The sequence below is a fragment of the Bombina bombina genome, chromosome 6 (assembly GCF_027579735.1).
Source record: "Bombina bombina isolate aBomBom1 chromosome 6, aBomBom1.pri, whole genome shotgun sequence".
NCBI lineage: Eukaryota > Metazoa > Chordata > Amphibia > Anura > Bombinatoridae > Bombina > Bombina bombina.
In genome coordinates, this window is record NC_069504.1 from 528,998,962 (window position 1) to 529,071,050 (window position 72,089).

Below are 72,089 nucleotides of genomic sequence, written 5' to 3' on the forward strand. Positions count from 1 at the left end.
GAAAATTTAATAAAATAATACACAATGCTAAATAGTTTGCAATAATGAATACATGAAAAATATCTTTCAATTATTTCCAATAGATTTTGTACACCTGCCCTTGTAGTGTGTCTGCCTATAATGTCTTGAGGGATATAAGTGTCATCTGTGGGATCATTGGGACACTCCTCCTCTAAATTGCCTTGGGAAATTGCAATGTTGTGCAACATGCATGCAACTAGAATTATATCATTACATTTTACTGGCAAATATTGAAGTGCTCCTCCAGACCTATCCAAAACTCTGAAACACATTTTTAAAACCCCAAAAGTTCTTTCGATAGCACTTCTTGTGCTACGGTGGGATTCATTAAATTTAATTTCTCCTCGGGTATGAGGCATTGGGACAGGTGTCAACAGCCAAGTTCGGCACGGATAACCACTATCACCTATTTTTTAAAATGAAAAATTGATTAGAGATTATAAATAAGTTAAACATTACAATTAATCATAATTCATATATATATTTATGACATGTGATATGTAAAATTAATGTATAAAGTACAAATCCCCCCAATTTTTTTTTTACAGAGAACTGATTGCATTATAATTAGATTATATTAAAATAAGTTCATATTTACCTAATAGCCAACCGTGTGGCATGTTGCCCTGTTCAAAAGCAGAAAATAATGCAGATTGTTTCAGGATGTGGAAATCATGACATGATCCAGGAAATCCAGATCGAACAGCCCAAATTCTAAGGTTTGCATCACACACAGCCTGTATGTTTAGGTAATGAAAGCTTTTCCTGTTCCTATATTGCTCCTCCCTTAGGGATGGTGGTCTAAGAGCAATATGGGTGCAATCTATAGCACCAAGAACATTGGGCATACCGGCTACTTGGTAAAAGGTGGACTTCACTGTATGCCATTCATGCACATTCCTAGGAACATAAATACATTTTGAAAGATGTTTTAGAATTGCTTTTAAAACAATAGTTAAATGGCGGCAAAATGAAGGCTGACTCATGCCCACAACATCACTGGATACAGCCTGAAAAGATCCGGTTGCCAAAAAATGCAAAACTGCGAGTAATTTCAAAAGTCCAGGTATTGCCCTTGTTCTTCTGGTTCGGGGATCAATGTCATTTTTAATCAGAGAATATAGATTCAGTATGCTTTCTAGGTTTATCCTTAATTTGCGCTTAATTTCACGATCGGATAATGCCTCAAGTCCACAACGGGGCAAAAGCAATCTAGGAACTCTTTGCCGTCTCCGGAACATATTTCCATCATTTTCATGATTTTCCTGGGACTGAACAAGAGTAATAGCGGCCAAAATAAAAAAAACCTCCATCTTCTATGAAGAAAATATGGGAGTAAATTCAAAGTTCTCCTACTTGGTTATGGAGTATTTTCACGGTCGGATTTATAGGAGAATTATAGGTTCTCCTTTGGCGCAAAATAATGATAAATATGATTTTCGGCAATTCGTTGGGAGTATTTCTAAAAATACGACCGAAATACATCGTTTTTTGGCTGTATTTGGCGCACCTGTGCGCCTTGGCGAGAGTGAAAAACTGGTCGCATTTTTAGGTCGTATTACAGTTTTTTTTGGGGCGTAAAATGTGTTGATAAATCGGAGAATAAATCCGACAGAGTAATTATAGGCGCAAAAGTAGGAGAATTATGATGATAAATAGAGCCAAAAGTGATCTATATATAGTCCAAGTAAAGCAGAAAATGTTAAGCTAAGTGCTAGGTTCAGAAATTAAAAGTAATAGAGCTATTATAGGTGGAATAAAATCTGCTCAACATTAAATTACTATAGCCTTAGAGCACATAAACCCATTAGAGCAATTACTGGAACATCAGATCCAAAAAGATCCTCATAATCCAGCTACAATTTATAGTGGGTATTACTGCTTAAAGTATAGCTGGTAATAGGTAATGAGTATTACATAAACCCTGATAGAAGCATACTGAGCTAATCAGACAAGGATAATGGTAGATTACATAGACAAATACATACTGTAGATGGAAATTTTGTAATATGTAGGTACTACTTACAATAACTCTCACATGTATTTTTATTACTACAAGAAAGTCCAAGCAGCAAAGCTTACAGACCATAAAGAAAAGGTTTTCATAACGGGCACCTAGATTGCTTCCATGCCGGGATTATGAATCCATTACCTGTGCAAGTTAGCCCACTCCAGACTTGTATTATACACATGATTAAATGAGAAAGTTCATTTAAATTTTTGAAAGTATTGGTGCCCTTTCTCTAAAACAAGAAATTCATATGATGCCCACAGACCTATGCAGGTCAATATAAACACTTGTGAGAAAATTCTGCAGGACAAATATCTCACAATCTAGGGGAAAGCTCCATGCAACCTTATGAGTACCAGGCTGGGAAAGTGAACAGGAGAGCATCCCTTCAGTTTGCCGAGATCATCTCAAGTTAATCTGGAGTTAGGGGCATGAATGAACGATGGATTAATCTGCTGACCCATTTCTTCACTTGACCGTAGCGCTGTGCTAGACACCATCTCTCTCTTTTCATTACATGCATCATCCGCTGACACACAGGGGGGCTGCAGTATTAACCACTATGCCGCTATTAACCGGTGCAGTTAGTAGCTTATATATATATATATATTTATATTTACAGGGAACACACAGTTCCCCATAGACCACAATGTAAAGGGACTTTTCAGTGCTGTTTTATTTCTAACACCCCACACCCTTCAACTTTAACTCCTAAAAACTGCTTTGTGCAGTTATTTTTTATTTTTTAAAAATGCTCCGTTTTTTTTAAACAGTACAATATACTTTATTTTGGGGTCAGTTGGGGCACTTTTGGAAAATTAACCAGAGATCTGATCTCTGGTATATTTTCGGATTGCTAATTGCTACCACAAGCTTGCGGTAGCAATAACCAGCCACTTGTAAATTAGCGCTCCACTTGTAATCTAGCCCATAGCATATAAGATTCTCATACCCCTTCAAATGTTTACAGGGGGTGTTGAATGCCTCTCCTCCTAAGGGTTACTGTAGGCTTCAATGCTCCGGATCGGTTATCTAATGCAGGATTTGGCATAATCTGATATCTGTAGAAACTTTGATGTAAAAGATAGATGGCTTTACAATCTGCTGATAATTGGCAAGTTATCAGCATTCCAAAAACAGCAACTGATATTGCTACAATTCAAGGTGCTGCCCAGAGTCATGCCCTTAACTTCTGTTCTTGATAATTTTATATAATCAAGCCCTAAGGTCCAAATGCTGAAAACTTTATCACAATATTGCTATGTTATAAAAGGATCTGCATCACAATCAAGATTGTAGATGAAATGTTATAAAGGGATGAAATCAGTGTTTGAAGGCAGTCTTGCAACAAGGCATTTTACCATACTTCACTGTGGGAGGCAATGCTTCTATGACACTGGCGGAATGTTAAAAGCAGTATAACCATTTACAGCAGAGGTGTAATGTAAATGATGTATTTATGTAGTATTAAATGGCAATACAGTTTACATGTCAACCATTATACTGTAAAATTCTATATCATGTATTTTAATTAAGGTAAGTATATTTATTTTCCATGGAAAACAGGAGACATGTCTTTTTCCTTTTAGAATACTCAGTTTCTCAAAGTGAATGTAAAGTGAACACGACTGCCTCACGGCATTGTATAGACTTTTAAAAATGAGCCTGAGTTTAACACATGAAATTTTTGATATTTATTTATTTTCTTAAATTTTTACCTTGTTACTGCTCCACCGATAAGTGCAGCTCTCCCGCCCGCCATATTGTCTAATTGATTGGCAGATGACAATTCTTAAAACAACTAATCCTTATTTCCGCCCCCCCCCCCCCCCCCCCCCTGGGCCGTGACGTTTATGCAAAGGGGCTTACAAAAAATGAAAAAGCATACAAGGAAAATAAATATATAGTTACATCAAGATTGTATGTAAAACTTGACTTATGTAGCAATATTAACAGAAAAACTATCCTGTAGACCAGATAAAAAGAGAGGCGTTCTTACGCTGTGTAGAAGACCTCTCTACCATGGGAGTAATTTGTCTCGTTCCAAAACTGGAACAGGGACAGGGGTTTAACTCAAATCTTTTCGTGGTTCCCAAAAAAGAGGGAACTTTCAGACCCATTTTAGATCTCAAGTGTCTAAACAAGTTTCTCAGAGTCCCATCGTTCAAGATGGAGACTATACGAACAATCTTTCCAATGATCCAGGAGGGTCAATATATGACTACCATGGACTTGAAGGATGCATACCTTCATATCCCTATTCACAAGGATCATCACCAGTTCCTAAGGTTTGCCTTCCTGGACAAACATTATCAGTTGGTGGCTCTTCCCTTCGGGTTGGCCACAGTACCCAGAATCTTCACAAAGGTTCTAGGGTCCCTTCTAGCGGTTCTAAGAATGCGGGGCATAGCAGTGGCGCCTTATCTGGACGATATTTTGATTCAGGTGTCAACTTATCATCTGACAAAATCTCAAACGGACACAGTGTTGTCTTTCCTGAGAACTCACGGCTGGAAGGTGAACATAGAAAAGAGTTCACTAGTTCCACGGACATGGGTTCCCTTCTTGGGAACCCTGATAAACTCGGTAGACATGAAAATATTTCTGACGGAGGTCAGAAAATCAAAGATTCTAAATACTTGCCGAGCACTTCAGTCCATTCCTCGGCCATCAGTGGCTCAGTGTATGGAGGTCATTGGATTAATGGTAGCGGCAATGGACATCATTCCATTTGCTCGCTCTCATCTCAGACCACTGCAGCTGTGCATGCTCGGACAGTGGAATGGGGACTATGCAAATTTATCTCCTCAGATAAATCTGGATCAAGAGACCAGAGACTCTCTTCTTTGGTGGTTGTCGCCGGATCATCTGTCCCAGGGTCGTGGTTCCGCAGACCCTCATGGGTGATAGTGACAATGGACGCCAGTCTTCTGGGCTGCGGTGCAGTCTGGAATTCCCTGAAGGCTCAGGGTGTTTGGACTCAGGTGGAGTCTCTACTTCCAATCAATATTCTGGAACTGAGAGCAATATTCAATGCGCTTCAGGCATGGCCTCAGTTTGCTTCGGCCAAATTCATCAGATTCCAGTCGGACAATATCATGACTATGGCGTATATCAATTATCAGGAGGGAACTAGGAGTTCTTTAGCGATGATAGAAGTATCAAAGATAATCCGATGGGCGGAGGCCCACTCTTGCTATCTATCGGCAATCTACATCCCAGGAGTAGAGAACTGGGAAGCGGATTTTTTAAGTCATCAGACTTTTCATCCGGGGGAATGGGAACTCCATCCGAAGGTGTTTGCCTCATTTATTCGCCAATGGGGCAGACCGGAATTAGATCTGATGGCATCTCGTCAGAATACCAAGCTTCCACATTACGGATCCAGGTCGAGGGATCCTCAGGCCGAACTGATAGATGCCTTGGCAGTACCTTGGTCGTTCAGCCTAGCTTATGTGTTTCCACCGTTTCCTCTCCTTCCACGCGTGATTGCTCGGATCAAACAGGAGAGAGCTTCAGTAATCCTGATAGCGCCTTTGTGGCCACGCAGGACTTGGTATGCGGATCTAGTGGACATGTCCTCTCTGCCACCGTGGAAACTTCCTTTGAGACAGGACCTTCTCATTCAAGGACCTTTACAACATCCAAATCTAAATTCTCTGCAGCTGACTGCTTGGAGATTGAACGCTTGATTTTATCTAAGCGGGGATTCTCTGATTCGGTCATCGATACTTTTATACAGGCTCGTAAGTCTGTCACTAGAAAAATCTATCATAAGATAAATATCTTTATTGGTGTGAATCCAAGGGTTACTCATGGAGTAAAATTAGGATTCCCAGGATTCTGTCTTTTCTCCAAGAAGGATTGGAGAAAGGATTGTCAGCAAGTTCCTTAAAGGGACAGATTTCTGCTTTGTCAATTTTTCTTCACAAATGTTTGGCAGATGTGCCAGATGTTCAGTCTTTTTGTCAGGCTCTAACCAGAATTAAGCCTGTATTTAGACCAATTACTCCTCCCTGGAGTTTGAATTTAGTTCGAGTTCTTCAAGGGGTTCCGTTTGAACTCATGCATTCCATAGATATTAAATTCTTCTCTTGGAAAGTTTTGTTTTTGGTTGCTATTTCTTCTGCTCGAAGAGTTTCTGAGCTTTCAGCATTACAATGTGATTCGCCTTAACTTATATTTCATTCTGATAAGGTGGTTTTACGTACCAAACCTGGATTTCTTCCTAAGGTTGTTTCAAATAAGAATATTAATCAGGAAATTGTTGTTCCTTCCTTGTATCCTAATCCTTCTTCTAAGAAGGAGCGTCTGTTACATAATCTGGACGTGGTTCGTGCCTTGAAGTTTTACTTACAAGCAACCAAGGATTTCCGTCAATCATCTTCATTATTCATTGTTTATTCTGGAAAGCGTAGGGGTCAGAAATCTACCTCTCTTTATTTTTGGCTGAGGAGTATCATCCGCCTGGCATATGAGACTGCTGAACAACAGCCTCCTGAAAGAATTACGGCTCATTCTACTAGAGCTGTGGCTTCCACATGGGCCTTTAAAAACTATGCTTCTGTTGAACAGATTTGTAAGGCTGCGACTTGGTCGTCCCTTCATACTTTTTCCAAATTTTCCAAATTTGATACTTTTGCTTCTTCTGAGGCTGTTTTTGGGAGAAAGTTTCTTCAAGCAGTGGTGCCTTCTGTTTAGGTCTCTGTCTTGTCCCTCCCTTTCATCCGTGTCCTGTAGCTTTGGTATTGTATCCCACAAGTAAGGATGAAATCCGTGGACTCGTCGTATCCTGTAGAAGAAAAGGAAATTTATGCTTACCTGATAAATTGATTTCTTCTACGATACGATGAGTCCACGGCCCTCCCTGTCATTTTAAGACAGATTATATTTTATTTTTACAACTTCAGTCACCTCTGCACCTTTAGCTTTTCCTTTCTCTTCCTAAACCTTCAGTCGAATGACTGGGGGTGGAGGGAAGGGAGGAGCTATATATACACAGCTCTGCTGTGGTGCTCTTTGCCACTTGTTAGCAGGAGGTTAATATCCTGTTTAATTCATGACATTTTTTTTTTATATATAATATTTTTATTGAGGTTGTAAACATAGTTAAATACAGAGTTGTCATACATCAAGAGTCATCAGTCACGTCATATGGTGACAGGATTAAGATTACATCAAGTATCAAAATTTATGGTAACCAAACCATAAAAATGCGCTATTGTCACATAAATGAATATACAGTCATTTTGCGAAATGTATCACTATATAAGCTTAATGCAGGTATAATGTACAATATAATTGACCAGTATTGTTATAAATTATGTATGGCAGACTAAAACTAATAGCAAACCTCACATTTTCAAAATACAATATAGTTAAGTATCCCTTATAAGCATATCATGAGAATAATCAATTTCCCTTACTGACTAGCAGTGGCCTCTCTTGGGCCACACAAAAAAGATAACAAATGACAATGGGAAGGTTTAGGGATAAGGATAAGAAGGACCACTGTTGGACCCATACATATATCATAAGTGACGGTGGTGAAGCCTGTTAAATGACATAGGACAGCCACTCTCTACTCTATGAATTAGGGAGATTATACAATCAGAAGGTCTAACTTTATATAAGAGAGAAACTAGGAACTTATAAAACTCAAAAGGCCCTTAGAACTGGCATCTTTTTTTTTTCTTTTTCTTTTTTTTGACATATAAACCTTGGTTTTATATACACATATTAAATAAACCTTCTACAGGGTATTATGGGTCACTCTTGGACCCTAACTTGTCTTAACCTAGCAGGAGGCAAATTAAATATAAAGGGACCTCTTTTGGATCTCTTCTTACATGGGTTAATCTGCACAGTAAGAGAAGGTACTTTCTGAGGAGGGGAAGATATGTTTATATTGGTAAGTCAGACCTTAGGTACACAAGGAATGATTCTAAATTAAAATCTCTAACTTTGAGGAGCTTAACTATCTGGAACATATATCTGTTTTGGTGGAGAATATTTTCAACTAGATCCCGGGATAACTATAAAGTGAGCGTGATCGGCTGTAGTTGTAGTTCACCATATGCTTTTTTAAAAAAAAAAAAGCCTTTTAATAAGATAGCAAAAACAAAATTTATGCTTACCTGATAAATTTATTTCTCTTGTGGTGTATCCAGTCCACGGATCATCCATTACTTGTGGGATATTCTCTTTCCCAACAGGAAGCTGCAAGAGGATCACCCACAGCAGAGCTGTCTATATAGCTCCTCCTCTAATTGCCACTACCAGTCATTCGACCGAAGACAAGCAAGAGAAAGGAGAAACCATAGGGTGCAGTGGTGACTGTAGTTTAAAAATAAAACACACCTGCCTTAAAATGACAGGGCGGGCCGTGGACTGGATACACCACAAGAGAAATAAATTTATCAGGTAAGCATAAATTTTGTTTTCTCTTGTAAGGTGTATCCAGTCCACGGATCATCCATTACTTGTGGGATACCAATACCAAAGCTATAGGACAAGGATGAAGGGAGGGACAAGGCAGGTGCTTAAACGGAAGGCACCACTGCCTGCAAAACCTTTCTCCCAAAAATAGCCTCCAAAGAAGCAAAAGTATCAAATTTATAGAATTTTGAAAAAGTATGAAGCGAAGACCAAGTCGCCGCCTTACAAATCTATTCAACAGAAGCCTCATTCTTAAAAGCCCATGTGGAAGCTACCGCTCTAGTAGAATGAGCTGTAATCCTTTCAGGAGGCTGCTGGCCAGCAGTCTCATAAGCTAAGCGTATTATACTCCTTAGCCAAAAAGAAAGAGAAGTTGCCGAAGCCTTTTGGCCTCTCCTCTGTCCAGAGTAGACAACAAACAATGCAGATGTTTGACGAAAATCTTTAGCAGCTTGTAAATAAAACTTTAAAGCACGAACCACGTCAAGATTGTGTAAAAGACGTTCCTTCTTTGAAGAAGGATTAGGACACAGTGACGGTACAACAATCTCCTGATTGATATTTTTATTAGATACCACCTTAGGTAGAAAACCAGGTTTGGTACGTAACACTACCTTATCGGAATGAAAAATGAGATAAGGAGAATCGCATTGTAAAGCAGATAACTCCGAAACTCTTCGAGCCGAGGAGATAGCTACTAAAAACAAAACTTTCCAAGATAAGAGCTTAATATCTATGGAATGCAAAGGTTCAAACGGAACCCCTTGAAGAACCTTAAGAACTAAATTTAAACTCCAAGGCGGAGCAACAGGTTTAAACAAAGGCTTAATTCTGACTAAAGCCTGACAAAACGCCTGCACGTCTGGAACCTCAGCCAGACGTTTGTGCAAAAGAATAGACAGAGCAGAAATCTGTCCCTTTAAGGAACTCGCTGACAAACCCTTCTCCAATCCATCTTGGAGAAAAGATAATATCCTAGGAATCCTGACCTTACTCCATGAGTAACCCTTGGATTCACACCAATGAAGATATTTACACCATATCTTATGATAGATTTTCCTGGTGACAGGCTTTCGTGCCTGTATTAAGGTATCAATGACCGACTCGGAGAAACCACGCTTTGATAAAATCAAGCGTTCAATCTCCAAGCAGTCAGCCGCAGAGAAATTAGATTTGGATGGTTGAAAGGACCCTGAAGTAGAAGGTCCTGTCTCAGAGGCAGAGTCCATGGTGGAAAGGATGACATGTCCACCAGATCTGCATACCAAGTCCTGCGTGGCTACGCGGGTGCTATCAATATCACCGATGCTCTCTCCTGCTTGACCTTGGCAATCAGACGAGGGAGCAGAGGAAACGGTGGAAACACATAAGCCAGGTTGAAGGACCAAGGCGCTGCTAGAGCATCTATCAGCGCTGCCTTGGGATCCCTGGACCTGGATCCATAACAAGGAAGCTTGGCGTTCTGGCGAGACGCCATGAGATCCAGTTCTGGTTTGCCCCAACATTGAATCAACTGTGCAAAGACCTCCGGATGGAGCTCCCACTCCCCCGGATGAAAAGTCTGTCGACTTAGAAAATCCGCCTCCCAGTTCTCTACTCCTGGGATATGGATAGCTGATAGGTGGCAAGAGTGAATCTGTGCCCAACAAATTATCTTTGAAACCTCCAACATCGCTAGGGAACTCCTTGTTCCCCCTTGATGGTTGATGTAAGCTACAGTCGGGATGTTGTCCGACTGAAATCTGATGAACCTCACTGCCGCTAACTGAGGCCAAGCCTGAAGAGCATTGAATATCACTCTTAGTTCCAGAATGTTTATCGGAAGGAGAGCCTCCTCCTGAGTCCATGACCCCTGAGCCTTCAGAGAGTTCCAGACTGCCCCCCAGCCCAGAAGGCTGGCATCTGTTGTAACTATTGTCCAATCTGGCCTGCAGAAGGTCATGCCTTTGGACAGATGGACTCGAGATAGCCACCAGAGAAGAGAATCCCTGGTCTCTTGATCCAGATTTAGTAGAGGAGAGAAATCTGTGTAATCCCCATTCCACTGACTGAGCATGCAGCAGTGATGTGCAGTGAGGTCAGAGGCTGGTGAGGCACTAGATATGATACGCCGGAGAAACACATGTACAGAGGGCCGCAAGTACCCCCAACAGGGCAGGTTTAAATGATAGCTGAACCAGTGCACAGGTGACATAATCAGGTGATGGGTGAGAGCAAGCTAGTAACCACTGAGTTACTGATCAGCTGATTACTTCACCTGTGCACTGATTTGGCTATAATGAAAACCTGGCCTGTTGGGGGTACTTGAGGACCATTATTGAGAAACACTGCACTAAAGCACCAGCTCATCGGAAATGTATTGATTACCTGGAAAAGCACACATACTCTGCTCACTGACACCCACACACACTCTGCTCACATACACACTCACACAATTCTGTGGCACAGTGCCAGTTACTAAGCAATTAGAACGATACACAATCTCTTCTCTACTCACTACTGAATTGTAAAAATAGAAATAATTTACCATACAAGTTTTACACAAAGTTATCAATACTGCCAACACAGCTGCTGCAATATGGTGTTCATATGCACGTGCACATCCCACTTAGGTATGCTCTTCAACAAAGGACACCAAAGGATACCAAAAGAATGAAGTACATAATAATAAAAGTAAAATAGAAAGTTTTTTGTTTTTTTTGTGTGCAATTTCTATCTGAATGATGGAAATGTAATTATGACTTTCATGTTCCTTTCAAAAACTAATTTGATTTGCTGACATGGGGCCAGTAATTGAGTTGATGCTAATTCTCAAAATATAAATAACTAGAAAAGTCTATTAAAATAGCATGCTCTACCTCAATCATGAAAGTTTAATTTTAAATGTCTCCCTTTGACTATGTGTTTAACCAGTTACTTTACAGAGGCATTATTTCTAAAAAACATTTAACTGCAATAATTACATATATTTTTTTAAATGACTAATTATCTCCTTTTATTAATATAAACTTGTATAAAAGCAGCACATATTAAAAACACAATGCAACAGCTTTCAATTGATTTGTGAATTACAAGTTATCAGCAGTCTTTAAATAAATGGAGACACAGAGAAAAATAAAAATAGATACTGCATCCTCTGACTGAACAGACATCACATATATGGAGTTTGTACCTAATTAAATCAAATAACCATGAAAAAGGGAGGCTTAGCAATATTCAATGTCAAAAACTTTAATTTAAATAATGTGGACACTGCACACTTAACTTTATGGATTTAAATTTGAATTGACCCTTTGACTTCCTGTAAGTATTGGGTTATGCTCACTTACTGTCCCCCCTGTTAATGAGCTGTATCTGAACACAATTCAACAAAAACACTAAACCACATTCATTAAATTATCATTTTCACTAACAGAATCCATTTCAGTAAAATCTACGGCTGCAGCACTTACTACAATAAAATGTGGTTGAAACACTGCTCTCTCTGCCTCTCTCCCTTTCCTGCTCTGTAAGGATTCAGAAAGTGACAGTGGAACATTCCACTGCACTTAGAGGGGAAGAACAGAACTCTCTTTTTCACTTTAGCAAAGCTGTCAGCTTCACAGGACAGCAACAAAATAAATGAAAGTTGTTTTTTTTCCGTTTTTGTTTTGTTTTATATGATTTAACATCCAGCCCCAACCCTAAATTCCACTTACTAATGCCTCTCACTGGATTGGGTCAGCCCAAATGGGACTGCCTCAAATAAGCAGATAATGGGCCATGCAATGATCTTAACCACTTTCATCCAGTAGATGGCGCAGCATGTTGTGTAATGGTGGGCAGACCTGCTTGTGCCTCTCCATTGCACAACATGTAGCTGTGAAAAAAAAAAAATGCTGGGGGAAAAAAATAGCATTTTTTTTTATTTTTTTAAAGCCAATAAAAAAAATATATTTATTTTTGCCCATATGAGAGGTGAAGCACTGCCTCACCTGCCTCTAGTGACTGCACATCACTGGCATGCAGAGTTGCAGCGGTCTGAGATGTAGGCGGGCAAACAGTACTATGTCCATTGCCGCTACCATTAAGCCGATTACTTTCATACACTGAGCCACCGAAGGGCGAGAAGTAGAATAAAGAACACGGCAGGAATTTAGAAGTTTTGACAATCTGGCCTCTGTCAGGTAAATCCTCATTTCTACAGAATCTATCAGAGTTCCCAGGAAGGAAACTCTTGTGAGAGGGGATAGAGAACTCTTCTTTTCGTTCACTTTCCACCCATGAGACCTCAGGAATGCCAGAACAATGTCCGTATGGGACTTGGCAATTTGGAAATTTGACGCCTGTATCAGAATGTCGTCTAAGTAAGGGGCTACTGCTATGCCCCGCGGCCTTAGGACTGCCAGAAGTGACCCCAGAACCTTCGTAAAGATTCTTGGTGCCGTAGCTAACCCAAAGGGAAGAGCCACAAACTGGTAATGCCTGTCTAGGAAGGCGAACCTGAGAAACCGATGATGATCTTTGTGTATCGGAATGTGAAGATAAGCATCCTTTAAGTCCACAGTAGTCATGTATTGACCCTCCTGGATCATAGGTAGGATGGTTCGAATAGTCTCCATCTTGAAAGATGGGACCCTGAGAAATTTGTTTAGGATCTTGAGATCTAAGATTAGTCTGAAGGTTCCCTCTTTCTTGGGAACCACAAATAGATTTGAATAGAATCCTTGCCCCTGTTCCTCCTTTGGAACTGGGTGGATCACTCCCATAACTAGGAGGTCTTGAACACAATGTAAGAATGCCTCTCTCTTTATCTGGTCTGCAGATAATTGTGAAAGGTGAAATCTTCCTTTTGGGGAAGAAGCTTTGAAGTCCAGAAGATATCCCTGGGACACAATTTCCAACGCCCAGGGATCCTGGACATCTCTTGCCCAAGCCTGGGCGAAGAGAGAAAGTCTGCCCCCTACTAGATCCGTTACCGGATCGGGGGCCAATCTTTCATGCTGTCTTAGAGGCAGCAGCAGGCTTCTTGGCATGTTTACCTTTGTTCCAAGCCTGGTTAGGTCTCCAGACCGGCTTGGACTGGGCAAAATTTCCCTCTTGTTTTGTATTGGAGGAAGATGATGCCGCGCTCGTCTTAAAGTTTCGAAAGGCACAAAAATTAGTTTGTTTGGTCCTTTTTGTTTGACCTATCCTGAGGAAGGGCATGACCTTTTCCTCCAGTGATATCAGAAATGATCTCCTTCAGTCCAGGCCCGAATAGGGTCTGCCCCTTGAAGGGAATATTGAGAATTGAAGGGAATATTGAGAAGCTTAGACTTTGAAGTAACGTCAGCTGACCAGGATTTAAGCCATAGCGCCCTACGCGCCTGAATAGCAAAACCTGAGTTTTTAGCCGTTAGCTTGGTTAAATGAACAACGGCGTCAGAAACAAATGAATTGGCTAGCTTAAGCGCTTTAAGCTTGTCAAGTATATCATTGAATGGAGTTTCTACCTGTAAGGCCTCTTCCAGAGACTCAAACCAGAAGGCCGCAGCAGCAGTGACCGGGGCAATGCATGCAAGAGGCTGGAGAATAAAACCTTGTTGAATAAACATTTTCTTAAGGTAACCCTCTAACTTTTTATCCATTGGATCTAGGAAAGCACAACTGTCCTCGACTGGGATAGTTGTACGCTTAGCTAGGGTAGAAACTGCTCCCTCCACCTTAGGGACCATTTGCCATAAGTCCCGTGTAGCGGCATCTATTGGAAATATTTTCTTAAAAATAGGAGGGGGAGAGAACGGTACACCTGGTCTATCCCATTCCTTAGTAATAATTTCTGAAAACCTTTTAGGTATTGGAAAAACATCAGTGTAAACAGGCACTGCATAGTATTTATCCAATCTACACAATTTCTCTGGCACTATAATGGTGTCACAGTCATCCAGAGTAGCTAAAACCTCCCTGAGCAACACACGGAGGTGTTCAAGCTTAAATTTAAATGTTGACATATCAGAATCAGGTTGAAGCATCTTCCCTGAGTCAGAAAAATCACAGCTCTCCTGCCTCAGCTTCTGCATATTGTGAGGGGATATCAGACATAGCTACTAAAGCATCAGAGTGCTCTGTATTTTTTCTATCCCCAGAGCTTTCCTTGTAACCCTGGTAGTTTGGACAATACCGCTGTAAGGGTATGATCCCTAACTGCCGCCATGTCTTGTAAAGTAAACGCCATGGGCGTGCTAGATGTACTTGGCGCCTCTTGAGCGGGAGTCCCTTGAGCGGGAGTCAAAGGTTCTGACACGTGGTGCGAGTTAGTCGGCATAACTTCCCCCTTGTCAGTTTCCTCTGGTGATAAATCTTTTAAAGACAGAATATGATCTTTATAACTTAAAGTAAAATCAGAACACATTCTAAGAGGGGGTTCCACAATGGCTTCTAAACATAATGAACAAGGAGTTTCCTCTATGTCAGACATGTTTAAACAGACTAGCAATGAGACCAGCAAGCTTGGAAAACACTTTGATATATGTAAACAAGCAAAAAATAAAAATGGTACTGTGCCTTTAAGAGAAACAAATTTTGTCAGAAATTGAAAAACAGTGATAAAAAGCAGTAAATCTTACAAAATTTTTACAGTGTGTATAATAGACTAACAGAGCATTGCACCCACTTGCAAATGGATGATTAACTCCTTAGTTTCAAAACCGGATCAAAGAAACGATATAAACGTTTTTCAACAGTCACAACAAACTGCCACAGCTCTGCTGTGGCCCTACCTGCCCATATAACGACTTTGAAAGGCACAATAACCCTTTAGAGAGGTCCTAAGTGTTCAGGGGACTCCTTCAGGGAAACTGGATATCTCAAGCTGCAAAATCTAATGCGCATTTAGGCGCGAAAATAGGCCCCTCCCACCCTGTATTCACAGTGAGAGGGCCTAACAAAACTATCCCTAGGCAAAATCTAGCCAGCCATGTGGAAAAAACTGGGCCCCAATAAAGTTTTATCACCAATATGTATAAAAAAAAGTTTAAACACTTCCAGCAAACGTTTTATTTTTCAGTAATGTGAGAAGTAATAAGAATATTACCTTTTACAGCAAGCATGATACAAGTCGTTATTAAATCACTGTAATCAGGCTTACCTTAAATAAATCCGGTATTAACAGCATTTTCTAGCATATTCTTTCCCTAGAAAAATTTAAACTGCACATACCTCATAGCAGGAGACATTGCAAGCCATTCCCCCAGCTGAAGTTACCTCTCTCTTTAGTTATTAGAGCTGCAAGAGAATGACTGGTAGTGGCAGTTAGAGGAGGAGCTATATAGACAGCTCTGCTGTGGGTGATCCTCTTGCAGCTTCCTGATGGGAAGGAGAATATCCCACAAGTAATGGATGATCCGTGGACTGGATACACCTTACAAGAGAAATTAGGCATATTTCTCTATGTTGTTTTAATGCAGATAGTATGATAAAAAGCTCTTATTATTTTTCAACTCTGTCTGTGGTTTATACATACTCACTACCTCAACTTCAACAAAACTCCAAACAGGGGAAAGAGAACAAACAAAACAAAAAAAACATATTGAAAAAGTACAAGTCTAAAGAATAACAACATATTAAACATAGACTCTGAAGCTTCAGTGTTATGTTTAAACAATTTTCTGGACAGATGAGGGGAGCCAGTCTAATGTCCTCTCAGTCATTTTTGTTCTGTGCCGAGTGTATAATCTGGATCTTGGTAATGACAAATGCAACAGACACATTTTATGTCTTGAATAAATTAGGCATGGGTACATCAGACTTTAAATAACCATTATACAGAATCTATATAGAGTAATATAGTAATTATCCCCATATCAAAGCTGTTGGTACTTTAATGTATAGGTTTGGTTAAGTGTCAATCTCTATAGGTTTAGTTAGAATAGCCAGCGTCTCTTACAAAATTAGACCTGCTTCTTCTAGCATTGTTAGGGATAACTAACCTATCCCAGTCCTGTATTGTTTTAATGTGGTAATCACCATTATGATGACCCCAGACCTGTGGGGATGGGCAACAACAAGAAGAGAAACGATCCTCAAATGTGCCAAGGGCCGGCCAACTGCACAATGTCCTGAAACAAAAGTGGTAGGCAGGAGCTGCGTCTCAAACAGCGTCTCTCTCACTTTGCCAGCTCCTATGGCCCCTACGATAGGGATGTGAGACAACGAATCTCCGCCTTTCTGGTGGCACAGAGCCTCTCCCTGTCTCACCGCTCCTCCCGGACCGCTCTCCACTGCATCCGTTTCACCCGCGGCATCAGGTAACAGTGTATTGTTTGACCAAACGGGTGAATCCATTGCTGGGATGTTGGCTCTTTTGGGTGTCGTCTGTGATACAAAGTTAGTAGGAGTTATCTCCTCTTGATGCTTCATAGGATGTTCCTGTGCGGAATCTCCCACCTCAGATGTATCAGAACTTCCCCATGCAAACTTTATTTGTGTTTCCATGAGGTTAAAACGATCTGACAACCATTTGTCTAAGGCTGCCAGCAAGAATTGTTCTTCAGGCTTCATTTTGTATATCATAGGGAAGGGGATATAACTCGTATTGGTTATTGGCAAGTGTGCAGCATATACAGCTGTTCGTCCTGTGTCTGCAGGATAATGGGGAGGGCTAGATGAAGGCTAAGGCTGTCAGTAGGCCTCCGCTACGCACCACATCTATTTAGATTTTCCGGGCTGAAATCTGTATACATAAGCATATTGTTCTTTTCAGCAAATCCTGGGCTGTAAAATGTTATTAGAAAGTGGCTCAGATTGCAAGATTTCAGAGCAGTAAATAGCGGTTTTATCTGCTCCTATATTCAGCCGTAAAGGAAAGCAGCCATCTTGGTCGCTGCTCCGACACGCCCCCCCCCCCTAATTCATGAAATTTTTGATATTTATTTATTTTCTTAAATGATTACCTTTCTACTGCTCCGCTGATAAGCGCAGCTCTCCCGCCCGCCATATTGTCTAATTGATTGGCAGATGACGATTCTTAAAACAACTAATTCTTGTTTCCCTCCTCAGGGCCGTGATGTTTATGCCAAGCGGCTTACAAAAAATGAAAAAGCATACAAGCAAAAGAAATATATACTGATTGGAATAGCCAATAGAATGTGAGTTCAATCCTATTGGCTGATTGGATCAGCCAATAGGATTTTTTCTACCTTAATTCCGATTGGCTGATAGAATTCTATCAGTCAATCGGAATTGAAGGGACGCCATCTTGGATTACGTCACTTAAAGGTACCTTCATTCAACAAGAAGATGTCGTCAGAAGAGGATGCTCCGCGTCGGATGTCTTGAAGATGGACCCGCTCCGTGCCAGATGGATGAAGAAAGAAGATGCCCTCTGGATGAAGACTTCTGCCCGTCTGGAGGACCACTTCTGCCCGTTTGAAGGACCACTTTTGCCGGATTCGTTGAGGACCCAGTTGGGTGAAGTCTTCTCACGGTAAGGTGATCTTCAAGGGGTTAGTGTTAGGTTTTTTTAAGGGGGTATTGGGTGGGTTTTAGAGTAGGGTTGGTTGTGTGGGTAGTGGGTTTTAATGTTGGGGGGGTTTGTAAAAAAATTTTACAGGTAAAAGAGCTGATTACTTTGGGGCAATGCCCCGCAAAAGGCCCTTTTAAGGGCTATTTTTAATTTAGTGTAGGGTAGGGCTTTTTTTATTTTGGGGGGACTTTTTTATTTTGTTAGGGGGATTAGATTAGGTGTAATTAGTTTAAAAATCTTCTAATTTGTTTATTATTTTCTGTAATTTAGTGTTTGTTTGTTTGTTTTTTGTACTTTAGATAATTTTATTTAATTGTATTTAATTGTATTTACTTTAGGGAATTTATTTAATTATAGTATAGTGTTAGGTGTAATTGTAACTTAGGTTAGGTTTTATTTTACAGGTATATTTGTATTTATTTTAACTAGGAAGTTATTAAATAGTTAATAACTATTTAATAACTATTGTACCTAGTTAAAATAAATACAAACTTGCCTGTAAAATAAAAATAAACCCTAAGGTAGCTACAATGTAACTATTAGTTATATTGTAGCTAGCTTAGGGTTTATTTTATAGGTAAGTATTTAGTTTTAAATAGGAATAATTTATTTAATGATAGGAATATTTATTTAGATTTATTTAAATTATATTTAAGTTAGGGGGTGTTAGGGTTAGACTTAGGTTTAGGGGTTAATAAATTTAATATAGTGGCAGCGGTGTAGGGTTTGGCAGATTAGGGGTTAATAAGTATAATGTAGGTGGCGGTGGCGGGGCGGGGCGGCAGATTAGGGGTTAATAAGTATAATGTAGGTGGGGGCGGTGTCGGGGGGCAGATTAGGGGTTAATAAGTATAATGTTGGTGGCGGCGGTGTAGGGGGGGCAGATTAGGGGTTAATAAGTATAATGTAGGTGGCGGCGGTGTAGGGTGGGCAGATTAGGGGTGTTTAGACTCGGGGTACATGTTAGGGTGTTAGGTGTAAACGTTACCATAGGAATCAATGGGATATCGGGCAGCAGCGAACATGAGTTTTCGCTGCTTTCAGACTCCCATTGATTCCTATGGTATCCGCCGCCTCCAGGGCGGCGGATTGAAAACCAGGTACGCTGGGCCGGAAAAGTGGCGAGCGTACCTAGTAGAAATTTGATAACTAGCAAAAGTAGTCAGATTGTGCCGAATTTGCATTCGGAACATCTGTAATGACGTAAGCATCGATCTGTGTCGGACTGAGTATGTTACATCACAAAATTCTACTTTTGCCGGTCTGTATGGTTTGATAGCTAAGGGGAATCAGGCTCGCCACAAATGCGCTGCGGAATTCCAGCGTATTTGCGGTTGACGGCTTGATAAATAGATGCCATAGAATCAAAATGATAATAATAACATAAAGGTCAAGAACTGAACTGACTAATTTTTCTGAAATATAAGCAACACTTTGCAGATAAGAAAATGCCTTGGTACATATAAATCCCTATAAAGTAGTGTTAACCAGGATATAATTAAATATTTTAAAGTTAATGGTAGAAGAAACTAGTGTCATTAATTTCGATGAAGATGAAATAAAACTGTTTTCTGTTAAAGAGATATAACTATCTAGATCACTGTTCTATAAAGGGGTTGATAATCAAATAGGCATTCTCCTTTATATCATAACGTATAGTGGCAATTTATATATCGTATGCAATATTCAGTCCCTCTTACAGCCCTGGTCCCTGGCCATGGCTGTAAGGGGAAATATTATAAAAATTAGCTATATGAACCACTATTGTCAGAGATAATAAATAATTAGGAAAACAGTGTGATATTTTAGATTATGTTTCAAATGTTCTTTTATATTGGCTAGGAAAAGCCATATGAATAGATTTATATATCCCTCATTGCTTTTATACTGAATATGGGATTAAAAAATTAGCGAACAATAATCTATAACAAAATTTTAATGTAATAGAATACGTAAAACTGAATTAAAATTTCACATTCTAGAGATTAATATTGAAAGACTCATCAGTATGTGTAATAATATAAAATAAATTAACTTAAAGGAATAGTCTAGTCAAAATTAAACTTTCATGATTCAGATAGAGCATGCAATTTTAAGCAACTTTCTAATTTACTCCTATTATCAATTTTTCTTCGTTCTCTTGGTATCTTTATTTGAAAAAGCAAAAATGTAAGCTTAGGAGCCTGACAATTTTCGGTTCAGCACCTGGGTAGCGCTTGTTGATTGGTGTCTAAATATAGCCACCAATCAGCAAGCGCTACCCATGTGCTGAACCAAAAATGGGCCAGCTCCTAAACTTACATTTTTGCCAAGTATATGAGGATCTTCCAACCCAGGTGTCATTCAAGGGTAGTTTTCCAGTAATATTGTACGGTATATCAGAAGACCAGACCTCCGGTCCTAACAACGTAGCCACCAATGTCCTAAATTTAGCCACCAATCAGCAAGCGCTATCCAGATGCTGGACCAAAAATGGGCTGGCTCCTACACTTATATTTTTGCCAAGTATGAGCCAAGTATATGAGGATCTTCCAACCCAGCTATTCAAGGGTAGTGGACTGTTTCAGTAATATTGTACGGTATATCAGAAGACCAAACGTAGCCACCAACATCCTAAATGTAGCCACCAATCAGCAAGTGTTACCCAGGTGCTAAACCAAAAATGGGCCGGCTACTATGCTTACATTTCTGCATTTTCAAATAAAGATACCAAGAGAACGAAGAAAAATTGATAATAGGAGTAAATTAGAAAGTTTCTTAAAATTGCATGCTCTATCTGAATCATGAAAGTTTAATATTGACTAGACTATTCCTTTAAGCTTAAGAAGCAAGAATTAACTAAAACTAGTATTAAGACGTAGTAGATTTATCTAACATTAGTCCATGCAGTTCAGATACACTCTTCCTTAAACATGATGAGAGCCACCGGCTTAACGTAAGGTTTGAGATCTATTGTTAGGGGTGGGGAGAGAAATATATAGAGAAGCCCCTCATGAGTCTTACAGAGTATCATCCTAGCAGTGGGTTCTGTAAGCCAGAGTCCAGATGCTTCACTGCCAGAACCCATAGCTCTGCAAAGTTTCACCTCCGGTATGAGTCAAGTATATGAGGATCTTCCAACCCAGGGTAATTCAAGGGTAATGTTCCAGTAATATTGTACGATATATCAGAAGACCAGACTTCAGGTCCTAACAACGAAGGCTGGCTGCAATGTATATAAGCGGTTTCCAACATTAAATGATAGAAGGCCGTGGTATATCTGTTTCGATTAACTTCTTAAATTTTGATGTTGAAGTCCCTCTGGCATGATTTATGGGTTGATGCAGTGAGATGGGTTGTAGCGCATGCGGTCCACATTTTTTTAGATGTTTCTTCTAAAGGCCCACAACCACACCACGTGCGCCTTCGGATTAGCTGGCTCCATATTATTCTGAGAAAGCTGTATTTCTAAAGAATCTGTCTTTTTGTGAAAGTAACAGGGTGTTTTCTCCAAAGTTTTTCAAAATATGGTCCAATCTAAAGTAGATTGCATCTGTGTAGCGATGTTTATTCAAGCATGGTTACCGGTAATAAATGTAAATCTGCGTTTGTTGTATAGTCAAAGAGAATTGATGCAGTCTAGTGTGCTAGAGTTAGATTAGGCAGTTCAGTAGTGGCAGTGTAAACAAGTTCTCCCGGGGGGATCTGAAACGGTAACTGAGCCGCCTCTCTAGACCATAGACGTCTGATCTGTGGCTCCGGTTTCAAATACAAAGCAGCAAAAAGTTATAATAGAGCTTCATAAGTTAGGACAATGGTATATTTGTTAAATTCAATATGGATGCTGTGAATAACTGCAGATAATCGGCAGATTAGCTGTGTTTCATCCGCAGCTCATGAGAAGTGCATCCTGTTCAGAACACTGCACAGACACGCCCCCCCCCCCCCCGTGAAGATGGCTTTTTTAACATTTTATTTGTATAGCCGCTACAAGTTCATACTGTACTGTGTGTTTAGTTCTAATATTGTGATCACACTGTAATGAACGTGTGGTTTTATTTTAATAATATGTTTGGTACAATGCGACTGCAATATTAGAAGAAGAAAAAAACGTACAGCACACTGAACTTACTTTGGTTTAGTTCTAACATTGGGGTCCCACTGTTAATAAAATAGAACATGCTTGGTACAGTGCAATCGCAATGTTAGGCTTAAAGGCACACTCAAGACAAAATTAAACTTTAATGATTCAGATGGAGCATGCAATTTTAAACAACTTTCCAAATTACTTCCATTAACAAAATGTGCTCATTTTTTTTTTCTGAGTATGTAGAAGAGTTCACAGAATATACGTATATGCATTTGTCATTGGCTAATCTCTGTCACATGATACAGGGGGAGTGGATATAGACATAACTGAAATTCATTAGATAAAAGTCTACTACTCATTGTTCAAACTATGTGCTGTTGCATTGTCATTCTATCATGCATTTGTTTATTATGCAAATCTACTGTATTTACTGGTCCTTTAAACAGTAGCCCAGAGCTACTCAACAGCACAGTGTGAACTTGTAACAGCTATACAAATACAATGTTAAAAAAGCACCTTTCTTTAAAAACACATTTCACATAGTACAAAGTTTAAACACATACTACTGTAAAACCAAAAAGCTATGGCTACTGTCTTCTATGACAGGGTTTTTTCAAACTTTTGTCCCAAGACCAAGTATGGTCAAGACCCAATTTTTATGCTTGGTCTTAAAATTCCTGAAGTAATATACAACAAGATTGTTGCAATTTTGTAGTCAAACTTGAAAGTGTTGTAACATTAATAACACACCCCCCCCCACACACTCTCATACAACACACACACACACTCATATAACACACACACCAGACACTCGTATACAACACACAAACTCATATAACACACACACCCCACACACTCTCATACAACATACACACACTCATATAACACACACACCACACACTCGTATACAACACACAAACTCATATAACACACACACACTCGTATACAACACACACACCACACATTCGTATACAACACACAAACTCATATAACACACACACACCACACACTCGTATACAACACACACACCACACATTCGTATACAACACACAAACTCGTATACAACACACACACACCACACATTCGTATACAACACACAAACTCATATAACACACACACACCACACACTCGTATACAACACACACACCACACATTCGTATACAACACACAAACTCATATAACATACACACACTAATACAACAAACTATCATACAACACGCACACTCATAACACACACACCACACACTCTCATACAACACACACAGGCACCACACACACTCTGTTATAACACATACACCACACACGCTATCCTACAACAGCCACAAGTCGTTACCCAGTAAATATGGTATTGTAACCCAGTTTATGGGTCCCGACCCATGGTTTGAAGTATCCTGTTCTACGGGATATTAATATCCTGTGCACCAAATATTCTTCCTAAAAAGAAAAGAACACGCCAAAAGTTAAAAACAAGTTTATTTAAATAACGAACTTACATAAAATACATAATATCTCATTTACAGTTTAATACATACATATAACACCATCTACACATGCACAATATATTCACAATCCCCCAGGTTATATAGGTTTATTATTAAGGATTTTTTTGTTCTTTATTAACAATGATGATCACATACATAGCAAATATATTGGCGTTCCATGGGAGTTTCATGGGTGTTTCATGGGAGTAACCTGTAATTACTCCATTTATCAAGCTGCAAGAGCAGCTTTTGAGCCCCAGCAAGTCTGAACCACTAGTTAAGTAGCATCAGTCTTATTGTGGCAGATTTCAATTATCCTGATCAGAGATTTGGATGATTGACAGCCCCTACTTGTGCGCGATTGATCGCGTGTGAGCAGAGGGCGCTTTGATTAAGCAGCAGCTTGTGCAATGCTAAATGCGGGCATAAGACCCTACCTTCTTGCCGAGAGGCTGGGAAGATGAGGTTCTTGACATCAGGAAATTCTAATATTCTAAACAATATCTGCCACATTAGGTGAACTTTTTCACCTTTTCAGTCCTGAGATGAGCACCTGTAAGAAATCTACTGAATATACTGTGAAACTGAGTTTACATATAGATTATTTGAACTATTATCAAACAGAAATAATTTTTATATTTACTGAACTGCATTCTCTGGTGATGTGCTCAGATTATTGAAAAGAAAGTAAGCCCTATACTTTCCTAAGGAAAGCTACTTGCCTGTACAGCGAGGGTCAGCCCACTTTTTTATAACATTTCCCAGCAGGCAATATGCGAGACTGGTGAAAGTGAAATTAGCATTTCTCATGGACCTGTATATATTTAGAACATTGGGTCATTAGTTTGAAGCTAACTTTTTGTCTGTACACATAGCTAATAAACATAACCATGTGCCAGATGGAGAGAAGCAGTGTGCCAGTTTATCAAGGAGGGGCACATGAGTAAAAAAACAATGCCTGAGCACTATCCATCTCTGTTAAAAATCTACATTTCTGCCATATTTTTACAAACAACAGAAAGTTTTAAAGTCACAAGTAACTAAATTACTGAGAGTGTTTTAAAAAAATACATTAAAAAACATGTCTCTTTTCTTCCAAATCCCGGTTTTATGCAGGGTCGGCTCCAGAACGAATGAAATGAGGGGGCATTTTTTTTTCACGAGGGGGCACGCATTTAAAAAGCATGTATGAGAGTCAAAATAAGAGCAGACCTACTGTGGCAGTCCAGGGGTTACATTTATCAGATCTCTGGCGGTGCAGGAGTTAGATTTGTTTATATTTCTGGAAGTGTAGCGGCTATGGGACATAGTTAAGGCTGCTATAAAATGCACATATTAACATATTAATAGAGGTAATGGAGACTTCCCTCGTGCTGCATAATGCTTTTCTTTTCTTGAGTTAGTGGGCTTTCCCTCTGTTTTACAATAGTTGTTATATTTATAGGCATTGGGGCATATTTATCAAGGTCTTGCGGACCTGATCCGACACTGCGGATCAGGTCCGCCAGACCTCGCTGAATACGGCGAGCAATACGCTCGCAATATTCAGCATTGCACCAGCAGCTCACAAGAGCTGCTGGTGCAGTGCCGCACCCTGCAGGCTCGCGGCCAATGGGCCGCTAGCAGGGGCGTGTCAATCAACCCGATCGTACTCGATCGGGTTGTATTGTGGTGATGTGTGTCCGCCTGCTCAGAGCAGGCGGACAGGTTATGGAGCAGCGGTCTTTGTGACCGCTGCTTCATAACTGCTGTTTCTGGCGAGTCTGAAGACTCGCCAGAAACAGGGGCCATCAAGCTTAATACGGAGCTTGTTAAATAGAGCCCATTGTATATACTGGGTAACAGTGTTTTTCTAAGTTTGCTGCAACTTTACATGTTTGGGGCTTATATGGTTGTTTTTTAATATATAGGCTGTTACTTGCAACCTGTGTGAGAATCCACTATAATGCCATAAATCACTGTTGTGTGTGTATTAGTGTTACTAGACACTTATTTATATCTATCTATCTAATATCCATATAGATATGGAGATATATATTAAATATATATATATATATATATATATATATATATATTTAATATATATCTTATATCTTTATATCTATATGGATAATATTATTTATTTATTTTTATTCCACAACGCTGTCCATGGGTACAAAGATAAAAGTACAGTATAATACAATATACAGAAGGTGGGGACTTCAAAGGTGGGAATGATGTTAGTGTAGAGTTAGCTATTAGGCAAGTGGAATTGATTTGTAACTGATTTGGAGATAGGCTTCCCTGAACAAAAAGGTCTTTAGGGAGCGTTTAAAGGAGGAAAGGTTAGGGGAAAGTCTGACAGCTTGAGGAAGTGCGTTCCAGATGGTTGGTGTTGCACAAGGTTGGATTTTAGGGGACGGGCTGGAGTATATTTGTTGATGAGTGAGGGCAGGTAGGGGGAGCTGCGTTGTAGGTCAGGGTGAGAATTTTAAATTTAATTCTGCTGTGAATGGGGAGCCAGTGAAGGGACTCACAGAGAGGTGCAGCAGATACAGAGGGTCGGAAGAGGTGGATTAGCCTAGTAGAGGCATTTAGGATTGATAAGAGGGGAGAGGTGGGAGAGAGGAAGGCCAGTTAGTAGGTTGTTACAGTAGTCAAGTCGGGAAATTACCAGGGAGTGAATTAGCTGTTTAGTAGTTTCAGCACTCAGAAATGGATGAATTTTGGAGATATTGCATAGGTGGTTGTGACCGGATGAAGAGAGCAATCCGATGTGGGATATGAAGGACAGATTGGAGTCAACTCCTAGGCAGCAGACTTGGGGTGATGGGGAGATAGTGGTGTCACCAACTGTGATTGAAAAGTTAGAAACTGGGGTAGAATTAGAGGGGGGGGGGGATTAGAAGGAGCTCAGTCTTGGACATGTTGATTTGTAGGTGGTGAGGGGCCATACAAGAAGAAATGCCAGATAAGCAGACACTGATGTGAGAAGGTACAGAAGGAGACAGTGCAGGGGTGTATAGGTAGATCTGAGTATCATCAGCATAGAGGTGATAGTTGAAGCCATAGCTACTGATAAGTTTATCCAGTGAGAAAGTATAAATAGAGAAGAGTATAGGACCCAGAACAGAGCCTTGAGGTACTCCAACAGACAGAAGCAATGGACAGGAGGAGTTGCCAGAAACGCGTTTGACCTTGTTACCTTGCTGGCGTGTATGCCTTTTTAGTGTATTTCTAAATAAAGGAGCTTTTTACTTTTAGCCACTGGACTGGTGGTACTTTATTTATAATCACCCTCTTCTACCTACCCTTGTGAGTGTGTGGATTACAGTTGTTCTACAAATCTTTCTCTTGAGGGAAAAAGGTGAAATTCCCTGCACACATCCTATCTGCACCAGTCGAACCGGAACCTTTGTTTTGACTACAGCTCCCGTGGGGAGCGCTGAGGAGGTGAGACGGAGCGGTGCTGCAGAGGCAGTGAAGACACAGTACAGCGCGGCACAGAAAGAGGTGCATGAGACTGCCAAACACACTGAGCGCTTGCTTACGGATTCTGGCATTGGAGTTGCCAGCAAAGGAGACAGAAAAGGACCTATTAGAGAAATAAGAGTGAATCCAGAAAAGGGCAGTGTCAGAGAGCCCAAGGGAGCTGAGAGTCTGTAGGAGAAGGGGATGCTCAACAGTGTCAAAGGCAGCAGACAGGTCAAGTAAGATAAGTATAGAGTAGTGGCCTTTGTTTTTAGCAGAAAGAAGATCGTTAGTAACCTTGGTGAGGGCAGTCTCAGTTGAGTGTCGGGGATGGAAGCCAGATTGCAGGGGGTTAAATATTTATATTTATAAATAACAATAACTTATAAGTATTTTTTTTACTGAGTGAAGAACAAAACTGTTTCAACTATTTATATTTTTAAAATAACAAAGTGATGTGAACATTTTTCTAAAGTAATATTGTATTTGTCTTGATGGTGGACTGGGAAGGGCTTAAATGTGTGAGTATATATATATATATATATATATATATATATATATATATATATATATATATATATATATATATATGTGTGTGTGTGTGTATTTGTGTAAGTATATATGTGTTTGAATGTGTATTTATGTGTATTTATGTACGTGTCCACATGCATATGAACACATACATACACACATACAAATGCACACACAAATAAACATATATATATACACCTTTCACCCTTCCCAATCCAACACCTTGCCATATACCAAATCACTTTAAAACACCTTTTCATATACCATGCTATCCATTGAAAGGATAGGGTGCACTCAACATTCTCTGGTTATTCTTTTTATAACATTCATAGTGCTGTCCCGTGATATTGATTGTGCACCCTTTGCTATCAGTAGTGCTTCACTTGTAAGGTTTATTTAGAAATAATAATTTAAAAAGCATAGCAACTTTTGCACAATTTTCCATCCTATTTGCTGTTTTAACCAGTTATTTAGTTAACCTACACCTTGATTATTGCCTTGTGCATATTGTAAAAGAGAACACTGTATAAAGTCCAATGGCTTTGGGTGTATGTGTGGTTTGCGTGTATTATACGGTCTATATTATCGTAAGTGTGCTTTGTATTGTCTTCTATTCTGAGACACCCTCACAAGCATACAACTGGAAAGAAAGGACACATGCAGGGGTAAATTGCTTTGAAAATATGATAAACCGTGAAAGAAAATAAAAGATAGCCCACTCAGTGACTCTGAAAGACCTAGTTTACTTAGCAATAGCTAAAAAAATAAATTAAACATAACATGTAAACATGTAACATGAAAAAATATTATATTCATGTTGAATGATTATGATATTAAACAGTACAGTATATGAGTAATGTATTTGTCTCTATACTTAGCATGAAACATAGGGAAAGCCATTTAGTAAAATACAGAGCTCTCAATGTAATGTTATAAGTCCTAAAATACTGTGAGAGACCTTGTAGTTCTATTAGATGAAGACCACAGTACCTGCTAGCTTTCTGTAATCTAACTCACATCATGTTGTTTGTTCTACTGATTTCTTACTATGGGCCGGATGATAAAAGGGTTGTCAGGTCTGTGAGAAAGGCTCATTTGAGTATCGACAGTCTCACAATCCGTCCACCGAATGCGCAAAATGTCATAAAAAAATGGGCTGACGAGTGGTGATGTGCCTTCCATAGGAAACAAGAAAAATCAGTGTAAGAGTAAGATTGTAATAGAAATGTATCAAAGTAAGTTTACACAGTATTGAAAGAGCTTCTAATATTGTAACAAACATGTAATTAATATATAACATGTTTGGTACAGTGCAGTCACAATATTCGAACTGAACAGGTACAGTACAGTGAAAACTTCTAGTGGCTTAAAAAGTCATACATTTCTAAAAACACGTTTTAAATAGTATTATGTTTAAAAAATGCACTATTGTAAAATGATAAAGCAGCGGCTACTATCTTCTATGGGATATTAATATCCTGTACAATAAATCTTCTTCCTAAAAAGAAAGAACACGCCAACATTTAAAAACATGTTTATTTAAATTCAAACTTACTTAAAATATATCATATCCAATTTACAGTATAATACATACATTATTACACACAAATATATACATGCACAGTATACCCACAGTATGTATATTTGTATATGTATGTGTGTGTATGTATATGCAGGTGTGTGTATGTATATATATGTGTGTATGTATATGTATGTGTGTGTATGTATATGTATGTGTGTGTGTGTGTATATATATATATATATATATATATAAAAATATATATATATGTGTGTGTGTATGTATATTTGTATGTGTATGTATATGTGTGTATGTATATCGGCTAGATTTAGAGTTTGGCGTTAGCCGTTAAAACCAGCGTTAGGGGCTCCTAACGCTGGTTTTGGGCTACCACTGGTATTTAGAGTCAGTCAGGAAAGGGTCTAATGCTCACTTTCCAGCCGCGACTTTTCCATAACGCAGATCCCCTTACGTCAATTGCGTATCCTATCTTTTCAATGGGATCTTTCTAACACCGGTATTTAGAGTCATGGCTGAAGTGAGCGTTAGAAATCTAACGACAAAACTCCAGCCGCAGCAAAAAGCCAGGAGTTTAGAACTTTCTGGGCTAACGCCGGTTCATAAAGCTCTTAACTACTGTGCTCTAAAGTACACTAACACCCATAAACTACCTATGTACCCCTAAACTGAGGCCCCCCACATCGCCGCCACTCTAATAAAATTTTTTAACCCCTAATCACACCGCCGCAACCTACGTTATCCTTATGTACCCCTAATCTGCTACCCCTAACACCGCCGACCCCTATATTATTTTTATTAACCCCTAATCTGCCACCCCAAACGTCGCCGCCACCTACCTACAATTATTAACCCCTAATCTGCCGACCGGACCTCACAGCTACTCTAATAAATGTATTAACACCTAAAGCTAAGTCTAACCCTAACACTAACACCCCCCTAAGTTAAATATAATTTAAATCTAACGAAATAAATTAACTCTTATTAAATAAATTATTCATATTTAAAGCTAAATACTTACCTGTAAAATAAATCCTAATATAGCTACAATATAAATTATAATTATATTGTAGCTATTTTAGGATTAATATTTATTTTACAGGCAACTTTGTATTTATTTTAACCAGGTACAATAGCTATTAAATAGTTAATAACTATTTAATAGTTACCTAGTTAAAATAATTACAAAATTACCTGTAAAATAAATCCTAACCTAAGTTACAATTAAACCTAACACTACACTATCAATAAATTAATTAAATAAAATACCTACAATTATCTACAATTAAACCTAACACTACACTATCAATAAATTATTTAAATAAAATACCTACAAATAAATACAATTACATAAACTAACTAAAGTACAAAAAATAAAAAAAGAACTAAGTTACAAAAAATAAAAAAATATTTACAAACATTATAAAAATATTACAACAATTTTAAGCTAATTACACCTACTCTAAGCCTCCTAATAAAATAACAAAGCCCCCCAAAATAAAAAAAATGCCCTACCCTATTCTAAAATACAAATAGAAAAGCTCTTTTACCTTACCAGCCCTTAAAAGGGCCTTTTGCGGGGCATGCCCCAAAGAATTCAGCTCTTTTGCCTGTAAAAAAAAACATACAATACCCCCCCAACATTACAACCCACCACCCACATACCCCTAATATAACCCAAACCCCCCTTAAATAAACCTAACACTAAGCCCCTGAAGATCTTCCTACCTTATCTTCACCACGCCGGGTATCACCGATCGGTCCAGGCTCCGAAGTCTTCATCCAAGCCCAAGCAGGGGCTGAAGAGGTCCATCATCGGGCAGAAGTCTTCATCCTATCCGGGCAGAAGAGGAGATCTGGACCGGTAGACATCTTCATCCAAGCGGCATCTTCTATCTTCTTCCATCCGACGACGAGCGGCTCCATCTTCAAGACCTCCGGCGCGGATCTATCCTCTTCTTCCGACGTCCTAACACAGAATGAAGGTTCCTTTAAGGGACGTCATCCAAGATGGCGTCCCTCGAATTCCGATTGGCTGATAGGATTCTATCAGCCAATCGGAATTAAGGTAGGAAAATTCTGATTGGCTGATGGAATCAGCCAATCAGATTCAAGTTCAATCCGATTGGCTGATCCAATCAGCCAATCAGATTGAGCTCGCATTCTATTGGCTGGATCTCCTATCTGTCACACCGCTCCGGTCTCTAGGTCCTGGCCGTCATCGCTGCATGCCCTGTCTTTCCCTGATGCAGGTCTGGATCGCACCTGTGCACTCCTTGGGATGAATCCTGCGCCTATGTAAGTACCTCAGTTACTTACATCTTTGCCCAAGTATATTTTAGCTCTTTCCTGGCTGCTGTTGCCTTAGATACATTTGGATTGCCTATTTGTTGCCTGAACCCTGCTTACTTCTGACTACTCTCTTGCTTAACCCCTGAACTGCTGAGATACATTTGGATTGCCTATTTGTTGCCTGAACCCTGCATACCACTGACTACTCTCTTGCTTAACCCCTGAACTGCTGAGATACATTTGGATTGCCTATTTGTTGCCTGAACCCTGCTTACCAATGACTACTCTCCTGCTTAACCCCTGATTTGCTGTGTACTATCGGATTGCTTACTCGTTACTGACCCCTGCTTGTCTCTGACCATTCTCTGCTTTACCCTTGGTGCCGTGAAGGATTGTCCTTTCTACCGCGAGTACTGTTTACCTCATTTCTAATCTGTTTCACTTGTTCTGGGATATTTCCTTATCTTTCCACTTGACGCCGGGATAAGAAGACTACTGACCAGGATTGGTCTGATAGGGAACTATCCCACGAGCATTACAATAACTTTTGTGTGCAATATTAAAAAAATATTGCACACAAAAGTTATAAGGGCTCAAAGATAGGAGATCAAGGGTGTTAGAAATATATTTTTTTATTAGACAGTGTTAACATGAGTGAGACTGTACTTCGTAATGTATTTTTGAAGTGTTTCGTGAAACTTTTATGTTGCGCAAAACTGTTAACTACAGCTCTTTGAGCGCAGAAAGGATTGTTGCGTAAAAGGCAAATGTGTGCGCGCAATCTCGATTTTTCAAGACTTGTAATACCTGCACAATGGAATTTGATTACGAAAAGACCACATCGCAAGCGGAAAACTCATAACGCGCTACTTGTAATCTTGCTGTTAGAGTGGGATGTGCTCTTGTTCTTTTTTATATGTTTTAACAATATATGCATACAAGGGTTGTCCGAAGGAAATCCCCTCGTCAGTTTTTAGCAGCGTTCCATCTCTTTCAACAGATTCCACCATCCCCCATTAAGGTGTAATTGGAAATTTCTTAACTCATTTCTCCTAAGAGTACTTCTCGTTTGACAGCAGAAGAATCACACCATACCATATCTCAGGGTCATTCCAATGTGATACTAAATACTGTATACTGAACAACCCCATTTTTTATTATTATAGATAACAATTTTTAGCGCTTTTGTATATTGTCTTGTGCTACTCAGCTTTTCAAAAGATCCTATTGGATCCAATTTAAAAAAAAATGCTCTATCTTTGTGGATAGAGAACCAGTCCATTAATCAGGGAATGCCTTTTGTCCGCCAATCCTTGACAATAATCATCACAAATGCAAGTCTCTCAGTTTGGGGTGCAGTATGGGGGTCCAGGAGAGCACAGGGAGTTTTGTCTCTTCTGGATGCAAAGTTACCAATAAACATTCTAGAACTCTGTGCTATCTTCAGGGCTATCCAGAGCATACCTCTCCTGAAACAACTGACCTTTCTTTGCTTCCAATCCTATGATGTCACAGTAGTGGCATGTATCAACCACCAAGGGGAAACTCACAGTTCTTTAGTGCTGAAAGAAGTCTCTCGAATCTTGTCTTGGGCAGAAAAGATTATTTGCATGATCTCTGCCATCCATGTCCCAGGAGTGCAAAATTGTGAAGCAGGTTATCTGAGTCGTCAATCTCTTCATCCAGGGATTGGTCTCTCTATGGGGCTGATTTATCATCGGTATGTCCGACATGATCCGCTCATCGGATCATGTCCGATCAACAATGATGAATGCCGACATCATACACTGTCAGCATTTATCATTGCACAAGCAGTTCTTATACAAAATAGTATTTAAAAAAAAATTTATAATAATACTTTTATTATATAAAATTAGTTATATGGTAAGGATAAGTGGTTGGTACATGGAGCAAAAAATAGCATAGCTGATTTCCCCTTACGACAGCGTAATAGAAACATTGGGACAAGTTGCACAGAAGTTTATTTTAAGTATCATTTTGAAAATATTTGTACTAAGAACCAATTTAAAGATGTAAAATGAAAGATTGACTGGAAATCTGCTTGTTGGCCAGTTTATGGTCTAGTTATGAAACTGCAGAATCAGTATGCATCTTTCAGCAGCTTTTCTTTTGACTGTTCCTTAATCAGCAAATTGTCAAAGCAGGGAGTGATACTGCAATGGATATTACTATTACTGGAAAATGTGCTACAAATATTTTTTTTTACACTTTTGTGGAAATCCATGATGCTTTTATTGAAGTCGGAAAGGCTGCTACACAAAAGCAAACCTTATATATCTCTTAACATCAATCGATGGTGACATTGAAAGATTAATGCATGTTGTAAATTGATGTTTTTTTCTTGTAATTACTACGCAAAGGAAATTTCATCTTTAAATACGAACTAAAAAAATCTGATTTGAATTTTATATTCAAGATTGTTCTAAAAACAGATGAACAAATGAGAAAACATTTTATTGTTATTTTAATAAAACATTTGTGATTTATAAATGTTAAACCCATTCAGTGCCAATGGTTTAAACTCGGTATGTGCATTTGTCAGCTTTGTTAGCTGCTGAATACAGAAGAATGCGGCCGCTCATGGATTTCTTCTGGAGAAAGTAAAACACACTTATAACTGTGCAAATCCAGATCTTAGTGTGTTGCACTTTCACAAGAAGAAATCTGGCTTAAAAGAGCCAAAGACCGCAAGCGGCCACTTTCTTACGCATTCGGCAGCTAACGAAGCATCTGAATGCACATACCTAATTTGAAAATTTTTCTACTGTTGAAGGTCAGACAGACTTAAATAATTTTGCTATTTTTTTATTTGGACATTCGTTAGTGTTGATTTTTATATATGCAGGAAAACTAAATATTGTTTTTTTTTTTTCTCCACTGTGTTTTGATTTTTAGATTAAAGGAATAGAAAGGTCAAAATTGAAATGTGAATTCATTTTAGTTTTAGAGATAAACATTTATGCAATATACTTTGATTAGCAAAAATGATTCCAGTAAAAGTTATTACTATTTTAGCGGCATACACACGTAAGCTAAGTGTAACAAGAGGATCAGGAATCAAACACCATGGGGTATATTTACCATGCAGCGGATGCTGCTTATTCCGCTTGAGCCTTCCCACTCGCCGGAAGCAGAAGTTAAGAAGCAGTGGTCTTAAGACCGCTGCGCCTTAACTTGTCCACCATCTTTTAGGTGACGGACTGCAACCATCCCAATCAGATACGATCTGGATGATTCACATCTCCTGCTAGCGGGCGACTGGCCTTGAATGTGCAGGGGGCGACATTGCACAAACATTTCACAAGAAATGCTTGCGCAATGATAAATGCCGAGAGCGTATGCTGTCAACATTTAGCAATGTCGGGCGGACATGATTCGCTACAGTGTCAACTTAGTGAGCTGACGGTGGTGTGTATTGCATTAATGAAGACTTAAGTTACAAGTTACAAGCCACTGCTGACTCTCTAAGAAGTTATGGTGTATAAATGCTGGTACACAGGGCACTCACAGCATATGTGCATATGCCACTGAAAAACAGTAGTAACTTTTACAAGAAGCATTTTAGCTAATGGACGTATACTGCAAAAAATGCTTTCATTTAAAGTGATGGTAAATGTAACTATAGTTGAGTTAATATTTTAGAAGTATTACTTAATATAAGCACAGTGATGCTTTTGTTTTTTTTAAATAAACTTTTTTTCTTACAAAATTTTCATTTATAAATGTGCTCCGTTACCTGTTCCCTGACTGCCTCCCTGTGAGAATTTCAGAAATCTCTGTTTGATTGACAGGTGCATCATCCAATCGGGACTGCACCATACGCCCTATGTAAATCTGGTATTAGCACGCTCCCGTGCTTGGAGTTTTCAATGGCATCAGCAGAACTTCAATTGCGCAAGTGCAGTTGCAGTCACGATCTCGCCGCTGCTTAGAGTAAAACACTACATTACCCTGTCAGTATCGTTTCACAAATTCACTGTTTACAGCAGCGCAGAAGACAGTACTAAAGAATCCCCCCATGGGCTGCCCCTCCCCCCCCAAACGTGCTTATAATCTAAGTACCAGCAAATAAAATAAAAGTGCTATTACATTAAAAATTATTACTGCACCGTTTAAACTTTTCACCACTGTTGTAAGCAGTGACAGGGTAATGTAGTGTTTTACTCTAAGCAAAAAATTTGTAAGAAAAAAAGTTTATTTAAAAAAAACAAAAGCATCACTGTGCTTATATTAAGTAATACTTCTAAAATATTAACTCAACTATAGTTACATTTACCATCACTTTAAAATTTAAATGTGCCCATGCATATTTTAATTTTGACCTTCCTATTTCTTTAAGACAACATGCAATAATTTTACAATATAACTTTAACAAAGTCAGCAGTTGATCACAATTAAGTTCTTGTTTACTTATGAACATCAGTCAGTATTGTCGATGTTTAGTTTTCTAGTTATTACAATCCAAAAAATGCTTCTGCTGTTAATACCTTATTAGCTCAGAATTGTTAGCTCTCCAAAAATTACAAAATCATTATCTGCATTGTTAATCTCCTGATTTTGCAATCCAAATATCAAATCTGCACCATTAACAAGAAACAAAATGGTGATTTGGTAGGTTTGGTGCTTACAACACATGGTGAAGGGCCTGTATATTGATTGATCCCTTTTAATGGTGTATAGCGATACTGACAGGTGATGTGTGGAAATAATGTACAGGTATGTGTGTATGTCTTTTTTAAGGGATTTTGATGTCATTATTGATAATATTTTATACTGAGATTATAGTAATAAATAAAGACAAAGAAATAAGTGGTGATTAGGAATAACACATTTGTAGGCTTTCTTAATCCCATAATTACACAGCCTGCAAATAGGAAACATGTCACAGGCTTGTGAAGGCATGACAAATTTCAAAACAAAAATGAAAAAATTCTATATTGTAGGTGGCGGACTTTGGCCACGCTGGGCTATGGCCGCTCTGTGAGGGAGCTCTGAGGGCGATCAGCTCACTGGGAGTACCAAGTAGCTATCCCTGTCCTAAACACCCAGACTGGTCAAATGTCTCCACAGCAGAAACAAAGCTTTACAAAGGGGTCTGGAGATGCAGGCCGTCGCAATGCTAACAAGCAGCGTCACCACGCGGCTTCATCTCCATCTAGATTTCTCAAGCTGTGAAGGACATAGCAGAACGGCTGCTGCACTAACATTATGGAGGCCTTGTTTTAAATACAGTTTATGGGTATTAGAGAGACATTTATTCTATTTGGTTTAAAATTTTTAGATAACACAAAATATATCCTGAGGAGTAACCAGCAAGATGTATTGATGGTTTCTTAATGCCTACAATAGCCTTGGTTAATCCATATCTATATAACTTTATCTGTTATTAATAAAGAAATATTTGATTACTTAGTCAAATACAGCCCTTTAAAGTGCTTATGATATATTCTTCTGTCAACACGGCAATATTATGATTTACATTATAAATACCCAAATACATTGGGAATATGTGGATCTGCATTTATTGGACAGTCCCTATATATTATATAGTCATCTTTATAATAGATATCTGAAGGATTGTATTTCTTTTTCTCTCTTCATACTTCACTAGAAGGTATACAATATGGCAGCAAAGAAATCAACAAAGTTCAAATACTCCTGTATCTGTCTCAACTTCAAGATACAAATGTTTGTTCACCAAGTAATTCAATGCTAGTGGATTCAAACACTCTTACTTCGGACACAACAGTCCTCTCAAATCAAGATTAGCTGGCACAGATCCTGTTCAAACTAGGAGAGTTTCTATCTGAATCTGACCTTGATTTGTTGAAGGACTTCTTTAAAACAAAAATCTCTGAAGTCAAACGGGATATTATAGATATTGGAAACCATGTAGAATAATTGGAAGAATCTCATGAGTTTTTTTTTTAAATATATGAAAGAAATATCATCTCACCAAGATGATCAGTCTGATTACATGAGGAGCAAAAAACTAAAATAGAAGATCTTGACAATAGAGGACGCAGAAACAACCTGAGAATCAGAGGTATCCCAGAGTCTATATAATCCTCAGATGTGGAGTTCTATTTACAAAACTTATTCAAACATCTCAAAAATGATCCACAGGCACCTGATATCCCTCTTGAAAGGGCACATAGATTCCTGTCAAACCACCAGCTAATATACTTTAGAGGGATGTTATACTGAAATTCCTTAGTTTTCAGGACAAATAATTAATTTGTCCCCCATTAAGTATATAGAATAGGACTTACAAGCCTATATAGATTTGAGCGCTATGACAATATAGAAAAGGAAATCAGCCAGATTTATAAACACAGTGCTTCAAGAGAACAATATCAAATATTGCTGGGGTTTTCCATTCAGTCTTTGTCACGTTCTGTCTCAGCATATTTTGTGAGAGCCTAATTGTCTGGAACAGCTGCTTTAAATGCAGATTGAAAAGAAACAGATATTTATTTAAATAACAAAATTCTTCAGGTGAACGAATACTTGCAGGTAAATTTAGTACATTATACTTAGGTATGTATTGTCCACACATGCCAGGAGTGATAGGGAACAAACTTGTAAACAGAAATGGAGATTCAAAAGTAAAGTATTTTTCCAGGTAGGGACTGAAGTCCAGGAATCCGGATAAGGCAGAAAACTCATCTGTAAACATAGATGCAGATTTAAAAGTAAAGTCTTTCTAAAGTCCAGGAAACTGGATAAGACAGGAAACCAGGGACCAGCCAAGGCAGATATAATGTTCTGGCTTGTAACAAAATGGAATCAATGTGAAGACACTAAGCCTAACAGCCAGCCTTAAATAGGGAGGCTTTGCACAGGGTTGGCTCTGACTAAATCTAAAATTGAGAGCACCTGTGATTTGCACAGGTGTAATTACAAGTAAGAAAAATACTCTTAAGGCTGTTCTTTTAAGCTGCATGATATTGCATTATAGTTTCCAGACTTCTAGAACTGACTGTGGCTCAACACATAAGCAAATAGGTAGTAGGAGTAGAAAGCACAGAGCCACGGGTTCAAATCCCAGCACAGCCCTGTCGGGCAGAATGCCTCCCAGACCTTTTCTTTTTCTTTTTAGTCTGGAGGCTTGGTTCGTGACAGTCTTACAGTGAATCTCAATGGATCCACATTCATATACAAAAGTTTGAAGGATGGCAAGTTGAGCGCCAAATATCGCTTTCAAGAAAGCAATATTAGCGCTCCACTGTGTAATACCAGCGCACTCTAATGTGCACTGGTATTGCAAGTTAAAAGTAATGCGATAGCGAGCCTGCGTTCGCATTGCTGGGAAGGTTTGCGCTCTTCCATAGGCTGTAATGCGGTAAGTAGATGTCAGAGATTGCATCAGAACCTAAGCACAGGGAAGGGGGTAAAAATCACAACGATTGCAGCATTTGTAAATATATATGTATATGCTGATATACATATATACTGTATGTATGTGTTAATATGTGTATATACACATATTAACACATATATATGTATATAGCCGACCTAGCCCTGTGCACACTGCAGCGATGAAGAGAATTCAACCTCTGACTCAACTGTTCCACATCAAGGGCATGCAATATTGCTGGGGATTCCCCTGCTTTTTGTCGGTTAATCACCAGGGGCAAAGGATTATCTGTAGGGATCCCTCTGAGATACCATCATTTTGCGCTGACCTTCACCTAGATCCACCGACTAATTCTCTGTAGCTAAATCTCCCCCGGGACCATCTGCTATCTCCACGTCTTCACCCCAAAGGCAAAGGTGGCAGACCATCCCAGTGAAAAAACATACATTTTGACTTCTTCTACTCCTAAAGCTGATGGATAGAAATGTACAGACAGGAATAGTGGTAGGGCCAACACTAGGTGAGTCTTTTGTCCCTTTCCTGATGTTTAATTTATCTTAGATACAAGCTATTTACCAAACTTGTATTCTTCAACCCACCCCCGTGGAAATCTGTTACATATTTTTATTTGTTTAAATACAGTTTCAAAAAGGACAGGGTAATGCCCTCTCTAATTCTTAGAATATGTTACAAGTGAAGTTGTTTTTTGTTGCTGTTTATGTTCACTTATATTTTATGCTTTTTCTTCTTGCTCAGGAGTTTTCCTTCTACTGGGCAAGATTACAAGTTTTGCGGTACAGCTATACCGCTAAGAAATTGGCCTTTGCACACGGAATGGTAGGTCTCCCGTATTACAGAGTTTTGGCCTGCACCGCAACTCTCCATTCAGCACTCAAAAAATGGCTTCATTGCACCTGTAGCACAGATTGTGCGGTTCGACTATAACGCTAGTGTTATAGCTTATACTGCTGTGATTCATTCCACGATCAGAGACCAGTAGTTATGGATTTTGCGGGGGGGAAAAGTTTCACAAAACTCATAACAAAAATGTTACAAAGTACACTAACACCCATAATCTACCTATTAACCCCTAAACCGCCACCCCCCGCATCACAAATACTATAATAACCCTATTAATCCCTAATCCGCTGCCCACCCACATCACCAACACTAAAATAAAGTATTAGCCCCTAAACCGCCGACCCCCCCACATTACAACTACTATAAAAAACCTATTAACCTCTAAACCGCCAGCCCCCACATAACAACTTCTATAATAAGAGAGTTAAGAATAATATGCACAGAGCATATAAGAATAGGGTGCGCCTAGGTAATGTTTGTTATAAAAGTATATATATCAAAGTAAGTGTAAGATGGTTTAGATCTAAATATCAGAGGTGATAAAACATATTAACTTCTAAACCGCCAGCCCCCACATAACAACTTCTATAATAAACCTATTAACCCCTAAACCGCCGGCCCCCACGGCACAACATACTAAATTAAACTATTAACCCTTGAACCTAACACCCGCTAACTTTAAATTAAAGTTACAATATTACTACCTTATAATAAATAAAAACTTACCTGTGAAATAAAAAAAAATAAGTTTAAACCATAAATTAACCTTACATTACTATTTTAAAAAACTAAAATAAACGAAAAATAAAAAAAAACTGTTACAAAATTAAAAATCCTAACACTACAAAAAAAAACTAAAATTACAAAAAGAACAAAACTAAAATTACAAAATATAAAAAAAAATAATAAACGAAATTATCCAAATTAATAAACATTAAACCTAATCTAATACCCCTATAAAAACAAAAAAGCCACCCCAAAATAAAAACACCCCCTAATCTAAAAATAGACTACCAATAGCCCTTAAAAGGGCCTTTTGTAGGGCATTGCCCAAAGTTAAACAGCTCTTTTACATAAATTTTTTTACAAAGTACCATCTAACTGTAAACCCCCCAACCAACCAACCCCCCCCAAAAAAACTAAGCTACCCATTGCCCATGCCAAAGGGGCATTTGTATGGGCAATCAGCTCTTTAGTGCCCATTAGAAAATAAAAAAATCTAAAATAAAAACACCCCAATTTTTTATTTTTTTTAAACTAACACTAACCCCAAAAAATGTACTCACCGTTACTGAAGTCCGGACATCCATCTTCATCCATCGCGGGGGCATCTTCTATTTTCATCCCTGTGGCGCGGAGCTGTGGCGGTGCAGAGCTGAGCATGATCAGCGGCAATGAAGACATTCAGCGCGGAGCTGAAGATTGAATGCAAGGTATCCCTTTTATATTTGGGGTACCCTGCATTCCTTTTGGCTGAAATATTAAAATCAGACAATAAGATTTAAGCAGTTCTCATTCTATTGGCTGATTTAAAAATTTCAGCTAATAAGAATGCAAGGTACCCCAAATATAAAAGAGGTACCTTACATTCAATCTTTAGTGTGTGGCGGAGATCACATGAAGAGGAGCCTCCACGCCGATGAGGACTGCCTCTACTGAGGACCGCCGCTCCAGATCCATGCATCGGGGAAGACAACTCCGTACCTCAGGGAAGAAGATAGAAGATATTGCGTGTTGGATGAAGATGGAGCCGTCTGGAAGAAGACCTTCACCACCGGACTTCAGGAACTGTGAGTACCTATTTCGTTTTTTTTTTATCTTTTTGGGTGTTTTTTTTTTTAGATTAGAATTTTTTTTATTTTAATGGGCAGCAAAAGAGCTGATTACCCTTTCAAGGGAAATGCCCATACAAATGCCCCTTTAGGTGCAATGGGTAGCTTAGGTTTTTTTAGCGTTGTTTTTTATTTTGGGGGGTTGGTTTGGTGGGGGGTTTTACTGTTAGGGGGTACTTTGTAATTTTTTTTATGTAAAAGAGCCGATTGCTTCAGGGCAATGACCTAAAAAAGGTCCTTTTAAGGGCTACTGGTAGTTTATTGGTAGATTAGGGGGTGTTTTAATTTTGGGGTGGCTTTTTTGTTTTTATAGTGGTATTAGATTAGGTTTAATTTCAAAAAAAAAATTTGTAACTTAGTTTTTTTATTTTTATTTTATTTTTTATTTTTTAAATAGTTATGTCAGGTTTCTTTATAGTTTAAGCTTAGTTTTTTTTCACAGGTAAATTTTTATTTATTTTAATATAGTTATATTGTAAATTTAATTTAAAGTTAAGGGGGTGTAAGGTTTAGGGGTTAATAATTTAATTTAGTGTGTCGCAATGTGCGGGGCCGGCGGTTTAGGGGATAATAGGTTTAGTTTAGAAGTTGCGATGTGGGGGACTGGTGGTTTAGGGGTTAATAGCTTTATTATAGTTGCAATGTGCGGGGCCGGCGGTTTAGGGGATAATAGGTTTATTATAGTTGCAATGTGGGGGGCTGGCGGTTTAGGGGTTAATAGGTTTAGTTTAGTAGTTGCGATGTGGGGGGCTGGTGGTTTAGGGGTTAATAGCTTTATTATAGTTGCAATGTGGGGGGCCAGCGGTTTAGGGGTTAATAGCTTTATTATTGTAGCTGCGATATGGGGGCTGGCTGTTTAGGGTTAAAATGTTTATTTAGGTGTTGGAGATGCGGGGGTCAGCAGTTTAGGAGTTTATCACTTTATTTAGTGTCTGTGATGTTGGGGGCGGTAGATCAGGGGTATTTAGACTAGGGGTTTATGTTAGGGTGTTAGGTTTTTACATAAACTTCTTGTCCCCATAGACATCAATGGGGAATGCGTTATAGTGATCGCCATTCCGCGATCGCAGGTGTTTTTTTCTAACACTTTCTTTCCATTAATGTCTATGGGGGAAAACGTGCACGAGCACGTCAAGTCAGGCCTTGGCTTTTGTGCAGTATGGAACTTAACGCACCAAACTAAAAAAAAAAAAAGAAGGTTTTTCTGTAACTTGTAATGGCAGCGCTATGGAAAGTGTGTTACGCTAAATATTTAGCGTTATTTACACACCGGGTTTAGCGCACCTCTTGTAATCTTGGTGACTGTTTGTGTTCTTTACCTCACAACACACAACAGTCTTTACTAAATCCCTGAATGATATGCAGGAAATCACTACCTCACACTCTGATACCTATATCCACTACTCGTTTTAAACAAATTAGGAAATTAAACATCATCACCCAAAATGCAAAGGGGTTAAACATACCACATAAGCAATCTATAGCAATCATAGGCTGCAAACGTAAATATAGCAACATCATTTTTCTTCAGGAGACCCATTTTCTCAGGGGCAAGGGACCCTCTTATTTCTCCCCTGCAACTTTCCTTTCCAACTAATTCCCATAGCAGTAACTCAGATAAAAAAGTCAATAGAGTTAGTATACTCATCTGCAAATCCATACCTTTTCAGTTATTGAACTCAGAATGTGACAATGATGATAGATACCTGGGGATTCTAGGAATATTATTTGGACGCCCTATCACGCCCTATATAATGTATATATCACCTTATATACATTTTTTAGATTTAACTCTTTACACTATAGATGAAAAAATCCACAGCAAAACATACTTTAAGAAGTGTGACACTAACACCTACATTAGACATGATAGCTGCCACCATCCTAACTGGCTAAAGTCAGTACCAAAAAGCCAATTCCTACGAATACGCAGGAACTGCAGCAATATAGATGATTACGAACAACAATCAAGAATACTCAAAGAAAGATTCATACAAAAGGGATATGACCATAGAGCTTTAGAAAAAGAAAGAAATGAAGTTGGAAATAAAATAAGATCAACCCTGTTAGAAAACAAACACAAAAATGAGACCTCATTTAACAATAATTTCCCTAAATTTGTGACCACATTTAATGTAGAACATCATACAATCAAAAAAATTATACAAAAGCACTGGCACATTATAAAAGAGGATGAATATCTAGGACCTATAATTCCAGCTAAGCCCACAGTTATCTTCAGAAAAGGACAAAATTTGAAACAAAAATTAGCTCCCTCACTCATAAAAGGCATAGCCCCCAAAAAACCTTTACAAATAAGTAACATGACAGGTTTCTTCACTTGCGGCAAATGCAAAGGTTGTAACTACACCAGAAGAACACACAAAACATTTGACTCCACAGTTACGGGAAAAAAATTTGAAATAAAAGAATTCATTACTTGCAAAAGTAAAAATGTGATATATTTGTTGCAATGTGGCTGCAAAATCCAGTATTTAGGACAAACGTCCAGATTTTTAAAAACAAGAATCATGGAACATCAAAATAAAATAGAAAAGAATCATGATGACCACGGAGTGCCGCTACACTGCAACAATTGTGAACATTTCACAAAAGAATCCTTTCTATGGATAGGAATTGAGAAGGTTGAACTTCATTGGAGGGGTGGTAATCTGGCAAAACAACTAGACCAAAGAGAATTAAAATGGATACATACACTTAGAACATATGCCCAACGGGGTCTAAATAAGGACACAAAAATTGCTGCCTTTGTCTAAAAAAACTCTTAACATAGGAAAGGGGGGACAAAATAAATTATAAATTAAAAAGATGAAAATATGGGGCCTAAATAAATCAGTAACATTTTTTGTTCCTGTTGAGGGGAATACGATTATAAGGACACACACAGAAAAAAAAAAAAAAAAAAAAAAAAAAAGGGGGGCAAAATAAATATGTATTTATACAGACAGTTCATGTCATATCATCACACTTAATGTTTATATATACACATATTGTACAAAAGAATATAATTCTCACACTTAATTTCAAGAAATTATATGCAACACACAAATCGCTGAGTCAATATCTAACATTCAATAAATATAGAAGTCTATTTATAATATGAATGTTTAATTATGAAAAGTATCTATTCCAACTTGTAACATACTTCTAAGTGGCAATTTATTCTACCTCCTCTAAATATTTGGATAAGCAGAATTCATATAAGAAACTTTGTATCTGTGAATAACACTTATGTCTTTTTATTTTGAGAAAATCAGAAACTGTTTTTCATTGGACATTCGATAACATGTGATACCCACTGACATATCAGACCTGAATGGGAACCTAAAATAGAGAACTACCTGAAAGGGAACTACAAAACATCACTATACCAGAAACTGAATTTCATTGGACAACCTATAACATGTGATCTTCACTGACATACCGGACCTGAAAGGGAACTTGAAACAGAAAACTACCTGAAAGGGAACTACAAAACCGGCAAAAATGATGATATCTACAGAAATTTTATATTTTAAAACAAACTTATAGTTTCTAATATAATTAATATTGTTTTTTATGTTTTTTTAGATGTTTATTTTAAATTTACAATTGAAATTTTGAATCAGGTGTAAACCTGCTCTCCTCCAATGGGGAAGCAGGTAGCGTAACTGACATGTATTTAAAGGCCGCCTGTGCAGCGGAAAGGTATGCTTTGGTTTGTAAAGCACTTTTATTGCTCTTGAGAAAGACGGCTGGGACCGTTGAAACGCTTTTGTGTTGAGCCAAATAAAGACAAACTTTTTTACTGAATCTGTGATATTGTCTTTTCATATTGGGAAGGAGCCGGTAACCTGCAATATACACTGTGAGTAGATATTCACCTTTGTATGGTGTATTGTCTGATATTTCAGCACCACTATTTTGCACCTAGACTTATACAACTGAGGAAGGAAAGGAAAGGAAGATACCAACGACTGATACAAGCTGAACCAGCGCCTCCAGCTAGCACACCTGATATATTCACACAGACCTTGGGAGAGACTGTGGGACGGCTGCGGTTCACCAGAAGGGGAAAGTATTAATACATATTATACACCTGTTTGCATGTTCACCTTAATATATGCCTCTAACTCCCATAAGGCACATTTTTTTCAGGAAAATTACTTACTCTATATTAGCTTTTTCTAAAGGAGCATTAAAGTAAATTTTAGACTATATTAAAATGTTCCAATGAAAAATATATTAGTTTGCAAGTAAAACCACATAATTATTTTTTTTAAAGTGTGTGTGTGTGTGTATATATATATATATATATATATATATATATATATATATATATATATATACAGTATATATAGTATAATAAAAGGTTTATAATCCTAATTGGTATAGTCTGTTCCTCTGCCCATCCTTCATTTCCTCTTTTGGCTGGGCTGTGATGTATAGAGCAGTCCCACCCACTCTTTACATAGGCTTTCTAAGGGCTTTAAAGGGGCTGGACTTCAAATTTGTCAAATGACACACATGTTGATAGGATGTTCACTGTTAGTGTCATTTAAAAAAAAAAAAAGAGTTTGTCTAAGAGGTCCGGTATAACTTTCAATCAAAGCATTACTAAATAAACTAATTTAACCCTTACACAGATGGATTTAAAAAAAAAGTTACACATATAGTTTTTTTAATGGCAAAGAATACATATATGGCATTTGATTAGTTAAAGTTTACCATCACTTTAATTGTAGCAGGGGACTTAAACCTCCCACTGAACCCTACCATAGTTAGCTTTAACCCACACCCACAAGTGGCCAAACACATACTCAAAACAATATGGAATATCCTCCACTCATTAATGCTCCACAATACTTGGAGATTTAAGAACTTACATACTCAAGACTACACCTTTTTCTCTCATCCTAAGACCATGCACACCCAGACAGATTACATTTTGGGGGACCACCTTACTTTGGGGCATTTTGAAGATTGCAATATCCTCTCGACAACGTGGTCTGATTATTCGTCGGTCAGAAGTGGTATTAATGTCAGCACCCCTACAACCATTGGTGCCTTCACAATGCTATCCTTTCAGATCCCCTTGATATGGACAGACTTAAAAATTGTCTATTTTCCCTTTTTCAAGAAAATACCACTTCTGATATTAACCCTTGTGTAATATGGGAATCCCACAAAGCCTTTATTCGTGGTGAGTTCATTCAAATCAAAGCACATAATGCCCAACAACAAAGGTAGAGATAAAGCTACTTGACAAATCACCCTATACAGCTACACCATTCACATAAACTTAAACCCAGTGACACCAAAAGTACTATTCTAGGCTTTACAATCTATGCCCTGATAGAAATGTAACAGAACACACTACCTCTTGTCTATCATACCTCACCCAAATCCGAACACCCACTCTGTTTATAGACCAAGTAAGCTACCTTGAATCTCCCATTACATCCCAAGAAATCAGAACCACCATTTTATCACTGAAACCAGTGAAAAGCCCAGGTCCGGATGGATTTACTGGAACCTACTATAAAAAAGTCATAGATATTCTTATCCCACACTTAGTGGCAGTTTTCAATTATATTGACAAACTCACTCTTTCCTAAAGTCAATGCTAAAAGCAATCGTAACAGTTATCACAAAACTAGGTAAACCATCTATGCATCCTTCTAATTTTCATCCGATTTCACTTCTAAATGTAGATTTGAAAAAGTCCTAGATAATAGAATTAATCCCTTACTACCCATACTTATTCTCCCAGACCAAGTGGGGTTTGTACCTCAGAAATAAACCTGAGACAACACAGTCAAAGTGCTCCAATTGATCCAATATGTTCATCAACAGATCCCTACAGTCCTCCTGTCGACGAATGCAGAAAAGGCCTTCGACAGGCTGGACTGGACTTACCTACAACTAAATCTCTGCAAATGTGGCTTTCCAGACAAATTTCTGCATAGGATATTCTCATTATTCAGCTCCCCATCAGCCAACATGAAGGAAAACTGATTTTTTTCACATTCCTTTCCTATACTGAATGGCACCAAACAGGCGTGCCCATTGTCACCTCTGCCTTTTCTCCTTCTATGAAAATCATAGCAATCTCGATCTGAACCCAGTCCTCTATTGAAGGAATAACAATCGACAATTCACAAATAAATTAGCCCTTTTCGCCAATTACTTACTTCTGACCCTAACTTCCCCTAAAAGTTCTCTCTCTTGGGTGCAGCTCCTTCTCTCAGAATATAGTAAGATCTCTAACTATGCCATTAAGAAAGGAAAATCTGAACTCCTCCCAGCGGCGGAACTACAGGCGGTGCAGAGGTCGCAACTGCGACTGGGCTTCTGCGGATGGGGGCCCAGATTAAAAAAAAATATTTTTTTTTTCAATAAAAAACATTGACCTGCCACTGCCTGCACTGATATCATGTGAGTGTGACATGATTCTTCACTAGTGTCTCTGACTACAGGGGTTAGTGTTTCTGTTTTACCCATTGTTGTTTATGTGTGTGTGTATGTATGTATGTGACTGCGTGTATTTATGCATGTATGTGTGTGTATGTTTGTGGAACTAGCAAATTACAGACCTTGTTACAACAGCATTGGGGTGTGGGGTAAACAGTGTCACTATACAGTACCACTATATTTAGTACGGGGGGGCTGGACCATGTCACAGACTACTGTGGTCACTTTATAAAGTACTGTGGCGGGTAGGGTCAGGCCAGCCATCTCACCGGCAGATTACAGACTGTGTCACTAACTCACTATATACAGTACTGGTGGGTTAAACAGTGTCACTATATACAGTAATAGGGGGTCAGACCATCTCACAGACTGTGAGCACATGGTACCTCCTTTTGCAGACGTAATCTGATTCACATTTTTTTCTGTGTTAAATGTAAGAAAAAAAAAAGATATGTATCATATTCACCTTTTTTTTGGTGTGGGGGAAGAAGTGCCCTTCTTAGATTCTTGCACCTGGGTCCTGTGGTTTCTAGTTACGCCTCTGACTCCTCCCGATATGTTTATCTCCTGTTGAGCTTAACCGACTCTCCAAAGACATGCCTTACTCTATAAATAAAGTCTTGCTCAAATACCTAGGATTTATCTCTCAGTAGACTGAAGAAATTATATGATCTGAATTACGAGCCTCTATTACGAAATATCTCTAAAAAAACTAAAGAATGGTCTCCTAAAAATATCTACTGGTTTGGTAGGATGAATGTCTTTAAAATTACCATACTCTCTAAAATACTCTATATTCTCCAAACTACAAGCCGTGGCCAATGCATATATTTGGAGAAAGAGACCCCCTAGAATCGCTAGATCTACCTTGACAAACCCCAAAACATCTAGGTGGGTTGAGCGTACTAGACATGGGTGTTAGGATTTTTCCCACTTCTCTCTCTCCATTGAAGTCAATGGGAGAGTGCGTTAATGTGGTCAAGATATTCTAACTTCTGCTTTTTGCGAACACCTGGGTAGCGCGCAAGCGATAAATATTTATTTTCAACTTGTAATAAGGGTGCTACCCGACACAAGCAAAGAACAGAAGTCGAATGGCGTGAGAGTGGGAGTTTTAATTGCCACTCCACTTGTAATCTAACCCTTAATGTGTCTGTAGTTTAAATTCATATGTATGAATATGAATGCAAGAGGGGAGAGTGTACACAGGAGTTAGTATATAAGAAGTCCATAAGATTTGTATTGTAAAACATTTATCCATGATTTGATGTTTTATCTCTCTCGCCATTTGTTACCTGATGTGTTCACCTATCTCACAGTAGTTCACTGCTGCTCTTGAGCAGTGATGTCTTAAAAAACAAGATTATAAGGGGGGCCAACAGTGTTTTCTTTGCAGGTAGAAACATGACAGGAGGGGCAGGGCCAGTATATTTTTCAGTATATAGAACAACTTAATATAGTGGTTAATGAAAATGTGATTAGCAAGAAAGATAAAAAGCATTGCTTACATTGCTGCCCATAGTACAAAAAGCCAGAGTTGGTTACTCTGTTCTTTCTTTTTCTACAGGTCTCTGTAAGGAGTATGTGTTCTTTCTCACCTTATGAGCTGTCTTTCTGCCAGACAGTTAGACTGCAGGTAAGTGCTTTTGTCTTCTAGAAACTTGCACTTCAGAAGAATATTTCATATGCAGTAGATGGGGACATTTTTAAATCCTTTATACAGGATTCTCTTTGGCAGTGGGCAGGCACTTTATGTATGTTGAGACAATGGGGCATATTTATCAAGCTCCGTATGGAGCTTGAGGCCCCTTGTCTAAAGACCGCTGCTCCATAACTTGTCTGCCTGCTCTGAGGTGCACTTCATTTATTATCTAATTTTATTATTGTCCAATTGTCTAACCATAATTTCAGTCCGTAATGTATTGTTTAAATATTTGTTAACTATGAATCTGTCACAGGTAGTATATTGTCTGTCCAGGAAGGGACCCTAAGGTTGGAAAGTGACTATAAAAACACAGGCCCAGCACATAAAACCCAGGACGTGACCAAAATAGTAGTGGGAGCAAGCAGAAGCAGAGTCGATATCCAGGCCAGAGGTCAGCAACGAGCGGGCAAAAGACAGTACAGAATCAGTAGGCAAAGAATAACAAAGTTCAGGCAAAAGGTCAAAACACTTCCAGGCAAAAGCAGACAGCATTGTGGTCCAAAGGATAGGTAAAAAAACAATCAAAGTCAGCAACAAGTTCAGCCAAGTAAGTCTCTCAGGATAATCACACCCAGGAAAAGATCCTATACACAGGCACACACAGGAAGCAGGAAGCTTCATATATAGGCTGTTGATTGAGTAACAACCTGCAGCTGGCAGGCAGGTGGAGCCAGAGGGCCAGCCAGAGCAGATAGTAAAAAAGGCAGTTCTAATGCAAAAACCTAAATCCTCCAGTTGCTCAGGCAAAAGGCAACATGCCAGAGACCAGAAGTCCCAGGATCAACTTCAGGCACAGGACATGCATACTGTGCAATGCTAACATAGCCCCCTCCTCAAGCTTCCTCTATGGGGAACCTTATGAGGACGATGAGAGAAACGTCTGTGGAATGAAGCAATCAGAAGAGGGGCGTGGAGATCTTGGGCAGGAATCCAGCACCTCTCAGAGATGGGATAACCCTTCCAGTCTACAAGATATTGTAGTTGCTGATTGCGAATGCAAGAGTTTAATATTTTGGAAACTTCATATTCTTTTTGGTGCATTGGTTGCATATAGCAGGTTTCAATAGGGAAATATGAAACACTGGATGTATCCGAAGAGATAAAGGCAACTTGAGCTTAAAGGCAATGGGGTTGACTGGATGGAGTATGCGGAATGGGCCGACAAACCTGGGATCTAATTTACCTGAGGGTTGTTTGAGTTTAATGTGTTTAGTGGAAAACCATAATGAATCGCCTACCCGATAATCCGGAGGTACTCAACGTATACGGTTAGCAGTCTTTTGATAACGGTCATTAGTGAACTATAATACCTGACGAATGGCTTTCCACTGTTTTTGAAGTAACTGAGTTCTGTGGTCTACAGCAGGTACCCCAGTGGACTGTAGTGGACTGTTCCAGAGGAAAGTTTCTTGTTTGAAAGCCAAAAGCAGCCAAAAAAGGTGACATTTGTTGGGCAGAGTGATAGGTAGAATCGTGACAGAATTCAGCCAAAGGTAGTAGTTCAGTCCAATTGTCATTGGTAGCTAAAATATAGTTTCTTAAGTAGGCTTCCAGATCTTGATTTACTCTTTCAGTCTGGCCATTAGACTGCGAGTGGTAGGCAGAAGAAAGAGAAACTGTAATTCCTAGATTTTGGCATACAGCTTTCCAGAATCTTGAAACAAACTGGGTACCTCTGTCAGAAACTATATTACTGGGTAACCCATGGAGTCGTATGATTTGTGATATGAAGCAAGTTGCTAACTCTTTGGCAGATGGAAGGTTCCTTAGGGGTACGAAATGTGCCTATCCACAATTACCCAGATGGTGGTGTTTCCTTTTGAATTAGGTAAATCTGTGATAAAATCCAAACTCAAATGTGTCCACGGTTGTTTGGGTACTTTGAGTGGATATAACAGTCCGTAAGGATTTTAACGAGGAATCTTGTTGGCCGAACAAAGAGTACAAGCTGAGACATATTATTCTACATCAAGGGACATTTTAGGCCACCAGACGTAAGGCTGAAGTTTTTGGAGCATCTTTTCAATGTCAGGGTGACCAGATAGTGTACTGTCATGAGCCCATTGTAACAAGAGTCTTTCTCAGGTTTGGTGGAACAAACAATGTTATAATTTAACTGAGAAAAGAACAGTGACCACCGGGTTTGCCGGACTGTGAGATGTTTGGCAGTTTGTAGGTATATGAGATTCTTGTGATCGGTCAAGATTAAGAATGGCATGGATGTGCCCTCCAGTAAGTGTCTCCACTCAACTAGGGCTAGTTTGATGGCTAGTAGTTAGCAACATCACAATTACTGTCAGATCTTGATAAGAATGCTACAGGGTGTATTCGTCTGGATTTAGAATTTCTCTGAGAGAGAACTCTCCCTGCAGCCATATCTGAAGCATCCACCTCCAAAATGTACAGAAGGGAAGGATCCAGATGTAGCAGAATTGGGCCTGTACTGAAAAGTCGCTTAAGTTTCTGAAAGGCATCCAAGGCTTCCTTGGGCCATGTCTTACTGGAGGTGGATTTCCTGGTAAGGGCCACAATGGGTGCAGTGATGGAAGAGAAACCCCGGATAAAACGTCTGTAGTAGTTTGCAAAACCCAGGAAGCATTGAATACCTTTTAGGGAGGTAGGTTGTGGCCATTGCTGGATTGCGGATAATTTTGAGGGATCCATAGCAAATCCAGAGGATGAGATGATATAGCCCAGAAAGGGAATCGAAGATTGGTGAAAAATGCATTTTTCCAACTTGGCATAGAGACGATTCTCCCGCAGTCTTTGTAGTACCAATTTGACATGCTGTTGATGCTCACTCAGGTTCTTAGAGTGTATAAGTATATCGTCTAAGTAAATGATAATGAACTTATTTATAAAGTCCCGAAATACTTTGTTAATAAAACGCTGAAACACAGCTGGAGCATTACTGAGTCTACAGAGCATTACTTGGTATTCAAAATGCCCTAGGCGAATGTTGAAAGCAGTTTTCCACTCATCTCCTTCCTTTATGCATATTAATTATAAGACCCACGTATATCTAATTTGGTATATATCGTGGCATCTCTTAGATAATCAAAAAGCTCAAGGATAAGCGGAAGAGGTTAAGAGTCCTTAACAGTGATTCGGTTCAATTCCCGGTAGTCTATACAAGGTATAAGACCCCCATCCATCTTCTCAATAAAGATGAACCCAGCCCCAGCAGGGGAAGAGGATGGACAGATAAACCCTTTGCTCAAGATTTTTAGAAATGTACTCGTCCAAAGCTTTGGATTCAGAGTGAAAAATAGGATAGGTCTTCCCCTTAGGAATAGGTGCTCCAGGAAGCAGGTTGATAGCATAGTCCCATTCTCGATGTGGAGGAAGGATCTCTGCATTCTGTTTGGAAAATGCATTTTAGAGATCCGAGTATATATCTGGAAGTGCCAAAGGGGAAATAGAGGCAAGCTGTGTAGTGTGGTTCTTTTTTTTTTTTTTTTTTTAATAACTTTATTTATTAATAGTGAGGACAAAATGATTCACCATATACATAACAAGTTGAACATTAAGAAATGCTAAAGTGTGGTTCTTTTTTATAGGACTTGACAGACACTGGTTAAAACAAGCAGCACCCCATGAAGATAACTCTCCTGTAGACCAGGAAAAGACAGGGTCATGTTTTTTAAGCCAGGGGAGACCCAAGATGACTGGAACATGAGGTGATGAAACCAAATCAAACATGAGAGTTTCTGTGTGGAGTACTCCCACTGTGGTGATAAGGGGTTTGGTCTGCAGAGTAATCACACCTGATCCTAACGGCTGACCAGAAATAATTGAAATGTAAGAGGGTGGAGATTTCTCTTGAACTGGTAGGCCTTAAACAGTAGCAAAGGTATTTTCCATAAAGATTCCTGCTGCCCCAGAATCAATTAAAGCAACAGTCAGTACTTTGGTGGTGGCATAATGAAGAGTTATTGGTACTAGTATTCTAGACTTGTTGGAGAGTACTTTGGACTTGTGACTTAATTCTGCCTCTCCAAACAGAATTAAGCCCTGGCTCTTTACTGGTCTGGTAAGACAGTCTTTGAGTAGATGACCTTTTTGGCCACAATATAGGCAAAGGCCTAGGTTACGTTTGCATGCCCTCTCAGCCTCAGAAAGATGGATGGAACTGATTTCTATAGGTTCCTCAGGAGGAGAAGAAGATACGGCAGCAGGTGGAGAACTGAACTTGGCAAGCAGCCAAGCGATTCATAGGTTTACATATTCTTTGGCTGCGATCCTTTTCCATTTGTCTTTCCTGATGTTGTGAGTCTAATTTAATGCAGAGTGAGATAAATTTCTCAAGGCAGTCGGGTATGTCTCTATATACCAGTTCATCCTTTATACATTCACAAAGACCTCGTCTGAATGCAGCCTTCAGAGCCCCGGTGTTCCAGTCTGCAGCTAGTTTACAGAACTGTATAGCGTATAGGGCAACGGACTCTGAACCCTGTTGCAATTCTAAGAGTAAGTGCTCAGCCATAGCTTCTCTACCAGGCCTGTCAAAGACAACTTGTAAAGCAGAGATGAATGATTCAGAGTTCTGTAGCACTGTGTCATTCTTTTCCAGGAGAGGAGAGACCCAGGAGAGACCCCTACCCTTTAATAATGATATAATAAAGGTGACTTTTGCATCTGAGGTAGAGAAGGACTGTGGATTGTTCTTGAAGTGTAGGCAACATTGATTGAGAAATATCCTACAATCATCCGGAGTATCATCAAATGTTTCAGGGAGTGGTAGTTTAGGACCTGGAGCACAAACAATGAAAGGAGTGATTGGTTGGGAAGCAGCTGGTGCAGATTGGCTGGCTTGGCAGATAGCTTTAAGCATGGAAGTGAGGTGATCCAATTTCGAATCCAAACTCTCTAACTGTGTAGTATGAACTCCAAGCAATTGTCTCTGATGAGTCACTGCTTTAGTCACTTCCTCACTACAGTTATAATTATACCACCTTAATAGAAAATAGTGTCAATACCACCTTTATTTCAAACAATCAAATTATCCACCAATGATGATCTGAACTAATAAGAATTGAGAGGGTCCTTTAAAAGAGCATATCTAACAAGCCACACTTATCTAAGATCAGTCCAGATAGGGCTTAATGAGTTCCCAGCATCGCCACACAAATTCGCTGTCAGGGCCGGATTGGGCAGCCGGGATACTGGGAGAAATCCCGGTGGGCCACCGGCCGGCAGCTCAGCTGGGCTGCACAGGCTGGCTCAGCTGTTGCAGTAGAGAGCAGCAATGAATAAGCAATTTTTTTATGTGAATGCGATCTCGTCATTGTTGATAGACTAGTGTGGGCGTGGCAGTGCTACTGTGTCTAACAGTAGCCAATAACCCCCTCCGGCCACAATGCAAGTCAACCTACCACAAAGCAATCAGACTGAGTCTGTGTCTGTCTGTCACTCACAGCTCAGTCTGTCACTGGATGAGGCCAGGGAATGATGTGGGGTGGGCCGGCCGTCGTCTCACACACGTAACATAGTGGAGTATCGAAATCCTTCAGTGCAGAGAGCAGGAAAAATCTGAACTTCGAGGGCGGACTCACCACTGGCACTAATAACTTTAGCAGTGCCGGTCAGGACCGTCCTTTGGGTGGGACGAGTGCGGCACTGGCCTCAGGCCCCTTGCTTCATGGTGCATATGATACCAGATGAGGTGGAAAGGATCCGTGACTCAGGAGCATCGGACATAAGCAACAGGTCAGAGCCTCTTGTTAAAGCTTCTGTCTGTCTACGTATCTTAGGTTTACGCACAAAGCGAGAGAGGAATCTATCTGTACAAGACCTCTGACCAATTAATTGTTTGTAATATCTGTCAGTAAGAACAGTGTTTAGCACAAGAAGAAATATCCCTGAGAAAATATTTACAGCCCAAAAACTGAAAAGAAATAACAATAAAAATCATAGGCCTAGATTTGGAGTTTGGCGTTAGCCGTGAAAACCAGCGTTAGAGGCTCCTAACGCTGGTTTTAGGCTACCTCCGGTATTTGGAGTCACTCAAAATAGGGTCTAACGCTCACTTTTCAGCCGCGACTTTTCCATACCGCAGATCCCCTTACGTCAATTGCGTATCCTATCTTTTCAATGGGATCTTTCTAACTCCGGTATTTAGAGTCGTGTCTGAAGTGAGCGTTAGACATCTAACGACAAAACTCCAGTCAGTAGTTAAGAGCTTTCTGTGCTAACGCCGGTTTATAAAGCTCTTAACTACTGTACTCTAAAGTACACTAACACCCATAAACTACCTATGTACCCCTAAACCGAGGTCCTCCCACATCGCCGCCACTCGATTCTTTTTTTTTAACCCCTAATCTGCTGACCACCACCTACGTTATCCATATGTACCCCTAATCTGCTGCCCCTAACACCGCCGACCCCTGTATTATATTTATTAACCCCTAACCTGCCCCCCACAATGTCGCCGCCAGCTACCTACATCTATTAACCCCTAATCTGCCGACCGCAAAGCGCCGCCACCTACGTTATACTTATGTACCCCTAATCTGCTGCCCCTAACACCGCCGACCCCTGTATTATATTTATTAACCCCTAACCTGCCCCCCACAACGTCGCCGCCAGCTACCTACACCTATTAACCCCTAATCTGCCGACCGGACCGCACCGCTATTTTTATAAAGTTATTAACCCCTAATCTGCCTCACTAACCCTAAAATAAATAGTATTAACCCCTAATCTGCCCTCCCTAACATCGCCGACACCTAACTTCAAACATTAACCCCTAATCTGCCGACTGGAGCTCACCGCTATTCTAATAAATGTATTAACCCCTAAAGCTAAGTCTAACCCTAACACTAACACCCCCCTAAGTTAAATATAATTTAAATCTAACGAAATTAATTAACTCTTATTAAATAAATTATTCCTATTTAAAGCTAAATACTTACCTGTAAAATAAATCCTAATATAGCTACAATATAAATTATAATTATATTATAGCTATTTTAGGATTTATATTTATTTTACAGGTAACTTTGTATTTATTTTAACCAGGTACAATAGCTATTAAATAGTTAAGAACTATTTAATAGCTAAAATAGTTAAAATAATTACAAAATTACCTGTAAAATAAATCCTAACCTAAGTAACAATTAAACCTAACACTACACTATCAATAAATTAATTAAATAAACTACCTACAATTACCTCCAATTAACCTAACACTACACTATCAATACATTAATTAAATACAATTCCTACAAATAAATACAATTAAATAAACTAGCTAAAGTACAAAAAATAAAAAAGAACTGTTACAAAAAATAAAAAATATTTACAAACATAAGAAAAATATTACAACAATTTTAAACTAATTACACCTACTCTAAGCCCCCTAATAAAATAACAAAGCCCCCCCCAAAAAAAAATGCCCTACCCTATTCTAAATTACTAAAGTTCAAAGCTCTTTTACCTTACCAGCCCTGAACAGGGCCCTTTGCGGGGCATGCCCCAAGAAGTTCAGCTCTTTCAGCCAATAGAATGCGAGCTCAATCTGATTGGCTGATCGGATCAGCCAATCGGATTGAACTTGATTCTGATTGGCTGACTCCATCAGCCAATCAGAATATTCCTACCTTAATTCCGATTGGCTGATAGAATCCTATCAGCCAATCGGAATTCGAGGGACGCCATCTTGGATGACGTCATTTAAAGGAACCGTCATTCGTCGTTCAGTCGTCGGCCAGGATGGATGTTCCGCGTCGGAGGTCTTCAGGATCCTGCCGCTCCGCTCCGGATGGATGACCATAGAAGATCCCGCTTGGATGAAGACTTCAATCGGATGGAAGACCTCTTCTGCCCCGCTTGGATGAAGACTTCAGCCGGATCATGGACCTCTTCAGCCCCCCGCTTGGGCTTGGATCAGGACATCGGAGGAGCTCTTCTGGACAGATCGGTGAACCCGGTGAGGTGAAGACAAGGTAGGAAGATATTCAGGGGCTTAGTGTTAGGTTTATTTAAGGGGGGTTTGGGTTAGATTAGGGGTATGTGGGTGGTGGGTTGTAATGTTGGGGGGCTTGGGTATTGTATGGTTTTTTTTTACAGGCAAAAGAGCTGAACTTCTTGGGGCATGCCCCGCAAAGGGCCCTGTTCAGGGCTGGTAAGGTAAAAGAGCTTTGAACTTTAGTAATTTAGAATAGGGTAGGGCATTTTTTTTGGGGGGGGGGCTTTGTTATTTTATTAGGGGGCTTAGAGTAGGTGTAATTAGTTTAAAATTGTTGTAATATTTTTCTTATGTTTGTAAATATTTTTTTATTTTTTGTAACTTAGTTCTTTTTTATTTTTTGTACTTTAGCTAGTTTATTTAATTGTATTTATTTGTAGGAATTGTATTTAATTAATTTATTGATAGTGTAGTGTTAGGTTAATTGTAGGTAATTGTAGGTAGTTTATTTAATTAATTTATTGATAGTGTAGTGTTAGGTTTAATTGTAACTTAGGTTAGGATTTATTTTACAGGTAATTTTGTAATTATTTTAACTATTTTAGCTATTAAATAGTTCTTAACTATTTAATAGCTATTGTACCTGGTTAAAATAAATACAAAGTTACCTGTAAAATAAATATAAATCCTAAAATAGCTATAATATAATTATAATTTATATTGTAGCTATATTAGGATTTATTTTACAGGTAAGTATTTAGCTTTAAATAGGAATAATTTATTTAATAAGAGTTAATTAATTTCGTTAGATTTAAATTATATTTAACTTAGGGGGGTGTTAGTGTTAGGGTTAGACTTAGCTTTAGGGGTTAATACATTTATTAGAATAGCGGTGAGCTCCAGTCGGCAGATTAGGGGTTAATGTTTGAAGTTAGGTGTCGGCGATGTTAGGGAGGGCAGATTAGGGGTTAATACTATTTATTATAGGGTTAGTGAGGCGGATTAGGGGTTAATAACTTTATAATAATAGCGGTGCGGTCGGCAGATTAGGGGTTAATAAGTGTAGGCAGGTGGAGGCGACGTTGTGGGGGGCAGATTAGGGGTTAATAAATATAATATAGGGGTCGGCGATGTTAGGGCAGCAGATTAGGGGTACATAGGGATAATGTAAGTAGCGGCGGTTTACGGAGCGGCAGATTAGGGGTTAATAATAATATGCAGGGGTCAGCGATAGCAGGGGCGGCAGAATAGGGGTTAATAAGTGTAAGGTTAGGGGTGTTTAGACTCGGGGTACATGTTAGAGTGTTAGGTGCAGACGTAGGAAGTGTTTCCGCATAGCAAACAATGGAGCTGCGTTAGGAGCTGAACGCGGCTTTTTTGCAGGTGTTAGGTTTTTTTTCAGCTCAAACAGCTCCATTGTTTCCTATGGGGGAATCGTGCACGAGCACGTTTTTGAGGCTGGCCGCTTGCGTAAGCAACTCTGGTATCGAGAGTTGAAGCTGCGTTAAATATGCTCTACGCTCCTTTTTTGGAGCCTAACGCAGCCTTTATGTGGACTCTCAATACCAGAGTTATTTTTATGGTGCGGCCAGAAAAAAGCCGGCGTTAGCTACGCGGGTCCTTACCGACAAAACTCTAAATCTAGCCGATCGTAATTTCTCCATCTGCTCCAGAATTGAAAAAATTCATGTTGGCTTTGATGTTTTTAGTGTATATAAACTAATAACACATTAACACCCCCTGTAACTTAAAGAGACACTAAACCCAAATTTTTTCTTTCATGATTTAGAAAGAACATGCACTTTTTTTTTTTTAAAGTCTTTATTTATATCCAACAAAATACACTGACAGTCAATGGCAAGGAAAAGAGAGAAAAAAAACAAAAGTCAAACAAGAGCAATCCACTCTGGTTTTCAAGTAAATACATTTTAGATAATGGAGCAGTAATTAGACGTCATAATAACAAAAATAAACATGATCATTAAAAGAAAAAGAAAAAAGGAAAAATGACTGTATAACATTGATTAACTAAGGCTTGCCCCAGAATATAATAGTTTTCCTTCGTTACAATAATACTCAGTTCTTTGTTGGATGATTTTATATTAATCTTACCCAGACATAACTAACAACACATTATACAACAAACAAGGAAAAAAAACAGCACAAAACAAAAACAACAAAAAAAAAAAAAAAAAAAAAAGCCCTGCACGCAAATCTTCAAACCCCCGTCACCACCTCCCTAAGAGGACTAGTTCAGTATTACGTAAAAGGTATATCAAACATTCCCTTTCAGCGAGGGGAAATGTTTTAATAAATGCTGACCATTTTAAAAAAAACCTGGAGATATCATTGTCGTTATCAATATTAACATTATGTTGTTCGAGAACACATTGCTTTTTTAAGCAATTTTTAATTTCAGATATACTGGGACCAGAGTTCATTTTCCATTTTTTAAAAATCAGATATCTGACAGCCAGTATAGTTATATTAATCAATTTAGTATTAAGCTGCTTATCTTCTGGATTAGAAAAAAGAAAAACTACATTCAGATCTGTCAGACTTATCGAGGGGAGACCCAGTATTCTACAGAGCCAAAATTGAACTTTAAACCAGATATTCCTAATTTTTGGACAAGTCCATAACATATGCAAGAGATCTGCAGAAGGAAGTGAACATTTAGGACAGATAGTAAAATTAGATTTCCCACATCTTGTTCCCTTTTCTGGTGTAAAATATGTCCTATGTAGCAACTTAACATGTGATTCTCTCCATGTAGACGAGAGAGTTGTCCGAGCAACCTCTTGAATTGAGATAGAAGGTATTTTAGAATCAACTTCTCTATCCAGGAGCTTAGCCCAGTTACCCGCAATCTTATCGAGATTGATTGTACCTCTGTCCGATACCAGTAACCTATAGCATGGGGAGATTGACGTAATTCCGTTCTTTGCCAAAATAAGCCACTTGTCCAGCTGCCCCAGAGACCAGTTCCAGCCGAACTCATTTACTAACTTCATGACGTAGTGTCTAGCTTGAAGGTAAGCATAAAAATTACTATGTGGAAAATTAAATTTCAATCTTAATGCATCATATGATTGAATACAGCCTTCTTCTATATCAAGCAGCTGGGAAACGTTATTAAGCCCTCGAGTATTCCATTTTGAGAAAATTAAAGAGGGTGAACCGTCCTGGAATTGTGGATTCCCTACAAATGGCAAGTATCGGGATACATGATATTCTATTCCAAGCAGGTTACATACTTTTTTCCAGGCAAGGATTATGTTATGTATTGTTTTATATCTTCTAATATGGAACGGAATATTGGGCGTGTCCATATGTATAAGTGCCGCCGGTACAAAAGGATACATGATGCTAGTCTCGAGATCAATATTTGTAACATAGTTGCGCTGAAATAACCAGTCCGCTACAATGCGAATTAGAAAAGCATAATTATATGCCCTTAAATCAGGTAGAGCCAGACCCCCAACTCCGATTGGGAAAGAAAGTTTTGCCAGTGACATTCTGGGCTTCCTATCCTGCCATAAGAAGGCTCGAAGAGATGAATTAAATAAAGTAATATCCTTTTTCTTCAATAATACAGGAATGTTCTGTAGAACATACAATATTTTAGGTAGTAGAATCATTTTATATACTGCTATGCGCCCAGATAATGACAGAGGCAAGTTCTGCCAGTTCTTGAGAGCTGCTCTAACCTTGTTTAAAACAGGAGGGATATTCAGCGCATACCAGGTATCGGGGTTACTAGATATATTTATACCCAGATATTTAAACGAGTCCTTCACTATGGAAAAAGGTATGTTTATAGGAGAGTCACTTGTCTGCCTAACCCAAAGAAATTCGGATTTACTTATATTTACCCTATACCCTGAGAAGGATCCAAACTGTTGTATAATGGCCATCAAAATTGGTAAATTCCTACGGATATTAGCTAAATACAGAAGAATATCATCCGCATATAATGCTATTCTTAATTCCCGTCCAGCGACTACAATCCCCTCAAGCCTCTGTCTTATCATTAGTGCAAGAGGTTCAATAGCGATGTTAAAAAGGAGCGGGGACAGGGGACACCCCTGCCTCGTTCCCCTCTGAAGAGTTATCTCTGGTGACAGCTGGCCATTAACTATTAGTCTGGTAGAAGCCGTATGATATAATTTATCTATAAAATTCGTGAAATTGCCTTTAAACCCAAACTTCTCTAAAGATAATAAAAGATGATCATGATGGATTGAATCAAAGGCCTTTTCGGCGTCTATGGCTAATATTGCCAAATCCGCTTCATTTACTCCTCCCCTTTGATCGAAGATCGTAGTATTGGAAAAAAAGTCTAAGGTTAACAAAAGTTCTCTTATCTTAGCGGCAGAATTCCTATTCTTCATGAACCCGGCCTGGTCTGAGTTAATAATAGAAGGAAGAAGGGACTGCAGCCGCTGTGCAAGGATTGTAGTTAACAATTTATAATCCGTATTCATGAGGGCAATTGGCCTATAAGATTCTATTGCTTTTGGATCTTTTCCCTTCTTTAAAATCAGGGACGTAAATGATGCGGTAAAGCTAGATGTAGGAGCATTGCCCTCTATATATATATGATTAAATAATGTAGTTAAATACGGTGTTATAATATCTGGTATCGATCTATAGAATTCATTAGGTATTGCATCCGGTCCCGATGCTTTATTATATCCCAGCTTACTAATCGCTTTAGCCACTTCTGCTTCAGTAATAGGAGATTCAAGATCTTCCGTTAACGATGCTATTAATGATGGAAATGTAATGCCTGACCAAAACCTCTGACGTTCCAAGGTATCAGTTGGTTTAGCCGAATAAATAGATTGATAATAATCAAAAACAGTTTGCAGAAGGTCCTGTGGAGAGCTGGCTATTTGCCCCTTTCTATGGAGACCGTCAATTAACTGGGATCCTAAATCTTGCTTAACTAATCTAGCTAGAAGTTTTCCCGTCTTATTCCCATACTTATAGAATTTTGCGGAAAAGCGTATATCCTTTTGGGTGGCTTTATATATCAACAATGAGTCTCTCGCCTCTAATGCAGTAGTATATTTGGCCCACTTCTGGGGTGTCTTTTCCAGTAAGTATAGATTATAAGAATTTGTGACTGCCTGAAGCAGTTCATTCTCACGCTTTTTAAGACTCTTTGTACGCCTAATAGTATAAGCAAGAATCTCCCCTCTCATCACTGCTTTGGCCGTTTCCCAAAACAAAGACGGCCGACTCATGGCCTCTACATTAAACATAGCGAAATCCGCAAATTTGGTTTCCAGAAAATTTCTAAACTTAACATCAGAAGACAAAAACTTAGGATAGAAAAAGCGATTATTGGCCTGCAAAAATGTACCCATTTGAGATTCAAAACAGATTGGGGCATGATCAGATACCGTAATAGGCAATATTTGAGCTGATACTTTGGATTTACATAGCCTTTCATCAATCAAAAATAAGTCAATCCGGGACAATGACTTATGTGCCTTTGAAAGACACGTAAAGTCCCGCGTATCTGGATTTTGGAGTCTCCAAATGTCCCTTACTCTCAAGTTAGAAAAGATCCTAGAAAACAACTTTGTCTCAAGATTATCCCTTTTGGTTTTTTTAGAGAACTCCTGCTGCCTCATTCTATCTAATGGATACTGCGGAACCATGTTAAAATCGCCAGCTAAAATGAGGAAGCCTTCTGCAGATGTCATAAGCTTGGCCTGCAGCGCATCCCAGAAAGACAAATCAAAGACGTTTGGGGCATATACATTACATAACGTATATAAAAAACCAGCAATCTTAATTTTCAAAATAATATATCTCCCCTCTTTATCTGACTGACTCTGAATTATCTCGTAATTAAATTTTTTCCCCAAAAGGATAGCAACTCCACCTTTGCGACTACAACTAGGTGAAAAAAAGACCTCTTTTACCCATGCAGATTTGAGTTTGAGGATTTCTTGTGTTTTCAAGTGTGTTTCTTGTAAAAAAGCAATAGAAGCGCCTATTTTCTTAAGGTAAGAAATAATCGTTTTTCTCTTAATAGGGGAAGTAAGGCCTCCTATATTCCAGGAAACAAATTTAATCCCATTCATTTTATATAATCTCTACAACCCAAGACGGGAGGCGGTAGCGGGGGAGGAAGAGAAAAGAAGAAAAAAAAAAAAAAAAAAAAAAAAAAAAAAAAAAACACCCCCCGCCCCCAACACAAAAAACATAACAACAACACGAAGACACGAACAACAAGAAAAACAAAACAAAACCCAGACGTTTGAACCGTCTGGTACCCTAATCTGAAAGGAACCCAAGCTGGTAATACCCCAATGGATCCATTCATGCTCAAAAAAACAATCTATTGAGCTATGTTATTTTTAGACAAAAAGGCCTCTGCAGCTTTGGCAGACTCGAAAAAATATGAGGTGTTGTCATAGGCCAATCGAAGCTTAGCAGGATGAACAATTGTTGCACGCAATCCCTGCTGTATCAGTTTGGTGCAAACCGGTGCCAGCTCTTTTCTTTTAAAAGCAGTATCTGCGGCATAATCCTGGAACAACAATATTTTTGTTCCTTCCAGGAGTATGGGCTGACTCTTTCGAAAAGCTTGCAAAAACATCAATTTGTCTTGATAATTCAAAAATTTGGCTAGGATTGGTCTTGGCCTCACATTATTTCTTGAAGAGGATACTGGTCCTAACCTATGTACTCGTTCTATGACAATATCCTGATATGACTCAGGGATATTCAGCAATGTTGGAAGTGTTTTAGTGATCAGTTTAGTTAAATCTTCAAACTGCTTCCCCTCGGGAACCCCTATAATTCTTAAGTTATTTCGTCTAGCCCGGTTTTCCAGGTCTTCTACTTTGTTTTGTAATTTAACCAGGGCTGAGGAAGTAGCTTCTAATTTAGTGTTTTGGGCTATGGTAAGATCTTCAAGATCCGATACTCTTTGTTCTACCTCAGAGAATCTCTCTGAGAATTGTTTAATCTCTGAGCTTAACTGGGAAATTTCGTACTTTATCTCAGTTTTAAGTGACTCAAACTTAGGTGCAAGGGCCATAGATATATCTGAAACTAAGGTCTGTAGGTCAATGGATTCATGAGCACTAAGGGAATCACGTGGGGCCAGCTGTATGTCGCCAGCCGTCTCAATGCTAGGCTTAGTTCTTTTGTCCCTTTGTCTAGCAGACATGACTAAAGGTGAGGTTTTGGATTGGGAGTGTAAGAACTTGTCCATTAATTTGTGAGGGAAGGAAGTGAAGGGAAACAAACAGCACAAAAATAATCTAAAGTGATAGAGGGGGGAAAAAACCCCAAAGAACAAGAAATAGGAAGGAAAGGGGGTAAGGAAAGAGTGATGTCTTATCTGAGTTTATTTTACTTTTTCTCCTTTTATTTTCTACCTTCTTTTGTGTGCAAATTAACCGTGAAATAAGATCAGTCCTGTCTGTGACTAGAGGGAGTGATCAGTAGATATCCCTGTGGTATAGCTATATATACTCACAGCCTAAGATTTATGTGAACTCCTAGCACAATTACAGTTTTCCACATTTGCATTAGTTCTATACAATAATCAACCTTTATAACCTACTAGGTCAGTTCTATTTTTATATCTACAACCAGTTTTTACCATCAACATCCTGCACACATTTTCTAGCACCTTTAAATAACCCTATATAACAGCAATAGATCCCATGTAGAAGCAATACATTCAGTTCCTAAAGTATTACAATATAGTCTTACACACTATACAAAGAACAAGAGATGTATTATAAGCCAAAATTTTAGCCTTCAATATCTTGTAGAGAGTATAACACCTGTATGCAACCAGAAAAATTTAGCTAATATATATACAATAAGTGTAATATCTTTCTTCCCTTTATGAAGAGTTAACTATGGTGGAAATAGCTTTTCATAGCTTTTAACTTTAAACACTTTTACTCCTGTTAACCGTGCTGTACCTGCATATACTCACAGCCTAGTATTTATATGACCTCCTAGCACACTTACAGTTTTCCACAATTGCATTAGTTCTATACAGTAATCAACCATTGTAACCTACTAGGTCAGTTCTATTTTTATGTATACAACTGGGTTTTACCATCAACATCCTGCACACATTTTCAAGCACTTTTAAGTGACCCTGTATAGCAACAATAAGCCCCGTGGTAGAAGCAATACATTCAATTCCTAGAGTATTGAGGTACAGACTTAGACACTTTACAGAAAACAAGAATATGGGTTTTAGTTCTAGCACCACTAACCAACGGCTTCTGGGCCAACATAGCCAGACATTGTTTTAACCAGAAGCAGTATGACAGGGTATCATCATTCAGTACAAAAAAGGAAAAAAGAGAAAGAAGAGATGTATTATAAGCCAAAACTTGTAAAGAGTATAACACCTGTATGCAACCAGAAAAATTTAGCTAATAAATATACAGTAGGTGTAATATCTTTCTTCCCTTTATAAAGAGTTAACTATAGTAGAAATAGCTTTTCATATCTTTTAAATTTAAACACTTTTACCCCTGTCAACCAGTTTTAATGGCCCAATTAGTCCAGCTTATTTGGAACCAGTCCTGTAGAAATAAACATAGGAGCCTAAAGAACCTAAAAGTCTCTGTAGATTTCAGGAATGGATAACAGAGCAGGCCAGAGAAGGGTACATCAGAAAAAACAGAGATCAGACGAAAACCGTCCCAAAGTAAGCCTGGTCATTCCGGGTAGAATTAAGCATCTGTGGACATTGCAGATTATCTACATTACCCGTCCTGTGTGTCCAGAATTCAGCCACCAGTTAGAGAGCCTCTGGTACCAGCAGCCCCCCCTCACGCAGCACCGGTGGGAGGGGGAGCGCTTTTCCAAATCGAGAGGCAGCCCAGCCAGGATAGAGAGTGGCACTCTGTGCAACAGGGGCTCCGACACAAGCACCTCGTACGATACGAGGCCCTAACCCCTCTCACCACAACATAAAGGAAGCGGAGTGATCCAATGGGCACAGCCTTTTTCCAGGGACTCCAGCAGCTCAGACGCCGTTCTCCTTCCGCGGCTTACAGGGGGACGAAACAGATCCGGCTCCCTGTTACAGTATCGGGCAACACAGGAGGAACAGGTAGCAGTTCAATGTTCCGAAAAGTACACCACGGTGCGATATCAGTAGCGTCCGCCGTCCGTCTCTGTATGACCAAAAAGGGAAGTTCCCCGGCACTGGGGATATAAACTACTTTAGTTTAGGAGATATTTATCCCAGCCACAGACCTTCTTTTGATATAGGCAGTGAATAGTAGCAACAAAGTCATTAATGCAGGTGGTTGACTTTAACCCCAGATTTGGGTCCCTTGCAGAGCTGCTTCACGCAGCTATAGTGCAGTGTTATGGCACTACCGAGCATCCGACAGCGATAAAAATCAGCAGTACAAGCCACCCTCAGGTGGAGGGTTTAGGCGTGGTCCTCGCCAATAGCTTGTAGGCAGGAGAGATCGAAACAGGTGCAGCACCTAGACACACACCTGTGCTCCTCCCCCGGAAGCTCAAGAACATGCACTTTTAAACAACTTTCTAATTTACTTCTATTATGTAATTTGCTTCATTCTCTTTATATCCTTTGCTGAAAAGCATATCTAGATAGGCTCAGTAGCTGCTGATTGGTGGCTGCACACAGATGCCTTGTGTGATTGGCTCACCCATGTTCATTGCTATTTCATCTAAAAATTTAAGCAAAATAGATAATAGACGTAAATTGGAAAGTTGTTTAAAATTGTATTCTCTACCTGAATCATAAAATAAAATTTTGGGTTTAGTGTCCCTTTAAGTACTGTATGTAATTCAAACAGAAAAGGAAAAAATGCCTGTGATTTTCCTGCAAAATATTTCGGGTAATAATATAGCTGAGTTTTTTGCAAATTCAACCTACAACATATGTAGCTCACACATGGGCAGGTATCCTGTCTGTTGTCTTGTTGGTATGTGAGTGTGTGAGTATGTGACTGTGTTAGTATGTGACTGTGTGAGTATGTGAGTGTGTGAGTGTGTTAGTATGTGACTGTGTTAGTATGTGACTGTGTGAGTGTGTTAGTATGTGACTGTGTGAGCATGTGACTATGAGGCCGAATTATCATATGTCTGTCAGACCTGATCCGACAGTGCGGATCAGGTCCAACAGAGATAGCTGAATGCGGAGAGCAAAACGCTCTCCATATTCAGCATTGCACCAGCAGCTCACAAAAGCTTGTGTAACGCCGCCCCCTGCAGACTCGCGGCCAATGGGCCGCCAGCAGGGAGGTGTCAATCAACCCGATCGGGTTGTATTGTGGTAATCTCTGTCCGCCTCATCAGAGCAGGCGGACAGGGTTATGAAGACTCGCCAGAAACACGGGCCCTCAAGCTCCATACGGAGCTTGATAAATGGGCCTCTTTGTATGGGATCATTGTCACAATTCTTGTCTGAGAAATTTCAAGAGTTAACTGTAATAATAAAGTAAAAGCATAGCAAAAGAATAAAAATAAAGGTGTGTTACAACCCATTGATCTGATGACAATAATTGTGTCACAACTTAGTGCTCACACGCTAACGGCTGTAGCAACACACTACATGAATTTTACTTTGCTGTGTATGTAATGAAGTAATATAGCACAACATCTCATTCACTAAGGCATTGGTTATAACGATCTGACATCTCACTTGGGTATATAGCTGATATACAGGGCAGTGGCGGAACTTCCAGGGTCGCGAAAAGTTGCGACCAGGCCCAGGAAGCAGTCTATTTTTTTTACCCCAAATGTGACTTTTACAGAGAGTAACTTTTAATGGATTATATCAGTCCACTTTTGGTGGATGTGCTTTCAAAATTAACTGCCCGGACACGCCCCCCCCAGTTTAGCTATTTTAAATTTGTTTTTAAAAAGTTCACCAAAGAAAAAATGTGCTCATCAAGCAGGGAAGAGTGATGTCCTTCAGCCTTCCTGGAATTCCTTTTAGTTATTTCAGTGATAGCTGGGATGAGGTTTGCAATGGAAATACATGTGTACACACAAAGGAAAATAGTCCTTGCAATTAAAGGTGTTTGTGAAACATCTTGTAGTAGGATAAGCCCAATTACTTTATTGTATACTCCAATAGTATGTGCAATCTGTTTATCTATGTTGGTATTAATTTATAGTCAGCAGGCCAGGTTCTCTGCAGAATGATGACCTGTGCAAGATTTGCTGCAGATTCAACCTTACCAGTTTCCTCCCAAAATGCAAGGTGACCAAAATCAAGTGTTAGTTTTCTTTTTTTAAGACTTTGCAGTTTTTGGGGGCTAAAATCGGCGGCAGTGGGGTGTTAGAAAAAAATAGCACTGAAAGTGCCTTGACATTGCGGTCTATGGGAACTGTTTGTTCCCAGTAAATATATATGTATATAATCATATACATATATATTTACACTTTGCTGTCTTCACTGCGCTACTTAACCCCTAGTTATAGTATGAAAACGAGGCTCCCATAGGAGCCTATGGAGGCGCACTTGCGTTTGCATTGCTGTCGACTTGTAATACCAGTGCACATTAGTGTGTGCTGGTATTACTCAGTGGAGCGCTAATATTGCTTTCACAAAAATTATATTTAGCGCTCCACTTGTAATCTGGCCCTTAGTTGGTATACATTTTATTTTTATGGTCAGCAGGCCAGGTTCTCTGCAGAATTCTGACCTGTGTAAATAATGTATTTGCTGCAGATTCAACCTTACCAGTTTTATCCCTTTTACAAAGTGACCTGTTTTGCTTTTAATGTTACTTTGCCCTCATGCCTCCTGCTTCCTCTGCCAGTGTTATTTGCTTCACATTTACTTGGTATACGTGTTAATGGTAAAAGAAAATGACATTCGGATGCCTTGTGACCATACTTTTACTTTAAATCACATTATCATTGTTTTTTACTGCAGAATGAGTGCACACACAAAACTTATCAAGATCATATCAGATGTTTACATTACAGAGCCTTAGACATCATAAGAGTCAGGGAGTAACATCTCCTAAAATTTTACTAAGGCTCTTATATTTTTGGATTAATCAACATCATCTATATACAAATGCCCCATTATATATTCTAAAAAGTGTGTCTGGCTTCTCAGTATTCAGTATCAGTTGAATCCTAAGTTACAAATAAAAATGTCACCCCTCCCATATAAAAAAACTTAAATTATGCTTACCTGATCATTTTCTTTTTTTCTGACGGGGAGAGTCCACAGCTGCATTCATTACTTTTGGGAATTCAGAACCTGGCCACCAGGAGGAGGCAAAGACAACCCAGCCAAAGGCTTAACTACCTCCCCCACTTCCCTCATCCCCCAGTCATTCTGCCAAGGGAACAAGGAACAGTAGGATAAATATCAGGTGAAAAAAAGGTGCCAGAAGAATACACTAAATATGGCCGCCCCCATATAAAAAGCATGGGCGGGGAGATGTGGACTCTCCCCGTCAGAAGAAAAGAAAATTATCAGGTAAGCATAATTTAAGTTTTTCTTCTTAAACGGGGAGAGTCCACAGCTGCATTCATTACTTTTGGGAAAACAATACCCAAGCTATAGAGACACTGAATGCAAAAAAGGGCGGGAAGACAAGGTGGCCCATACGAAGGACACCACAGCCTGAAATTACCCAAACCAATCAACAACTGCTGTACCAAGCAGAACAAAAAGGACTGAAAGGACTAAGTAACTGCACAACAGTTAAATCCAGCAAAGCCCAGATAGAGACCGCTCAAAGCTACTAGATTCCACCGAGCACAAAGCCCCCTAGGAGACAAGTCCCGTCGGCTCCAAGGCCGTACCAAATCCACATATTCCCAGAAGGGAAAAGGAAAAATAAATATTCAACAAGAGATATAAAATCTCAGCAAATAGGGTAAAAAAGGAACCCCAGCAAAATCGAGCGCAACCGCAGGTTGCAGCCAGACAAAGAAAAACGAATAGAAATAAACTCCAACAACCTACCAGAATTAAGATAGGGGGAAAAAAACAACCCTACCCCAATCTGGAGAAAGTCCAAAGAACCAAGATCCGATCCAAAGACAATCCGAAGACGGAGCAGAACCCATAACTCACACAGAGTGCAGTCTGCACTCATGAAAGAGCTTTCGCGGAATAAACAGATATTCCCCAGAACTGCCAATAATTAGCAGCATAAGCACTTATCATGCTCCAGATGGATCTCCCACTCTGCCACACAAGACTAGTAGCCATCAGTCACGAACACTAGCCTATCAAAATAGAAACTGCACCAGGAGACTCCCACAGAGGGAACCCTCCAGAAGTGCAGGAACTCCCTCCCTTACAAAATAGGGAAGCAGAAAAAAACATGCAGAGTAAAAAATCCTCTAATCTCCACTTCTAGAGAGATCACAAGATCTGGATCACGGTTAAAAAACTTAACCGATCCGTAGGCCTCGGGCCGAAGAAAAGGTAAGAACCAGCTCACAGCTGGAGTCCAACCAACAACTCAATTTGCAAAGCCCCAAAAACCCACCAATAGGTGACATGGGCTACTTCCTTGAGACAAGGCCCAGCACCAAAAACGCTTGGCATGTCCGAAAATAAAGAATTAAATAAATCCCCATATTACCCAGAACTCAAAAGAGGACTAAATGGTAACAAAAGGTAGGCAAACCCTGACCATACGTAACAAGCTTGGCATGCTAAACCACCAAGCCGGAACAGAAAGTAGTATGATCTCGGGTTCCAAAACCCAGACCCAGATTCCTTTCCTACAGGAAGTTGAACTCCCAGACAAAGGGAGACCACACACTGACACAACAGTGATAACACAATACCAGAATCCACCTCAACATGACTGTACCACAAGGTCGAGGGACCCCCTCCAAACATTAGATGGACACCATGATATAACCCGCTCCCCCTAAGGGGAGGGAAAAGAAAAGACACCTGCTCACCCACCCACAGGCACGGAGCATATGTCATCGAACAGATGGCAAAAAACAGAACCGACTGAAAGGGCACCCTCCGGCTGTAACAGCCGGTTCATGAGCCAAACAGACAGCCAGCGAACCCACCAATAAAGTGAAATGGCTGAATAAGAGATCAATCTCCCGCTTGCTAGGCAGCTAACAAGCCATCAAGCTCTTCTCAAGTCTCCACCCGAAGGAGCAAGCAGATGACTCAACCTTAAGGGCTGAAACACTTGGGATCCAACTAGGAGGTCCGGCCAGATATCTTAGTCAATACCAAACAACCGGGCACCTGGATTAAATGGACAACCAGCACTGGAAACCGAGCCAGTCACAGACTAGGAACCCCTGAGGTACGATAGGAATGCCTCATACGGAGAACCCTAGAAGATGCAAGCACAGCCCATCCAAAGCCCTAGGGCCCTGGACATTCAGTAAGCATCCCAGAGACATAAAATAAACTTTTCCAAAAATCAAGGGACAATACCCTCCAGACCGACAGCTAAGAAGCTGCCAATAAAAAGCACACCTCAGCAACAGAGGCTGCAAAATCAGAAACAATCCATCTGGGTACCTTCCAGTAACATTTAACATTGACTATTCAGATTTTTAACACGTATGATGATTAAACACTGCAAGTTCATTGGCTCCACGGAAACCTCCAAG